Below are 72,089 nucleotides of genomic sequence, written 5' to 3' on the forward strand. Positions count from 1 at the left end.
CATGCATGCCACAACTAAGACCTGGAGCCACCAAAATAAATACAAAAATATTTTAAAAAAACTATCGACAAAGTGGGTACAGAAGAGAACATACCTCAGTATAATAAAAGCCATGTGTGACAAGCCTACAGGTAACATCATATGGTAAAAAGCTGAAAGCATTTCCTCTAAGATCAGGAACAAAACAAGGATGTCCACTCTCACCACTTTTATTCAACATAGTATTGTAGGTCCTAGCCACAACAATCAGACAAGAAAAAAAATAAGAGGAATTCAAATTTCAAAGGATGAAGTAATGCTCTCACTGTCTGCAGATGACATGATACTGTATGCAGATAATCCTAAAGATGCCACCAAAAAACTATTAGAACTTATCAATGAATTCAGTAAAGTTGCAGGTTACAAAATTAATATACAGAAATCTGTTGCATTGCTATACACTAACAACTATCAGAAAGAGAAATTCCATTTACAGTTGCATCAAAAAGAATACCAGGAATAAATCTGACTAGGAAGGTAAAAGACCTGTATTCACTGATGAAAGAAATTGATGACACTAACAAATGTGAAGATGTACTGTGCTCATGGATTGAAGAATATTGTTAAAGTGACCATACCCCCCAAGGCAATCTATAGATTCAATGCAATCCCTATCAAAATACCAATGCTATTTTTCACAGAACTAGAATAATTCTAAAATTTGTATGGAAACACCAAAGACCCCAAAAGGCCAAAACAATCTTGAGAAAGAACGAAGCTAGAGGTAACATGATCCCTGATTTCAAAGTATACTACAAAGGTATAGTAATCAAAACAGAATGGTACTGGCATAAAAACACACACAGACCAATGGAACAGAATAGAGAGCCCAGAAACAAACTCACACTTTTATCATCAATTAATCTATGATAAAGGATATACAACAGAAAAGACAGCATCTTCAATAAATGATTTGGGAAACTGGACAGCTACATGCAAAATAAACTGGACTACTTTCTCACACCATATATAAACTCAAAATGTAAGACCTGAAACCATAAAGTTTCTAGAAGAAAAAACATAGGGAGGATGCTCTTTACCATTGGTCTCAGTTTTGTGTGTGTGTGTGTGTGTGTATATATATATCTTCTGTCTTCTCAGGTAAAAGAAACAAAAAAAAATAAACAAATGGGACTACATAAACCTAAAAAGCTTTTGTGCTTTTGCACAGTGAAGGAAACTACCAACAAAATAAAAAGGCCAACTACTAAATGGGAGAATATATTTGCAAAGGATGTATCAGGTAAGTGGTTAATATCCAAATATAAAAAGAACTCATACAGGGACGTCACTGGTAGTCCAGTGGTTAAGACTCCACGCTTCCACTGCAGGGGGCATGGGTTCGATCCTTGGTCAGGGAACTAAGATCCTGCATGCCACATGGCATAGCCAAAAATAAAAATAAAAATAAAGATAAAAATGGACAGAGGACCTGAAGGACCTGAGAAGACATTTTCCCACAAAAGTCATGCAGATAGATGTTCAACATCACTATCACCAGGGAAATGCAAACCAAAACCACAGTTATCACCTCACACCTGTCAGAATGGCTATTATCAAAAAGACAACAAATAACAAGAGTTCTCAAGCATGTGGAGAAAGGGGAACCCTCATGCACTATTTGTGGGAATGTAAATTGGTGCAGCCACTATGGAGAACAGTATGGAGGCTCCTCAAAAAATTAAAAATAGATCTACCATACGACCCAGCAATACCACTCCTGGGTATTTATCCGAGCAAAGTAAAATCATTACTTTGAAAAGACATGTACATCCCTATGTTCAATGCAGCATTATTTACAACAGCCAATATATGGAAGCAACCTAATGAAGAAAATGTGTTACATAGATACAATGAAATAACAGCCATAAAAGAGAATGAAAATTTGCCATTAGCAACATGGATGGACCTGGAGGGTATTATGCTTAGTGAAATAGTTCAGACAAATAGTGATTTCACTTATATGTAGAATTTATAAAACAAAAACAAACAAAGAAACAGTCATAGATACTGAGAACAACACATGCCAGAGGGGAGGGGTGTGTGTGGGGATGGGTGAAATAGATGAGGAACATTAACAGGTACATACTTCCAGTTACAAAATAAATGAGTTGTAGGTATGAAAAAAATACATATACTTACATTCCAAAATGAACAGTTCAGTTAAAAAAGCACTTGTATTTGATTTTTGATATTTCAAAAATTTCACACTCCAACCAAAAATGACTGAAAATATACTTCCTCTAGTTTAGAAATTTAGGGACTATAATCCAGACTAAATCCTGAAATTTAAAATGGCTCTCATTTGAGAAATTTGTAAGCTTCTCAGAGGACAAGCCCTGAAATCTTTAGTTTACATAGTAAAGACTGTAGATTTCCCTACTATGGTCTAAGATAACACAATTTAATACAGCAATGAAGACAAGAATACATTTCAATGTTTATCTTTGGAAAATAATATTCATCACAGGTTCACAGCCAGTTTCATTCCAGGTCTGGTTTTAACATTAAGAGTACTCTACAAACATTTCTCAAATGGAAAGGTCACTCGAGATGACATTATCAGCCTCCTAGAGCAAAGGAGGAATGTCATCAATTCTCCATTTTCAAAGATAATCAGTTACCAGTTAAGAGTAAAAACCACCAGACTCTAAAATCTACATATTTACTTTTTATTGAATTTGTTAATGTTACAGAGTTTTTGCACTGCCAAACCATGCCTGAGAATTCAAAGAAAGAAATGGTACAATGGACAGCCTCATCCACCCATCATACAGCATATTAAAACTTGATTCATGTGCATTCTGATAATTTCACAATCTTTTAAAAAGTTATAAGAAGGGTTGGAATTTTAAATCTCCTGCAGGTCTTCAGATTTCTATGCCATTAAGTAACATTTCCACATATTCGTCTCAGTTCATTCCTCAATAACATAACCCCCAACGAAATTTTGCTGGAAAAAAATGCATACTTTTTAGGGGAAATATGTGGCTCAAGGTCCAAGAGGTTATTTGTTAAAAGATTTTTGGTTCTCAAATGAAGTCTTCAGATTAACCAAGAATCCTTTGTTTCTCACTCATCCAACCTCTCCTTGGCTGGCTCAGCTACTCACCCAAGTACACCAGAACGTAGGCATCCTGCCTGCCACTTCAAATAATGCCAACATTATTGCCCAGATATGGTTCGCATCTGACAGCAGATGACTCTGTAACACTCCTAGGAGTGCGATTCCTGCACTGACACTTATCAAGACTGAACTCCTAGAGGAAAATGCTCCCACATCAGGATAGTTTTACTCACCCATTTGCTTCACTCTTGCCAGTAGCAAGTCTGCAACTCCTACATTTGGCAAAGGGATTTTATTACAGAGAAATCCAGACTCTGCATCAAGTGGTCACATGCCACTTTGAAATATTTCTATTGAACCGAAGATACAAAACTAGGAAATTACCAGACTATCTCATTAGATGGAAAGACTTTTCAGTAATCCTGGGTAGCGTCCTGATGTCCTTTTCCAGGACTAAAAATTACTGGATAGTTTAAGCTGTAATCATTAAAAACAGAAGTGCTACATCACCTGTCTTTCGCCCCTGACTCTCCAAATGAACAACGTAAAAAGACACACCAGGAGGTTGATGACAGAGCTAGGCTGAGACAATCACTGCGTCTAATACCTTAAACGTTTGGGCACAAGTGCATCTGGAATTCTTGTCAGAGATCATGCAAGATCCATGAAACTTCAGTGGGTTTTAGGTTGAGGTTCTGCTCTCACTGCTTTGAATTTATAAGGACACATCTGTGACTCCCTTGGCCTGAGCAGAAAATATACTCTTTCCACAAGTTTACTATACAACTTAGACCTGATTAGAGGAAGCTTTAGCAGCACCTGAAGTAGAGCCCCCTGCATCTACTGCCCTTTGTATCAAAGGCCATCTGGTTCTGCTCTAGGGATTGGCAAATTCATGAGACGTTTCACAATTCCAATGCATATTTCAGGTTACTTAGCCAAGCAATATGCTCTGTCAAAGAACTATTCCAAGTCAAAGCAAAAAAAAAAAGAAAGAAAGAAAGGAAAAAAAAGCCTTAATATGGAACACAGAAAAAGTACTACCCAAATAAAAAATTACTAAAAAAATAAGATTATTCCCCCCCCACACCCCTTTTCCCACTTGGTGACCCGAGTTTGGTTGAATTTAATTTGTGGTTACCTCAGAATACAACTCAAAGTTTAAATTATAAATCACAGCCCTACACAGATTATCTGAACACATCAGTTCTTTAGAGAGCGGCATGTTCCAGGAAGTCTAATACCCACTACAGAGTGTTCCTTATGAATGGGGCACAGGACAGGTTAATTAAGGTCACTTAAATCTTCATCTTTTACAGCAGATCAGAACCCAGAAGATGGCTGACTTTCTGCAGGATTTCTGATAGGAATCCAGTAGAGCTGGTTTCAAGTTTCACATCGACACTTAAAAGCTGTAACCTTCTTATCCAGAAGTTGTGATCCACATGAAGTCCACAATGAGTGCAGCAAATCTGAGGTAGTCAACCCTTACGAAGGCTCAGTATCTGAACATAAAAAGATTTTGAAATGACCACTGGCTGCAGTTTTCGATTATTTTGTATTTGCAGAGTAACTCTGAAAGAACACTGCTGAATCTAGTTGACACATTTATATAACAATGAAAATCCCCCTAAATCCAATACACATAAAGAGCAGTTGTGATACTTTAAACTTCCATAGTGCAATAGGGCCGGTCCCGTATACCGAGTGGTCTGCATCAGTTGTAGATCCAGCAGAGATCAGATGATGATGGCTGTCCGTGGTGGTTAGCTGTGGTCTAGTTACCTTAGAAGGGTTAGCAAACACCATTCCTTAATTGTACTGTGTGTGGCTGCTTTTCTGATTCTCAAGCACAGCATACTGGTTGTCTAGCTGAAGTTTAAGGGCCTGGTTTTTTGAAACCTCATCCCTACCTCTAGTTTTGTGTCTTACTACTTCAAAGCTCTTCTCCATTTCTTTATCCCTAAGGGAAAAGAAATGTAATCAGTAAATATTTCTTCTTCACTAGGTTGTTTTGAAAATATCCTTCCTTGAATTTAAAAAAAAGCCACCCCTTAGAAAAATCCTGAGGAAGGGACAGGAGGGGGAAACTGGTATATAAATCCTTACCAAAACCACTTTTAAGGCTTCAAATGAACAGAAAATATAGAATACTGTACTGAAGCTCTAGGGTCCTATTTTCTGTGGTAGCAAATCTACTGAATACTATTAACTGAAGACCTATTTTGGGACCAACTTCAAGACAACTGGAAAGTTAAAAAGCTGTCTAATGACATGGTGATTCCTTCTAAGACTCATTGTTACTCTTAGCAAATAATAGACAATACACATCTCTTTCTTTATGCATAAAGTAAGAACAACAATTTCCTCATTCAAGTAAAGTTCTACTCATTATTCAAAGAACTCTCCACACATCTACTTTATGGGAGTGGGTCAGATAAAGATGAGTGTGGTGAATCACTGCCTCTCGTGGAGGACAGAGCAGAGGAACAAGTCAAGTGGAGGCTTAAATTCAAGCCAGCTATGCTCTCAAAGAGACAAAAACGCTGGGATTTAATTTAAAAGCCACCCCGAAAAATTTCCATCTGATGTCATTTACATTTCTTCCCATTTTATTTACTTTGTAAAAAATTCATGTCCCTAAATAAGATGTGGATGTGCCATATGTGGTCATTTAACTCCAGGTAGCATTCATTTTAAGTACCTGCTGAAATAAGATTATTTTTAATATTAGATTTATAAATGCCAACATCTGTCATCTACTCATATTAACTGGGAATATAATGAAGTATTGCTGACTTTTCTAGTTTCTATATTACAAGGAACACAGAAGCAGCAATAATGTACTTAATATTTATTAAGAATTCTTACTAGATGAGACTTGTCATGGCTACAGAATGACATAAACTAGGGATAAGGGAAACTTGCAGACGAAGTTTGTCTTTGGTGCTCTTTCCCCTCGCCCCCCCGCCCCGGGTCCTTCCCCCCTTCTCCCCCCAGTCCTGGGCATATAAGTCCCACCTTAATTCTCAGTTGCCTCTCAGCTGCAGCTTGGGCTTTACTGCAACACCCCAGGTGGGTTTTCAAATCCCAAAAACCCCACTCCCTGGCCAAAGGATAGGGCTCCAAAACACAATATTGAGAATACTTACTTCCGGCTTTCTACATGCTTGGCAGTGGACTGCAGGGATGGGAACTGTGTATCACTGTAGATTTCTGGTGGTCCTTGGGGTGCTTTCCTTGTTGTGGTCAACCTGGCCCCAGGAGGCCTATACACGCCACTAGTCATTGTCGGTTCTGGGGTTTCTGTAACTAACATTTCAAAACAGTTTAGAGAAACTATTCAAGTGCTTGGCGTTTTAATAAGCTACTCCTGAATTCCTGATCATTTTAACAGTATGGAAAAAAACAATACTTACATTAAGGGTCTCTGAACAACAGAAGGAAAGTTATCTGAGGAAATGTCCAAAAGCAAAGGCCTATTTTTCTAGGGTAAAAGTAGTCTTCCAATTTCTCTTCCATGTACAATTTTAATTATCTATGTAAGTGAGTTCTATTAAGTCAACTTATTGGAAGTGGGAAAGGCATCTGCTGTTCCTGGGAGACAGGTCTCATCAGGGACTACCTTTCAAAGTATGACCACTTTTACATCATCAATGAATTTTTTATTTTCTAGTAAAACAGGAGAAAAAATTAAGCAGCCCAAAGTCTTGTACCATGACCAAGATTTTGAGGACACAGCCTTTCAGCTTTTCTTACATACCATTCACCGCCCCCCATCCTAAACATGAATTCAGTGTTTTACACACGTTTTCTAGTTATCCAAAGCTTCCTTTCAAATGAACATCTCTACATCATTCATTAGCTCAAGTGTAATGCAGCTAGAAGGAAAAACTATGCATGGTAGTAATCTGTGATCTTTGGACAGTAACATTTGGGGGTGATTTGTTATCCTTTATATTATTCTGTATAAAATGGGTATACATCAGAGCATTATTTCTCAACATTTTTTCTTTATTGCCTTCCTAAAAGAGCCTTTTTAGACAACTTTCTTCTAAACAGTACTGTCCCCACGCCCCAAGCAAAAAATGTTAATACCATAGATACACTGTACATATGTTTACATACTCTGGCCCTCTGATGGGCCACAAACCACTGTAAGATCCCTTTAAGATTTCTTTACCATTCCCACTCTCCCCCGAGCCAAGAAGCACTTTTCATCCTCTTGGGAGTGATAAAATCCACCTGTCTGAGAATTCATTCTTCAGAGAGAGTAAAATAGGGAATGGAAAAAAAAAGACACAGGTACCCAATATTCCTTAGTCAGCCGTCAAACATTGAAAAAAAATGCTTAAACATGTAAATCTGGCAAGCTATAGGGCTGCAGTAAGATTTAAGCAGCCTACAGCCTTAACTTCCAAATTTCTTTATTGAGGATATGAAAGTCTTTAGATCAGACACAAGTCTCTCTCCTAGGAATGGAAAGAAGACCCTACTCACCCAGTGCAAGCATGCATTTAGTTGAAAGCTGACTGCATATAAAATTATACACAAATAGACATCTTTATGAAAATGAAATATGAAGGTTACCAACTACTGGAGCAGGAGGTGCTTGTACCGGAGCTGTTTTATTCCAGGGACCTGAAGATTTTTCTACACCACCACCACCTCCTCCGCCTTCTTCCCAGTTATCACCTGGATCTTCTCTTTTTTCATTTTCATCTTCTTCCTTTTCACTATTGGAAAATAAACAAGTGAATTCAATTACAGAAACACCAGGAAAACTGTCAGTCCAAATCCTTAATTCTATCAATAATGATCTGTGATTCTGGAGAAGGTACTTATTAACCTCTTCAAGCCCAAATGCCTCACTTGCTTTTAAAAAAAAAAAAGAGAGGAAGAATTAGGGGATTTAATCTATTTTATGCATTAGGACTTCATGTAAAAGGATTCATCGCTGGAAAAAGGTTGAGAAAACCTCTCTGTCTGACAGTCTCCATTTCCCTTTTTGCAAACTCCATACACTCAAGAATATCTAGAAATATTTAACGCACTGACATGCCAGGCTTTTAACAATCTGTGTTGATTATTTATAGCAGCCCCTACTGAGGGAGGGAAGAGAGGTCAATCTAACCTGAAATGTAGAGAAAAGGGCAACTTGAAAGATTAAAAGTACAATTACTTGATTTTTTTCTAGGACCAAAGTGTACAAACAGGCACTTACGGTAAGCATATTTTTAGTGATCAAATGTATGGGTTTTAAAAGTTGTATAATTTCATTTCCTAATCCTTTAGTACATGTAAAAAAATACTCTCAAAATTAATTCACATTCCAACAGAGGAAAACAAGTTAGCATTCAGTATTTACATCAGTGCTTCATACTTTATTAGTGTCAGTCTCTACTGTCTAGACATAGGAAATACATAGAACTGGTCCCTAACATCAGAGATGTGTCACGCATTTAAAGAAGAGAATACAAGAACTCAGTCTTTGGCTTACTAGTGATTATAAATGCAAAATATATCCTCAGTGGTGACATACCATTCTAAGACTGACTGAACTGTTCTATTTAATGCCTATTTTTAATTTTTTTTTTTAAGATTTGATGTGGACCATTTTTAATGTCTTTACTGAATTACAATATTGCTTCTGTTTTATGTTTTCTTGGTTTTTTGGCCATAAGGCATGTGGTATCTTAGCTGCCTGACCAGGGACTGAACCCACATCCCCTGCACTGGAAGGCGAATTCTTAACCCCTGGGCTGCCAGGCAAGTCCCTATTTTTTTATTCTCGAATCGACTTGAGTCAGAAGTCTGTGATGTCTGCAAGGTATCTTTATTTCTCCTTGTGTTGGATTACTTATTACTATTTTATGTAAGCCTGAATTTGCTAAATTATCAAGTACATATATCTTGCCTCTATACCGCTGGCTTGGCAGCACAAAGATAACTGCCAAATCAAACTTCCTTTTTGCAACTCTTTGCCCTTGCAGATGATGCACCTGGCACAGACCACCAACCTTCTCCCTGGATTACTTTCCATGACAGTGGTGGTGTTTCCTACGTCTTCAGCTTATCAATCTCTGTCATCAATCTAACTGTCCTTTCCTCTATTAAAAAAAACAGGCTGCAGGACTTCCCTGGTAGAGCAGTGGTTAAGAATCCGCCTGCCAATGCAGGGGACATGGGTTCGATCCCTGGTCCAGGAAGATCCCACATGCCGCGGAGGAACTAAGCCCATGTGCCACAACTACTGAGTCTGTGCTCTAGAGCCCGTGTGCCATAACTACTGAAGCCCACGCACTGCAACTACTGAGCCTATGTGCCTCAACTACTGAAGCCCCCATGCTCTAGGGCTCATGTGCTGCAATTACTGAGACTGCATGCTGCAACTACTGAAGCCTGTGTGCCTAGAGCCCATGCTCCTCAACGAGAAGCCAATGCAATGAGAAGCCTGTGCACCGCAACAAAGAGAAATCCCGTGCGTGGCTGTGAAGACCCAACGCAACAAAAAGAAAAAAGAAAATGCTACATGCTGCTGCCTAAAGCTCTGTCCCTGGCCTTCCACTCTTTCAGACATTTTCTCCTTTTGATATCTGATCCATGACAATGCCCATAACAACGTATATATGACTCCTACCTTGACTGTGACCTTGGGAACATCAGGGCATATCCTGGTTTCTGCAAAATGACATCTAAGGGTGCTTTCTTTCCATGTCTATTAAAATAAGTTCTGGCTATATGACAAATTTCTTGAATAGCTAATGGTCTTCTTTAAAGACACTCAGATAATAGTACCATCACTTATTGTCCACCAACCAGAGATGTTTCCAGAATTTAGAGGCCTAGGGTGGCAACAGAAAGCGAGAAAGGGAACAAACTTACCTTCAATCTGCATTTAGAGCACGATTTTACTAAAGACTATAGTTTGAGAGGAAAAAAGCGTGGGGAGTATGGCTAAGCCAGCCTTCAGTCTTCCTTTTTGCTAACACATAATAGAATCCTATGGAGCCATTTAAAATGTTAGGCCTACACTAACATGGAAGTAATAATCATGTCACATAAACCAACAACGTATCAATACTAAAAATCTATGCACCTAATATAGATAGAAAGACAATTAGAATGATTTCTTGGGTAAATGTTAAAAAGTGGGTGCTAGAATGCATGACTTTATTTTCTTCATGGAGCAAGCAGTTATGAGCAGATTTTAAAGCCAAACTGGCTGGTTCAATACACCCAGGCTCTGCCATTTACTAGCCAGGAAGACTAAGTACGGCATCTAACTTCTGTATGCCTCAGTCTTCTCGTGTAAAAAGGGGGTAACAGCCCCATTATGAAGATTAACAGACACAAAGCACTGATAACAGTGCTTGGCACATGGTAAGTGCCGTAAGCATTTGGTATTACATGCTTTTTATTTATTATTTTTTAACATCTTTATTGGAGTATAATTGCTTTACAATGGTGTTAGTTTCTGCTTTATAACAAAGTGAATCAGCTATATGTATACATATATCCCCCCTCCCTCTTGCGTCTCCCTCCCACCCTCCCTATCCCACCCCTCTAGGTGGTCACAAAGCACCGAGCTGATCTCCCTGTGCTATGCGGCTGCTTCCCACTACCTATCTATTTTACATTTGGTAGTGTATATATGGCCATGCCACTCTCTCACTTCGTCCCAGCTTACCCTTCCCCCTCCCCGTGTTCTCAAGTCCATTCTCTATATCTGTGTCTTTATTCTTGTCCTGCCCCTAGGGTCTTCAGAACCATTTTTTTTTTTTTTTTTTTTTTAGATTCCATATATATGTGTTAGCATACAGTATTTATTTTTCTCTTTCTGACTTACTTCACTCTGTGTGACAGTCTCTACGGCCATCCACCTCACTACAAATAATTCAATTTCGTTTCTTTTTATGGCTGAGTAATATTCCATTGTATATATGTGCCACATCTTCTTTATCCATTCACCTGTTGATGCACACTTAGGTTGCTTCCATGTCCTGGCTACTGTAAATAGAGCTGCAATGAACATTGTGGTACATGCCTCTTTTTGAATTATGGTTTTCTCAGGGTATATGCCCAGTAGTGGGATTGCTGGGTCATACAGTAGTTCTATTTTTAATTTTTTAAGGAAACTCCATACTGTTCTCCATAGTGGCTGTATTAATTCCCACCAACAGTGCAAGAGGTTTCCCTTTTCTCCACACCCTCTCCAGCATTTTCATATTTAGGTTTTCATATAAGCACCACATATACCACCTTTATAATAAGAAAAAACATAGTTTTCATTAAAAAAAAAAAGCAACATGAAAACATGTTCTTTTAAAATGGACACTAAGCAGTATGATCTTGCTTCCTAAAGCTTTTAAGTAGAATGATCAGGTAAGAGTATGAAAGTCATAATTTATCCAGGAGTCTAACAGTGGTATCCAAATGTCAAAATTGTCCCAAAAGAAGTTTTTTTAAAAAGTTACCCACCTCTGAAGCCACACCTATGTAATTACACTAAAATGTAATTTGCTTGGTCCATGAGTAAAAGCACAGGTATAACTGACTAGCTATAATTGACCTAGCTATAATTGACTATGTAGTTAGCAATGTCGCAGCAACCCAATCCATGCCAGACTGGGTGATAAGATCCCCACAAAGATTTAAGTGACTTCATGGCACTTTTACACTCTTATATCCCCAAACTGTGATAGCTTTCATTTGATCAGTTACATTTAGAAATGGTTAATTTCAACAATGCACTGAATTAAAATAGCTTTCCCCTTAAATTATTTTAATATTTAAACTCCAGAATTATCAGCTTGCAATAAACTGAAAATCAAAAAAATTTTAACACTGATTATCCCTAAGCAGAAGGGATTATGAATAATTCTTGCATATTTCTTTATGCTGTTATACTCTTCAAATGTTCTAAAGAACAAAAACATTGTTTTCCTAATCTGCAAAAAAATAAACTTTGAAGAAAAACTCCAATTTGGTCTGATAGAATGCTGAGAGTCTCAAAGAAAAGAAGATTCCTTTACTGTCTAGTGTTCATCACCTTTTCACCCTCAGAGACAAGTGAAGAAATGAATTTAAAAAATCACAAATCTAAAATACCTCTAGATTACAAACTATTACTAGAAAATAAGAGTGATCTGTTTTAATTAGAGGGATTGTATATTGATAATAGGCACAAGACAACTTAGTATTTTGCTTCATAAGATTCTGAAATATCAGCTAAACTAAACATTGGAAATTGTCTAGTCAAGACACTTCACCCAACAGAGGGAAATAAGGCCCAGAGATGCTAAGAGCCTTGCCCAAGTGCTATAGTAACAATGGCAGGATAGAAATAATTTAAATAGCCTACTACTCTTTCATATTTACATATTCCAGAAAATGTCAAACCTCCAAATGCCAAAGAACAAAAATCATGTTGCAGAGAATTATTTCCACAGAAGACAACTAGGCTAAAATTTGGCGTCTGATCCAAATATAATATACAACGTCTCATCAGCTAAATTTGATGTTTTAAAAACTACAATGCTTAAAAAATAAGTAAATAAAATAAAAATAAAAACTACAATGTTACTGTAAATTCATTATCACAATCCAAAGTATACTGTCTTGAATATGCATTAGTCTGTAAGGCACTACTTTGGGGTACTGGGAATGATAATGCTACAAAAAGGAATATTTACTGAGCATCTACTATACCAGGCAGTGTTGTACCCGTTTTACAAAGTTAAAAATCGAAAGAACACTAAGGCGGGGAGAAGACCCATTGTACATATGAGGAGACTGATATTCAGATACTTAAGTACCTTCACCAGGGCTACAATGTAGCAGAGCCAAGTCAGTGGGACTCCAGAGCCCATATTCTTTCAGGTTGCCTATTACTTCATTTCACTCTCTTTATAGCTCTAAAATATGAAACAAAAATTTTCCCTATTTTGAGATTTGAGAAATTCACTTTTTTTTAGTAAGACTGATCAGGATCACACATTCTACAGCGGTGTATCTATAAAGAACAGAACATTCTTACCTCCTTATCTCAAGGGACATTACAGGAGAATTTATGTATCCTAACTCCCCCTTCCCCAAAAGCAGCTAAAACAAAATCCAGACTTGACTGCACTTTTGCCAGAATGCTGGGCAGCACCACTGATTTGACCCTATTATCCAATCACTGTTACAACAGTAAACTGGGGGGATAGAAATGGCCTGATGAGCCATGGCTGGCAGCTTAAAATGTCACTGTATTTCATCCAAGGACTCTTTCTTGACCCGTTCATGGTAGACCTAAGCGTCTCTCCTGGACTCCACGGCCCCTGCACATCACTGAAATGATCTACTAGTGTTCAGTAGAGCATGAGCTTTTTTTTTTTTACAACTCCAAGACCCAGTAGTTGATGCCCAATATCCAGGACAAAGCAGTCCCACAAATATTTGCTACTACGAATCCAGCTTGGATGCTGGAATAATTTCTTCTCTTCAAAGGACAAATTAACCAGCTCTACCTAATGGGTTTAAAAGTCTAGATTTCTTAAGATTCCTAGAAAACCACTGGGATCCAAGGACTCAATTTTTTATTGAAACATGACACATGCTCACCATTTAGTAATAAGTAGTAAATGAAATCCTTCTTCCTCAAATCCATTTTAAAGATGGGAAAGGCCTATAGGTCCTACTATCAACCAATAATCTAAGCTCAAGCGCTAGGCCCCTTCTTTTATCACCATCTCAATGGCTTCCCTCTCAGAACTTGTCTGTAAACAATGTGATCTTGAATAAGATTAACCTAGACACAAAACTTGACACATGACCTCATAATACTCTTGGTCCTTAAATCTTGAGCTAATGGGTAAATGTGAGCTAGGACGTTAATACAGTATGCTTGCTGCTGCTGAAAACTCTCCCCCTTTCAATTGCACACTCACCTTCAACAAACGTCCAGCATGCTAACTTACTACGAGGACTAGTGTCAAAAACTTTTAAGACTGTATGCAGCTAACTAAAGAGAAAGTAAGTGTGGCAAAAATGATTTGTACATCTCCAGCAAGAGTATAAGGGTACTTATTCTACTATTCTTGCAACTTTTCTGAGGTTTGTAATTTTTCAACACAATAAGTTGGGAGAAAAACAATTAAGACTATAGATGGAGAATTTCAAGATATTTTTAAGTCAACTTCAAAGTGTCATTTTCCCTTGTTTCATATTGAAATAGCAAGGCTGTCTCTCTCATGGATAGAAAAGGTAACAAACTAAAGGCATAACCACCCCCCTCCAATTCCACAGAAGAGAGAGATCTCATTTCTCTCCCCTTCTGAGGGCTTCTGCACAAAAGGTAAGACCAAGTCATAAAAGACAATCATTCAAGATCTCCAGCAACTCTGAGAAGGATTTTTCTTTATATGGTTATACTAATGCCAACCTGAACATGTCATGTTCTCCTATTAAGTCCATAGTGAACTGACTCACCAGAGTAGGACTTTAGTCATGATAATATTATGTGCCTCCATTACCCCTTCTCCTCAAATATTGGTATTATAAAGCAGGTGCCTCATGGTTAAATAGCAGAGAAATTCCCAAGAGTAAGACATTCTAATTTACCCACTAAACAGAGGCTGATTAACATTAACCAAGTGGATATATTATGAACATCCTGTTCAAAATCCTCACAAAAATCCTGAGTAGTCATCTCAATTTTGCAGATAACATTCACAAGTAAAGTAACTCGCCCAAGGTCACACATATGCAGCAGGGCTAAAATGCAAGCCCAGGTCTGTCTTTCCCTAAAGTCCATGTTTTTGCCACATTATCAACTATATCCTATTTGTGTGAGTAACCTACTTCCCATTCTATTGAACCAACGTGTCTTTCCTTGTAGACTCCCACTCCTACTGAGTCAATGTCAAGAACATTTAATACAAAGTTTATAAAGATATTCAGTACATGGTTGACCCTTGAACAACAGGGGTGTTAACATGCCTCATCTGCAGTTCTTCCGTATCGGTAGATTCAACCAACCGCAGGTCGTGTAATACAGCATTTACTATTGAAAAATATCTGCATATAAGTGGACCCATGCAGTACAAACCCATGTTGTTCAAGCGTCAGCTGTATAAAGTGAAAGTTTTTGTCATTATTATTAACCCTCTGATGGCTTCTCACTCTCAAGCCTTTCCTGGAAGCCCTCTGTTGATTAGATTCCCCTGTTGATTTATGAAGGCAACGGAGACAGACCCCAGACTCCACAGTGACTGAGAATCCACAAAAGCAGCTTCCTGAAGAAGGTATGTTTCTCAATGTTAGCAGGTAAGAGAAAGATCTCTGGATGGCCACTGAGGGGCAATGACTAGATGCTAAATAATGAAAAAAGCAGTACAAAAAAGCTGGTCTGGGCTTCCCTGGTGGCGCAGTGGTTGAGAGTCCGCCTGCTGATGCAGGGGACATGGGTTCGTGCCCCAGTCCGGGAAGATGCCACATGCCACGGAGCAGCTGGGCCCATGAGCCATGGCCGCTGAGCCTGCGTGTCCGGAGTCTGTGCTCCGCAACGGGAGAGGCCACAACAGTGAGAGGCCCACGTACCGCAAAAAAAAAAAAAAGAATCCTCCTGCCAATTCAGGGGACATGGGTTTGATCCCTGGTCCGGGAAGATCCCACATGCCACGGAGCAACCAAGCCAGTGTACCGCAACTACTGAAGCCCACGCACTCTAGGGCCCGCTTACCACAACTACTGAGCCTGTGTGCTGCAACTACTGAAGCCTGTGTGCCGCAACTACTGAAGCCTGTGTGCCTAGAGCCCATGCCCTGCAACAAAAGAAGCCACGGCAATGAGAAGCCCGCACACCACAATGAAGAGTAGCCCTCGCTCGCGGTAACTAGAGAAAGCCCGTGCGCAGCAACAAAGACCCAACACAACCAAAAAAAGAAAAAACAAAAAACATCTAACACACGAAGGAAGCCAAGAAGTGGCTGGGAATAAACCTCCAGTCTAATCACCTCTACTTCACACCACCACGGAAGGTATTTCAAATGTGGGGAAGCTGCATTTCCTAAAAGTTTCCCACTATCAATCAGGTTTCACTTTGCTTAAGCTCACACAGCGACGTGAAAGAACCTAGGACATGAATGCCTAGTTGTGGTAAGTATCCAACAAATGTCATAAAAGTTAGCCCTGGTTTTTTAATAAGTTATTTAACACCATAAATGTTACCATCTAGAGAGGTCAAAAGACAGTATTTTGTTAAGGAAAAGTATTTCCTCCACTGTGCCAGGCAGTCACGGGCATATATAAATCACAGACTTCAAACTGGAAGGCAGTGCATCAGGTTCACTTCTTTTTTTGGCTGTGCTGTGTGGCGTGCGGGACTTTAGCTCCTTGACTAGGGATGGACCCCAGGCCCCTGGTAGTGAGAGTGCTGAGTCCTAACCACTGGACTGCCAGGGAATTTCCAGGGATCACTTATTTCTTGAAACTGAGAATAAAGGGTTTTTAATCTAAACCAATGGATTTTCTACTTCATGAGACCCTCAAAAACATGACATTTATTTACATGAATCTAAAGTCCATGTGACTACCATAGACTGGACTTGATAAAATACGTTAATTTCAAATTCTCTAAGCCAACCAATCCAATTTTCAGAAATTACTGTTTTCTTGAACTTTAAAAATATACTTAGAGTATGATTGCATTTCTATAAGTTTCTAGGAAAATTAATCTAGTGTTAGGTTAGTGGTCATTTGAGGGGTGAAAACAGTGACTATGAGGGGGCTTTCTCCTCTACCAGTAATGTTCAGTTTCTTGACCTCAGTGTTAATTACACAAGTTGGTTTCACTGTGTGAATACGTAAAATCTGTTATTTCCCTCTAACTATGCTTCAATTACGAATACATATATAACTTGTTTGTAAAATCTGCTATTTCCCTCTAACTATGCTTCAATTACAAATACATATATAACTTGTCTGTCACAGAGGATCTGAAAACCACCCCTGTTATTTTTTGAAACAAAAAGAAAAACTAACTTCGACCCACCAATATTAAAAGTAAAAATTTTGAAACCACAAAATCCATTTTAGCTGTCTCAAAAAGGCCTAACCAAGATTTGAAGCAGGCAAGCTCTCACAGGATTTTAGAGCTGGCAGCTAATTTGATCAGCATATAGAAGGGCCGCCATCAGAGGAATAGGCACAATCCATTAGAGTCCTAATAAGCATATCTAAAGCACAAGAGTACTGTGATGCTGTTTTGGGGCTAAAAACCCCCAAACATACAGTATCTATCCCTTGAGTTATCTAAGCGCGTCTGTAACGACCATACCTTATTTGCATTGCTTGAACTCTTAGGCCGCTGTAATCAACCTCTTTTTGCTCAAATTCTTTCCACTCATCTTCATCCTGTAAAACAGGTACCACTTAGTCAATTAAAGCTATTTGTAAAAACACAACTAAGACAACTATCAGACTATGAAAAAGGGATGAAGCGGCTGGAACCTAAAGTGTGGACTCGTTTTCTGGCCAAAGCCCTTGCTCAATCCCAAGGCCAACTAGGCTGGAGGACAAACGTGAGTAAACTTTACTTCCACCGCGTTCCTTCATGAGACCTGTTACTTTAAAAGCAACCAGGAAACGCCAGATGAAATCAACAGGAAGCCCACAACTAAACGTCTAGCTCAATCTTGCCATGAGACTTTTCTTTTACGGACTTCGGGACCAAGTCGTGCCAGTTAGAGCTGCCACAAATGTGATTGTTAGAAAATTCAGCTCAGACTACTGGTCTGAAATCAGAACGCTAAATTACTCAGAGTAGACGTCATTCGATAGATGCACTTCCGACCCGGGCCGATTCCCCGGGAGGGTGCCGCCGCCAGCTTGCGTCCTCGCCCGAGCCAAGCGACGCGGGTCGGGAGCGGGGTGCCGGGGGTCCAGCGGGGAGCGCGAGGCGGCCCGCCGTGGGAAGCCCGCGTCACGTGGCAGCCTCCGCGCCCATCAGCCCGCCAGCCGGGCCCCGGCCGCCCCTCCCGGCCGTTTCCCCGGGCAGGCAAGCAGGCAGGCGGGCGGGGGCGGGCACATGGGCGCAAGCGCGCGGCCCGGGCCCCGACTCCCAGTCTCCCTGGCCCCTCACCTTTGTCACAACCTTGGTGGCGGCCCCGGGGCCCGTGGCCCCCGCGCCCGCGGTCCCGCCGTCGCCCGGCCGGGTCCCCACGCCCGCCCCACCGCCCGCCGCGCCCGCGGCTCCGCTGCTCCCGCCGGCGACGCCCGCCGAACCCGCGGCGCTTGCCGCCCGGTTGCTCCGCTCCTTCTTCTTCTTCTTGTCTCTCTTGGCGAAGAAGTTGTCCAGGCTCCGCTCCTCCATCTCAGCCATGGTCGCGGCCTCCTCGGCCCGGATGGGTGGGGCCGGCGGCGGGCGCTGCCCGCGGGGCTCCGAGCTCGGGGTCGAGGCCGGCTCGGCGCTCAAGCTCCCAGGCGCGGCGACGCCTCAGCCCCGCGGGGTCGCCGAGGCGTTTGCGGCGGGGCGAGCGGCTCCCCCCGCGTGCTGGCGAATGGTGGTACGGCCCTCCTCCAGGCTCGCGTGCCGCTGCCGCCGCCCCGCCCGCCCGGGCTGCAGCGACGGCGGTGCAGGATCCCGCCCGCTCCGCAGCCGGAGGGCAAAGGGAACGTTCGGGCCAGAGGTTCCAGCGAGAGTGCTAGGCTAGCGGCGTCGCGTGAAGGAGGAGGACGCGCGCACGCAGGCCCAGATAGGAGGGGAAGGGGGTTGGGGAGGGAGGGAGGGGGAGGAGGGCGGGCGGGCCCCCAGAAGAGAGAGGCAACACCCACGCCTGCGTACTTAGCTCCGCCCGCCAGTGTGGGAGAGTGGAGGGGAGGGCGGCGGGAGGAGACGGAGGCGGGGCTGGAAAAGGAGCCAATCATATGCCAGGACGAAGTGCTTTGGCGACCATCCCTGTCTCGGAGGGGCGGGGCCATGGCTTGGGGGCGGGGAGAGGGTATATGCTAAATGTGACGTGCCTGATGACTCTTGCCTCCCGATTGGTCGAAGGTTTAGCCTTGGGGGCGGGCATTTAGAGGGCTGGTTGGTGACTTGGCTAAAGAGGTCCGGTCGAAGGGGCGGGTAGGTCCCGTCTGGGCGCATGCGTACGATACACGTGTGTCTGCTCGTCAGGGGCCAGCTGGGGCCTTTTAGTCGTTTGAACTTTAGCGAGACGGAAAGGCCCTGTGTTAAACTAGCTATGTTAAAGATGGTACCACCCGCTCTGCTGGCCTCTGTACTTTCACCCTCTCTGGTCTGGCAACTATTCATTTTCATCATAGGGGATGATTGTTATGAAAGTGAGGAGCAGTGGCCTTGAAGTTTAGTTCTCATTTACTAAAAGATCTTAGTAAGCCAGTAGGTAGTTAAAAGGAGATTGGTTTTATCTATTGGTTTTATCTATACTCTACTAGATATTGATTTATCTACCAAGGTCAAGCTAAATCTGACCCTCAAGCTCCTGATCTGTAAAATGGAGATGTTAGCTCTTGCAAGATACTTGGGGAAAGAGTACCTCTTAGTTGCAGTGCTTAATACACATTGGATGCGATAAATGATTTTACATTTAAATAGTATCCCCTGCCCTGACGAGATGACTGTAATCTATCTTTTTTTTTATCCCTGATAAGAGGAGGGGAATGGCATACCATAGTAATGGGGACCAGATGTGCCCATGCTATACGTGGTTGTGCCATTTAAGTACCTTTTTGGCCTTGAGAATGAAATGAATCCTTGCATATGAAAAAGGGCCTCTAATGTAAGGTATTAAACTTTCCACTTCCTCCTTCTAAAGACAGAGAACTGTCACAACCACTGAGGAAATGACTCAGACTTATGTTAGTAGCCTTGTGGGGTAGATAGAGCACAGCCAATAAATGGAGCTACTTCTTGGTCTTTTCCTTTACAGTTTTTCCGTTAAAGTTTGTCTCCCCCATGCCCCCTCCACCTACACTATTAACGTACTAAGCCTAGAATATGTCAAAGAAGCAAATCAAGGGCCTGGCCTTGGCCAACAGCAAGCTTACGTATAATTCCGCAAACATAAACTGCCCTCAACCATCTGGGATGGGTCTCTAGGTAACTTCCTTCTGTGACACCAGGTATCTTCTTGTGATGCAGGCCAAGTTCAGTATTGCCCTTCCCCCAACTTCCTTAACATCTCTGATCCAATTTCTTTTTCTTCCTTTCTCTCCCTCCCTTGCTTTCCTCCTTCCTCGTTCCCTTCCTTCCTTTTGTTCTTTCTTTCATCATCTGTGAAGGACCTATTTAGCTATATTTAAGGCAATGTCCTTTGTTCCAGGCAGAGTAATTTGTCATTCCTGCCTTCAACTCCGTTATAATCTAGAAGAAAAGATCTAGATATGAATAACTGAAATTCAGTCCTCCTTTTCTTAGGTCCCCATCAATGTATCCGTGTCTTGAAAGAAGTAATGATGGGAAAAAAGCAGAGAAGGTACAGCAGTTGAGGGTTAATGCAGTAAAATTCTCTACTACATCTTTCAGTGTGATTGATGGCATGCTCCCCAAACTTGATCATATGTAGAAAACTCAGGTCAGGCCAGTAGAGAGACAAGGGTCTTTGTGGTTGTGTCATTATCTGTAGTTAATAGTCTCCCGCATGGAGCTGGTCTCCTCCACTTTGAATCCCCTGACCTGAAACTGACAGCATATATTCCTACCAGGTTTTCCTCTTAAATCTCCCTTGCTACCCTCCTCCAGATGGGTTACACAGAGCCCTGAATCCTCATCTTCACCCCGTCCTCATCATGAAGCATCATCCAGCTCTCTCGATATTTGGACCTTCCCCATCTTTAAAGCAAAACAGACCTTCATTTGTACTCGGTAGATGGAAAGTTGAATAGTGGCGAGCACTCGGAACATTACCAGGTATTTCAGCACATCTTCTAAGTATCCTAATGCTTTCTCAATGTGGAAATTTCTCTCTGAGTCCTCTGAAGTGGTATAATCCAAAGGACATCATTTATCTCCCTCGACAAGGCCCACTGAGCTCCAATATTCCATGAGCTCAAGAGCTGGCACAGGGCAGCTGGGCCCAGCCCCATTATCCCTGGGTTCTTTTTTGCTGAGCTATTCATTCCAAGTTCCATTCTGCTACCTAGGCTGGAAATTCTACACACGCTCAGCTCAAAGGAATGCAGCTCATGCTGGCCAAAGACTTGCCAGGAAATGGGGAGTAACTTTTCATTTGTGGCTTCCTCTCTCAGATCTGTGAGCTACTGCCTGGCCTGTTCCACTGATGACCTTTTCCAATTGGGGAGCAGCTACTTTCAGGTCACTTCCTCTGGTGAAACCTCTACTGACTTCTACAGGCAGCCTGGTTCCTGACCTTTAAAGGCCCAGAGACCTTTTGTTTGGCATGGGTATTTGATGCTTTCCTGGTATTTGTATGATTTGTTGTTTAACTATTCATCCACTCATTAACTCATTCATTTATGTAAAACATTTATTTAATGAGTACCTACTGTATGCCAGGCCTGATGTTAGGAGTTAAGTATAAGTCAGATATAGGCCCTTCCCTCACAGAGCTTACTGTATGGTAAACTGGTAGCCAGAAGCACACACGTATACATACAATTATAGCACATTGAAAATGGAATAGGGGCCGGGTGGGTGCGCAGCCCTTAGAGCCTGGGTTAGAGGTCCACTCCACCAACATCCTTGCAGTGGTCCTTGCAGCAGAGAGTGCGGTGAGAGGGGGATCACGGCTTTCTCCCTGGGACCCTCCAGGCCCTCCGGCCTCGGGGCCAGCAGGTGAGCTGGGGGGCCCGGGGACAGGGCTGTGTCCTGCGGGGCTCCAGAGTCCTCGCCACAGGCACCCATTGGCCAGGCCCAGGCCTTGAAACAGCCGAGAACCTCTCCCTCATCCCCACTTCTGTGATCTAATGGCAGCGGCTGTCTTCTGCAGGACCTGGCCCCCGTTTGGGTGGCTTGAGGAACATGAGGGCCTGTGGGGTCCTGTGCACCTTGCCCCCTCAGTGATGAAGGCTGGGCGGGTCTGGGGACCTGGCCCTGAGGGCGCCACCAGCTGAGATCTGCCTCTTCAGCCCGGCCTGGGCACTGGAGGGAGGACCCAGACTGGGTGCCGGACAAATGCTCCTGGGCAGGGTAACCGGCCTATGCAAGGACCCCCTCCCCTTAGCCAGGGCCTGGACCTTGGAGGGCGAAAGTTGAGCCTTGGAACCTTGCCCCTTTTAGGTAGAACAGAGGATAACATTTGTTTTGGTGGAGGTTTACAGGAACATGGTGACCTGACCTCAAGAACAAAGGATCTGACACCAAGAAGTTTGCAGCAACTAACCATGCCTCTGTCTTACCTTTCCTAGAAAAGGGCTTTGCTGAAAGCTTTTGGGGAGTTTGGGGTTTTTAAGGCATGAGCCACCCCTCTCCTTGCGTGGCCCCACAATAAACCTTTCTCTGCTCCAAACTCTGATGTTTTGGTATTGTTTCGCCTCACTATGCATTGGACACACGGCCTTGTGTTCAGTAACAAAAACACTTGAAGGTAAGAATGGTGTTGGGCATACAGCCTATGTCACAGAGGCATTTGACCGAAGTTTGTAAAATGTCTCCACTAGTCCCCAGTTTTCCACATTAACAGGGGATTGCACAAACCATGGACTATCTAAGTGTTCCTTAACATCTTTCCTTGTTGGCTTTAGAATACATAGCCAGTCATGTGTAGCCAAAAATTTGACCTTCTTCCTCAACCTCAAGTCCCTCGTTAGCTCGTCCTTGACATTAAGGTTCTAGTTGGAGGATAAATGGTTAACAAGAGGAATGAGGTCCCAGACACCAGTGGCTACCCAGAAGAGCCTGTTTCCAGAAAGAGGTAAAGGGTTGCCATGCATGACCCTGCACCCCCCCACACCATATATAAACCTACCACCAAGGCTTGCAAAAGGGAGTTGGACTCATTAAGCCCACCCCTATTGGATCAGGTCTGCTGTTTGTTGAACCACACGAAATTGCAGCTATCTGTTTTTTAACCTACCAAAATAGCAGTTCCATATGGTTCAACCTAATATATCTGAGAATAAACAAAAAAATTACGTAAATGAATGAAGAGCTTGGGAACAACCAACCCACCCATTAAGGTGATGTCCTTGATGTAATCTTAGGGTGGAAGGGCTGGAATGTGATGGCAGTTGAATAATCAGCAATCTAATCAATTGTATTCTATGGAGAATGCATGAAACAAAGAGAAAGAATGAGGCTGGCATATAGAAAGAGGAAGGAAAAAGAAGTAGGGTAAAGCCAAGAGGCTAGAAGTTGGCACTTATTACCTACCACTGTCCAGGAAAGAGCAACATGAAATTGGAGCTCACACCGTACCCTGCTGTGAGGTGGAGATGACTCTCCAAACCCCACCCTGACTTGGATTATTACATCTGCCTCCCTTAACTCACCAACCAGCCTGCTGATGACTGATTTGGCTCCCAGGGATTGCTTATATTGGGAAAAGGGTGCTCTGGTTGAGGGAGGAGACAGCCAGTTACTGGAGGACTAACACCAACTGTTAATGAATACATGGGCATCTGGTTATATACTTCAGCCTCCTATGCGTTGGATTGTTGGGAGTCAGTCTTCTCTAGGCAGACAAACCTCAGAACACTGACTTGGCTGTGAAACAGTTTCAGCTCTGTGGTAAATTGATCAAGGTAAAACTACCCTGGGTGGCCTCTTTGGGAGCCAGTCAGATGACTCTGGCACAATGCAAAACCTTCTGACTCAATCGTTTTGATCATAGAGTGCAAGGATATAATTATGTTGGCAAGGTACCATTATCCTATCCCTGACCTTAACTCCGGTCCTAATCCTATTTCATGACCCAACAAGTAAATGTGAAATTGTCTGACATTTTCTGCTTCTGAATCAGAGCCAGCCCAGTCTTGGTTACCAAGTCAGTAGGTCAATAGTACTGTCATCCTCCTTGGACTAAAAAAGCAGGAAAAGGGTGAGGGTGTAGGGAGCCTAGAGAGAGCTTCCCATACTAAAGGCAAGTCCTTTACATTCTCACAAGCACCTTGCTCTTTACTTCATGATCAAGCACCTGTTTTTTTGCAGTACACGGGCCTCTCACTGTTGTGGCCTCTCCCGTTGCGGAGCACAGGCTCCGGACGTGCAGGCCCAGTGGCCATGGCTCACGGGCCCAGCCGCTCCGCGGCATGTGGGATCCTCCTGGACTGGGGCACGAACCATGTCCCCTGCATCGGCAGGTGGACTCTCAACCACTGCACCACCAGGAAAGCCCCAAGCACCTGTTTTCTAAAGTCAGACCTGGACTCAAATCACAGCTCTGCCTCTTCCTTGCAAGTCACTTAGCTTCTCTGCATCTCAGGTTTTTTCACCTGTAAATTAAGGATGATAAACACACCTGCCTTGTGGAGCTGTGAGGACTCAATGAGAGGATGGAATTGAAGCCCACCCAGCTCAGTGTCTGACACAGAGTCATCCCAGTTACTGTTAGTTATTATTATTAATAGTATTCTTGTTATTACTAAGGCATGTAACATGATTTATAGTTGCATAGGGGTTTTTGGTGACTGTTCCTTTATCTGTCCTCTCTGACCCTGCGGCTCATTACTGGGTCTTCATTTCCTGCTGAGTGGGTGCCAGCCCCATAGTAAACAATAACTAAACATTTGCTGACAATTAAAAAAATAATTAAAAAGACAATTTAAGAGGATGGCAGAGTAGAGGGACGTGCACTCACTCTCTCTTGCGAGGACAATGGAATCACGACTAACTGCTGAACAATCATCGACAAGAAGACACTGGAACTCACCAGAAAGATATCCCACATCCAAAGACAAAGGAGAAGCCATAATGACATGGTAGGAGGGGCGCAATCACAATAAAATCAAATCCCATAATGGCTGGGTGGGTGATGCACAAATCGGAGAACACTTATACCACAGAAGTCCACCCACTGGAGTGAAGGTTCTGAGCCCCACATCAGGCTTCCCAACCTGGGGGTCTGGCAATGGGAGGAGGAATTCCTAGAGGATCAGACTTTGAAGGCTAGCAGGATCTGATTGGAGGACTTTGACAGGACGGGGGGAAACAGAGACTGTACTCTTGGAGGGCACACACAGAGTAGTGTGCACATTGGGACCCAGGGGAAGGAGCAGTAACCCCACAGGAGACTGAACTAGACCTACCTGCTGGTGTTGGAGAGTCTCCTGCAGAGGTGGGGGGTGGCTGTGCCTCACCATGAGGACAAGGACACTGGTAGCAGAGGTTCTGGGAAGTCCTCCTTGACATGAGTCCTCCCGGAGTCCGCCATTAGCCCCACAAAAGAGCCAGGTAGGCTTCAGTGCTGGGTCACCTCAGGCCAAACAACCAACAGGGAGAGAACCCAGCCCCACCCATCAGCAAGCAAGCAGATTAAAGTTTTACTGAGCTCTGCCCACCAGAACAATACCCAGTCTACCCACCACCAGTCCCTCCCATCAGGAAGCTTGCAGAAGCCTCTTAGATAGCCTCATCCACCAGAGGGCAGACAGCAGAAGCAAGAAGAACTACAATTCTGCAGCCTGTGGAAGGAAAACCACATTGACAGAAAGACAGACAAAATGAAAAGGCAGAGCACTTTGTACCAGATGAAGGAATGAGATAAAACCCCCCCAAAAAACTAAATAAAGTGGATATGGGCAACCTTGCAGAGAAAGAATTCAGAATAATGATAGTGAAGATGATCTAGGAACTCAGAAAATGAACGGGGGCAAAGATTGAGAAGATTCAAGAAATGTTTAACAAAGACCTAAAAGAATTAAAGGACAAACAAACATAGATGAACAATACAATAACTGAAATGAAAAATACACTAGAAGGAACCAATAGCAGAATAACTGAGGCAGAAGAACAGATAAGTGACATGGAAGACAGAATGGTGGAATTCACTGCCCCGGAACAGAGTAAAGAAGAAAGAATGAAAAGAAATGAAGACAGCCTAAGAGACCTCTGGGACAACATTAAATACAACAACATTCGCATTATAGGGGTCCCAGAAGGAGAAGAGAGAGAGAAAGGACCGAGAAAATATTTGAAGAGATTATAGTTGAAAATTCCCTAACATGGGAAAGGAAATAGCCACCCAAGTCCAGGAAGCACAGAGAGTCCAAGGCAGGATAAACCCAAGGAGAAACATGCCAAGACACATAGTAATCAAATTGACAAAAATTAAAGACAAAGAAAAATTACTGAAAGCAACAAGGGAAAAGTGACAAATAACATACAAGGGAACTCCCATAAGGTTAACAGCTGATTTCTCAGTAGAAACTCTACAAGCCAGAAGAGAGTGGAATGATATATTTAAAGTGATGAAAGGGAAGAACCTACAACCAAGATTACTCTACCCAGCAAGGATCTCATTCAGATTCCATGGAGAAATCAAAAGCTTTACAGAGAAGCAAAAGCTAAGAGAATTCAGCACCAACAAACCAGCTCTAAAACAAATGCTAATGGAACTTCTCTAAGTGGGAACACAAGAAAAGGACCTACAAAAACAAACCCATAACAATTAAGAAAATGGAATAGGAACATACATATGGATAGTTACCTTAAACGTGAACAGATTAAATTGTCCAACCAAAAGACACAATCTTGCTGAATGGATACAAAAACAAGACCCATAAATATGCAGTCTACAAGAGACCCACTTCAGACCTATGGACACATACAGACTGAAACTGAGGGGATGGAAAAAGATATTCCATGCAAATGGAAATCAAAAGAAAGCTGGAGTAGCAATACTCATATCAGATAAAATAGACTTTAAAATAAAGAAAGTTACAGAGACAAGGAAGGACACTACATAATGATCAAAGGATCAATCTGAGAAGAAGATATAACAATTATAAATATATATGCACCCAACATAGGAGTACCTCAATACATAAGGCAACTGCTAACAGCTATAAAAGAGGAAATTGACAGTAACACAATAATAGTGGGGGACTTTAGCACCACACTTACACCAATGGACAGATCATCCAAACAGAAAATTAATAAGGAAAGAGAAGCTTTAAATGACACAATAGACCAGATAGATTTAATTGATATTTGTAGGACATTCCATCTAAAAACAGCATATTACACTTCCTTCTCAAGTGCACATGGAATATTCTCCAGGATTGATCACATCTTGGGTCACAAATCAAGCCTCAGTAAATTTAAGAATATTGAAATCATATCAAACATCTTTTCCAACCAAAACGTTATGAGATTAGAAATCAATTACAGGGGAAAAAAAAATAAAAAACACAAACACATGGAGGCTAAACAATACGTTACTAAATAACCAAGAGATCACTGAAGAAATCAAAGAAGAAATCAAAAAATACCTAGAAACAAATTACAATGAAAACAGGACAATCCAAAACCTATGGGATGCAGCAAAAGCAGTTCTAAGAGGGAAGTTTATAGCAATACAAGCCTAGCTCAAGAAATAAGAAAAATCTCAAATAAACAATCTAGTCTTACACCTAAAAGGAACTAGAGAAAGAAGAACAAACAAAACCCAAAGGTAGCTGAAGGAAAGAAATCATAAAGATCAGAGCAGAAATAAATGAAATAGGGGCTTCCCTGGTGGCACAGTGGTTAAGAATCTGCCTGCCAATGCAGGGGACATGGGTTCAAGCCCTGGTCCAGGAAGATCCCACATGCCACGGAGCAACTAAGCCCATGCGCCACAACTACTGAGCCTGCGCTCTAGGGCCTGTGAGCCACAACTACTGGCCCACATGCCACAACTACTGAAGCCCTCACGCCTAGAGCCCGGCTCCACAACAAGAGAAGCCACTGCAATGCAAAGCCTGTGCACCGCAACAAAGAGTAGCCCTTGCTCGCCGCAACTAGAGAAAAGCCCACATACAGTAACGAAGACCCAACACAGCCAAAAATAAAATAAATAAATTTATAAAAACAAAAAAACAAAAAGAAATAAATGAAATAGAAACAAAAAAACAGTAGCAAAAATCAATAAAACGAAAAACTGGTTCTTTGAGAAGATAAACAAAATTGATAAACCTTTAGCCAGACTCATCAAGAAAAAGAGGGAGGGGACTCAAATCAATAAAATTAGAAACGAAAAAGGAGAAGTTACAACAGACACCACAGATATACAAAGCACCCTAAGAGACTACTATAAGCGACTCTATGCCAAAAAAATGGACAACCTGGAAGAAATGGACAAATTCTTAGAAAGGTATAACCTTCCAAGACTGAACCAGGAAGAAATAGAAAATGTGAACAGACCAATCACAAGTAAAGAAATTGAAACTTATTTAAAATCTTCCAACAAACAAAAGTCCAGGACCGGATGGCTTCACATGTGAATTCTATCAAACATTTAGAGAAGAGCTAACACCCATTCTTCTCAAACTCTTCCAAAAAATTGCAGAGGAATGAACACTCCCAAACTCATTCTATGAGGCCACCATGATCCTGACACCAAAATCAGACAATGATACTACAAAAAAAGAAAATTACAGACCAATATCACTGATGAATATAGATGCAAAAATCCTCAACGCAATACTAGCAAACAGAATCCAACAACACATTAAAAGGATCATACACCATGATCAAGTGGGATTTATCTGAGGTATGCAAGGATTCTTCAATATACGTAAGTCAATTAATGTGATACACCATATTAACGAATTGAAGAATAAAAACCATATGATCATCTCAATAGATGCAAAAAAACTTTTGAAAAAATTCAACACACATTTATGATAAAAATTCTCCAGAAAGTGGGCATAGAGGGAACCTACCTCAATATAATAAAGGCCATATATGACAAACCCACAGCAAACATCATTCTCAATGGTGAAAACCTGAAAGCATTTCCTCTAAGATCAGGAACAAGACAAGGATGTCCACTCTCACCACTATTATTCAACATAGTTTTGGAAGTCCAGCCAAGGAAATCAGAGTAGAAAAAGAAATAAAATGAATACAAATTGGAAAAGAAGAAGTAAAACTGTCACTGTGTGCAGATGACATGATACTATACATAGAGAATCCTAAAGATGCCACCAGAAAGCTACTAGAGCTAATCAATGAATTTGGTAATGTTGCACGTTACAAAATTAATGCACATAAATCTCTTGCATTCCTATACACTAACAATGAAAGATCAGAAAGAGAAATTAAGGAAACAATCCCATTTACCACTGCAACAAAAAGAATAAAATACTTAGGAATAAACCTACCTATGGAGGTAAAAGACCTGTACTCAGAAAACTATAAGATATTGATGAAAGCAATCAAAGATGACACAAACAGATGGAGAGATATACCATGTTCTTGGATTCGAAGAATCAGTATTGTGAAAATGACTATGCTACCCAAAGCAATCTACAGATTCAATGCAATCCCTGTCAAATTACCAGTGGCATTTTTTTTCAGAACTAGAAGAAAAAAATCCTAAAATTTGTATGGAGACATAAAAGACCCCAAATAGCCAAAGCAGTCTTGAGGGAAAAAAACGGAACTGGAGGAATCAGACTCCCTGACTTCAGACTATACTACAAAGTTACAGTAATCAAGACAATATGGTACTGGCACAAAAACAGAAATATAGATCAATGGAACAGGATAGAAAGCCCAGAGATAAACCCCGCGCACCTATGGTCAACTAATCTATGACAAAGGAGGCAAGGATATACAATGGAGAAAAGACCGTCTCTTCAAAAAGTGGTGCTGGGAAAACTGGACAGCTACATGTAAAAGAATAAAATTAGGACACTCCCTAACACCATACACAAAAATAAACTCAAAATGGATTAGAGACTAAATGTAAGACCAGACACTATAAAATTCTTAGAGGAAAACATAGGAAGAACACTCTTTGACATAAATCACAGCAAGATCTTTTTTGATCCACCTCCTGGAGTAATGGAAATAAAAAAAAAACAAAAAACAAATGGGACCTAATGAAACAAAAGCTTTTGCAAAGCAAAGGAAACTACAAACAAGACAAAAAGACAACCCTCAGAAGGGGTGAAAATATTTGCGAACGAATCAACAGACAAAGGATTAAGCTCCAAAATATATAAACAGCTCATGCAGCTCAATATTAAAAAAACAAACAACCCAATCAATAAATGGGCAGAAGACCTAAATAGACATTTCTCCAAATAAGACACAGATGGCCAAGAAGCACATGAAAAGTTGCTCAACATCACTAATTATTAGAGAAATACAAATCAAAACTACAATGAGGTATCACCTCACACCAGTTAAAATGGGCATCATCAGAAAATCTACAAACAACAAATGCTGAAGAGGGTGTGGAGAAAAAGGTACCCTCCTGCACTGTTGGTGGGAATGTAAATTGATACAGCCACTGTGGAGAACAGTATGGAGATTCCTTAAAAAACTAAAAATAAAATTACCATATGATCCAGTAATCCCACTACTGGGCATATACCCAGAGAAAACCATAATTCAAAAAGACACATGCATCCCAATGTTCATTGCGGCAATATGTACAATAGCCAGGTCATGGAAGCCACCCAAATGCCCATCGACAGACGAATGGATAAAGAAGAAGTGGTACATACATACAATGGAATATTACTCAGCCATAAAAAGGAATGAAATTGGGTCATTTGTAGAGACGTGGTTGGATCTAGAGACTGTCACACAGAGTGAAGTAAGTCAGAAAGAGAAAAACAAATATCATATATTAATGCATATATGTGGAACCTAGAAAAATGGTACAGATGAACCAGTTTGCAGGGCATTAACTGAGACACAGATGTAGAGAACAAACGTATGGACACCAAGGGGGGAAAGTGGCAGGGGCGTGGGGGTGGTGGTGTGATGAATTGGTCGATTGAGATTGACATGTATACACTGATGTGTATAAAATGGATAACTAATAAGAACCTGCTGCATAAAAAAATAAATAAAATTTTTAAAAAGACAATTAAAAAAATTAAAGCTTCATGCTGCGTAATTGTAGTTACTAAATATGAAATCACTTGGTATATTGGCCTCTTCTCTCAAATCTCAAAATTACCTGTGACCTCAAAATGGCTGGACGCAAATAGCCACCACAAAGTACCCATCTGCCTAGAGCTCCCGTGGCTTCATCTGAGGACCTCAGTGCTACCTGACGTCCGCTCAGTCTTCTGAGATGAGGAGGCACCCTCCCTCTCAGCCCAACAGAATTTGACTTGCTGGCCTACTCCCCAGTCTGGGGTTTGAGGGAGGTGCCTGGCGTAGCCTCAAGGAATCATTGATTAGCCCCTAGTCAAATGGTTACACAGAGGAAGAAAGTATTTTGATGAGTTGGACCAACCTCCTGTGTGGAGTTCCTCCAAGATGGTATGATTCTGGGGTCTGCACCCCACCCCCGTCCACCCCCCGGGCCCATCCTCAGGCAGACATCTCCATGTAGTGGGATGCCCAGCCTGAGAAGTGCCAGAGGGTAGAAACTGGAAACTTTTTGTGAGGCTGCTGGGAGCTTTCACCCTTGTTGTTGGCAAACCTCCTCCTTATGGGCCTCTGTGGGTCTTGTCCCTGGAGGAACAAAAAGCATGTCACGTAACCAATTGTAAAATAATATAAATCAATAAGATACAATCAAAGCTTATATATTAAAGCTGCTGCCAAACGCAGCTCAATGAAGAATACCGCTGCTTGTAAGTTCTCAGTAAAATGGCAAAGTTAATTAAAGGTTCTTAGTGATGCTGTGCCCTTCCGTCTCCCCTAGCCCCACATCCATGACAAAGAAGCTCTGATACCAGCTTACTTTGTCCTGCTCCGCCAAACTGCAACAAATCTGCAATGGCTCCGAGAATGCTTATCACCATATTCCAACTCAATTCCCAGGTCCCTGGGTCCTCACATTCCCCAGGATGGCCTACATAAAAGGGAACCTCGTTTCCTGGGTGTGGAAAATGTGCAGACTGAAAATCTCCTCCCTTTACCCTTGAGTGTGACATTTGGATGAAAACGACCTGGCATTTGGTCTTACCTGACCAGCCTCGGTGGAAGCTGACTCCAGGTGCATGTTGACTTTGATAACCTTCCAAGGTTCCTGAGGACTTCCTGTGTTCAGTTCCAGTTCACTCAAAGCACTGTCCCCAGAGTCCCCTTCCTAAGCCTGCTCCTTCCTGCACTTCATTTAGGGTCCTCTCCTGGACCCTTGCTCTGTCTGGATCCACCCATGAGACTCATGGCCCCTTTGAGATTTGGTGGACATTGGAATGGTTTTGAAAGATATGATTTAGTGTTTTACAGGTTTATTTTTACATACCTTATTTCCTCATCTAAAGGCTTAAATAGAAAGAAGGCAAAAGGAAAACTACAGGTAGGAAAGTAAGGCAGGGAGAGATGAAGCTAGTACAACAAATGCACATCCAAATGCTCTGGAAAGTTGCTTTTGGAGGTGGGGACAGGGCAAGCTCAGAACGAGCTGCCTAGCATTTTTCCCAGATGATGTCACAGGAAATTTTGATTTTAGCCACTGATGATGAAGATGATTTGGGGGCCAAGTTTGGATTGTTGCCCCAGACCCTCACAGTCTTGTGAGTCTGAGCTGTATGAACAGCTGTGCCTCCTTGCATCTGGAAAGAATCATGCCACTGCAAAGTTTCTCTGTCTCCCGCAAGTCCTGTATTTCCCCTCTTTGGACTTTTTCATTGACCATTGCCTCTTAGACTGTTCTGCCTTCTCCTGTCTCCCTGTGGAAGTCAACCTGTTTTTTAGGGCCGCCATCACTTCTTCACCTTTCCAGGCGTCCAGATGGTATTAAACTCTGCCTTTCCCAGGTTTGCATCTCTCTTAAAGCACTGATCCCAGCCTGTGCTAGTCACCTTGGTATTTGTCACTGGCTGGCTGTAGATCTTTGGGAGGGCAGGGACCCAGGGGATTTTCTTCCTGGGGCTACATCTGAGCTGGTGCTTTCCCTTAGGTATAGAATCAGAATCTTCAAACTGAAAAGTTCCAGGGACTTGATGACCTCTAGCACGAACAGTCCCTGAAGATGGGGTAGTCCTGGTCCCTTGGTAGAAAGGAGGGGATTAACAGTCTCTGGGTTACTAAGGCCTCATGGACTCAGGGCCTTCCCCAGTGTCCTCAGTTCTTCTGCTGGGCCAGCTGTGCCTTCCTAGAACCCTCTGATTCCATGAGCTGGCCTGGCCTATGGGTCCCTCCTTCTGGGCTTCAGTCCCTGTGACCAAGTAGCCAGCCAGCCAGAGCCCTGGGGCATAAGCATCTGAAGTCAGCCTGCTTGCCTGCCCCCATCACAGCCTGCCCCAGGCCCTGCCCTCAGGCACGCCTAGCTCACCTGGTCCAAGAAAGAGCTACTTATCGTTCCCTTCCTTTTCTGCTTCTCATCCTACCCACCCAGCTGCCCTGGGCAGAGCCCTAGGGTCATGCTAGAGTACTCCTTGTTCCTTACCTCCATCCCATTAATCACTAAACCCTGCTCTCCAAACCAGGGTGTTTTTTTTTTGGATCAAAAAATCAGATCAGTTATCACTCCCCTGTTTAAAACCATTCAAAGGTTACTCATTGCTCTCAGGATACCAGCTAAAATTCTTAACAGGATTTAAAAACCTTTCACCTGGCCCTTTTGAAATAAGAGGATTTATAATCTTTTCAAAACCAACAAGAATCCTGACACAACCTTACTTTTCCAGCTGTCAAAACTATTTAAGATCTATGAGGTCTGCATTAAATTGTTAAAAGGTGATTAACTCATCTGGCTTGAATGGGTATGAATTCCAAGGGAATTTTTTTTCCCGCCCCCTTCTCTGCTCTGCCTGTGACACTCTCCTTAGGTGACTGCTGGTGATAAGGTTCATTAAGGCAGTCAGGGTGGAGAGGACTGTGGAGGGGGCTGGAGGTGGAGTCTTGTAAATGAGATTCCTAGTAATACCAAAGAATGGCCCACCCCTCCCTCTAAAATTCCTACTCTATATCAACACTATGCAACTGTCAGAATTCCTTTTAATGGCAAAAAGATTTGGAAGGAATGTAAATACTCAACAATAGGGGAATGGTATGTAAACTATGGTTGGAATAATATGCTGCCATTTAAAAGGAAGGTTTTGGGCCATTTCCCTAGTGGCACAGTGGTTAAGAATCCACCTGCCAGTGCAAGGGACATGGGTTCAAGCCCTGGTCCGAGAAGATCTCACATGCTGCGGAGCAACTAAGCCCATGCGCCACAACTACTGAGCCCGCACTCTAGAGCCCGTGAGCCACAGCTACTGAGCCCACGTGCCACAACTACTGAAGCCCTCATGCCGTGAGCCCATGCTCCGCAACTAGAGAAGCCACCTCAATGAGAAGCCCGCGCACCACAATGAAGAGTAGCCCCCGCTCACCGCAACTAGAGAAAGACCGCATGCAGCAACGAAGACCCAACACAGCCAAAAGTAAATAAATAAATAAAATTTAAGAAAATAAAAGCAAGGTTTTGAAGACTCTGCAACATGAAGAAGCGCATATTATGTCACATTAAGTGGAATGTAGGTCACAGTCTGAGACAAGAGAGGTGGTGTAGGGATGTGAGATGGCGACAAAAACATGGATTTTTTAGCTGGATATAAAGACTGGCCATTCAATCGCCCCTACTCTCCCCACTCACAAGCTGTGTGATCATCTGCAAGTTAACTTCTCTGGGCTTTGGTTTCTTCTTTTTTAGAAATGTAGATAGTAACACAAGCTAGATTGTCTTGAGTGTTAGATAAGATAATGCATATAAAATTGCCAGGCAGAAATCAAAACAGGAGCTCAGTAAATATTAGTTCCCTTCCCCTTCTCTAAGTTGTGTGTGTGTATATTTTTAATTTTGTAAAAAGACTTGAAAATAATTAACAAAATTAAAGACTTTTATTTTCTGAACCATTTCAGTTATCTGTTGCTGTGTGACAAAGCAGCCTACAACCTAGTGGCTTAAAACAACAACCTTATTGAAACCGTGCACCTCAGATTGGGACTTGAACCCACATGCCGGGACTCGAACCCGGCCAAAACCCACAGTCTTCCAACTGAGATCACACACCTGGTTTCAGGACTTAATGAAGCTCAGGTTCTTGATGTCTCTTCACAGAAGTAATTCAGTGAGAGAAAAAGTGATAGGTAAGAAGTGGATTTATTTAGAGAGAAACACTCCACAGAGTGTGGGCCATCTCAGAAGGTGAGAAAGGCACCAGGGTATGGGGTTGTCAGTTTTTATAGGGGTGGGTAATTTCATAGACTAATGAGTGGGAGGAGTATTCCAGCTATTTCAGGAAGGGGCAGGGATTTCTAGGAATTGGGCCACCGCCCACTTTTTGACCCTTATGGTCGGTCTTGGAACTGTCATGGCACCTGTGGGTATGTCATTTAGCTTGCTGATGTGTTACAGTGAACATATACGGAAGCTCAAGGTCTAGTGGAAGTCTACTTGTCCACCATCTTGGACCCATTTGGTTCTAATCAGTTTATGTCATGTCCTCAGGCTATGTCATTCTTTCAAAGGTTGTGCCCTGTCCCCTTCCCTCCTGTTTCACTATTATCATATCACACAATTGTCACAAAAGTCAGGAATTCCTGCAAATCTCACCCAGGCAGTTCTTCTGCTTCACATGGCATTAACTGAGGCCACTCCATGGTATTTATCTGGTGACTGGGCTGGTCAGGAGGGTTAAGACAGCTTCCTCATTCACCGGTTAACACCTTGGTGAAGATGACTGGCAGGCTGGGCTTAGCCGGACTATTGGCCAGGACAGAAGTGAATCACAGGAGGAAAACTTATAATATGCAAATGTGTGAAGTTGTGAAAGTCCAGAGCAAGTACAGGCAGACCTGGGAGATATTGTGGGTTCAATCCAGACCACTGCAAATACTGCAATCAAGTGAGTCACATGAATTTTTTTGGTTTTCCAGTGCATATAAAATTTACGTTTACACTATACTGTAATCTATTAAGTGTGCAATGGCTTTATGTCTTTACTGTTAAAAAGTGCTAACCATCATCTGACAAAGCATGGTTGCCACAAACCTTTGATTTGTAAAAATCACAATACTTGTAAAGCACAATAAATGAGGTATGTGCATACTTCAAAATAACATGGTACTTTGGAGCCTCAAATGAAAGAAAGCTTATATCTGTGTGAGAGATTCTGAAAAGGCCCTCACATGGACCTTTGAGGGTGTGGGAGAGTCCCCAGGTCCAGTTGGGATGGAAGGCATCTTAGAGGAAATAAAAAAGCACCAGCAAATGTGTGAATGTGGGAAGGTAAGGGACCTGTTTGGGCATGAAGGAGTAGATAGATTCGGAATGAGGTATAGTCACAGGGGTAAGTCTCAGTAAGCTGTGCTGTGAAGGGTGTTTGACTGCCAGGGTGAGATTAGATCTGTTTCACTTGATAGGCAGAGGGAAAGTCTCACCTGGCCTGAGTGAAAAAGATTCCAACAGGGGTCAGGCAGGGATGATAAGTGAGTCAAATTGTCTGGGTATAAAAATAATCAAATTGGAGGCAGCCACTACTCAACTTTGTCATAGTTACCATTCAGGGATATGAAGCCACTTGGCCAGAACCTTTGATTTTTCAAAAGAAGTTAAAAAAAAATCCAGATTCTTAGGGAAAACTTCTCACTTAAAAAAAAAAAATATATATATATATATATATATATATTTATATATATTTAGGCTGTGCCAGGTCTTAGTTGCAGCATATGGGATCTTCATTGCAGCATGCAGAATCTTTATTTGAGGCATACAGGATCTTTAGTTGCAGCATGCGGGATCTTTTAGTTGTGGCATATGGGCTTCTTAGTTGTGGCATGCGGACTTAGTTGTGGCATGCAAACTCTTTAGTTGTGGCATGCATGTGGGATCTAGTTCCCCAACCAGGGATCGAACCCAGGTCCCCTGCATTGGGATCACGGAGTCTTACCCACTGGACCATGAGAGAAGTCCCAAAACTTCTCACTTTTAAAATGTTGACCACTACAATACGTAAAAACTATGGGCCAGATGAGGCCTGTGGGTGTTGGCTCTCCTTGGATATTTGTAGGGCTGAATTGTGTTTGGAAGGGTGGCTGGGGCAGAGGGGGTGGAGGGAAGACCAGGGGATGACACAGCCAGAGAACTTAGCTACTTTTGTTCTCTTTCTATCCTGCCGAAGAAAGCCGAGGGAATTCATCTCCAGAGTTTTTGCATATGTTTTTGGTTTTGTCTTTTGGAATCGTCTCTACCCTAGGGCTGGTTTGCCAGGGAATTTTGGATTGGGCCTGGCAGCTGGTTCTCACTTTTCAGGCCTTCTCACTAAAAAGTCTTATTTATTCCATCCTCTTTCAGTGGTTTGTTTCTATGTCCTGGGGTGAGGCCTCACATAAGCATTTGTGTGTGTGTGTGTGTGTGTGTGTGTGTGTGTGTGTGTGTGTAAGAGTTCTTGCTTCTGAAGAATTCAGAATTAACAGCAGATCTTCTGTGCTGGGCTTTCTGGACCTGGCAGGAGCTGACCTTTATGGAAACAGAACCCTTTGCCTGCCGTAGACTTGAGGGAGGCCACTGACCGAACTCATAATCTTGGCTGATTACCTTGCATCCTGAGGTTATCAGCAAACCTTCGTAGAGGAAAATGTTCTACTCTATTATGTCTATACGTTGGGATGACAGATAACATAGTGGAAGAAATATTAGAAGCAGCAGAGCTAGATGAGAATGTTTTATTTGCTGGGTGACCTTGGTCCAGTCACCTCCCCTCTCTGTGTCTCAGTTCCCTCATCTATAATGTTATAACCACAAGTGTTCACCTCCTCGTGTATTGTGAGGATTCAGTGAGACCATGGATGCAGAAGTACCTGACACCCAGCTATGCTGAATCAGAGGAATAAATGAAGGTATCGAGCTAAGGAGATGTGGATTTAAATATTGACTCCACTACTTTTCTTATGATAAGACATCTGTGTTCACTACAAAGCAGTCATCACCAAAAGTCTGGTTACCATCCACCACCATACGATTGACGCCCCCTTGCCTATTTCACCCACCCCCCAAACACCTTCCCCTCTGGTAACCACTAATTTGTTCTCTGAGTCTGTGAGTCTGTTTTTGTTTTGTTTTGTTTCTTTGTTTAGATTCCACATATGAGTGATATCACATGGCTTTTGTTTTTCCCCTTCTGTCTTATTTCACTTGACTCTACAACTAGGATAACAGCTACCATGAGTTCAGTAATTACTATGTACCAGGCTCTGTACATCTTTTAAAATCCTTACAACAACTCCATATGGATGGAGGTATGATTGTTGTTATCCTCATTTTACAAATGAGGAAACTGAGGCACAGAAGGATTAAGTAACTACCCAAGACCTCCCAGCTAAGTGGTGAAACCAGGCTATCTGATTCCAGAGCCTATACTTTCTTTCCAGCTGTGTGAGTTAGGACAAGCCCTGTAATCTTTCTGCTCCTCAGTTCCTGGCATATAAAATTGGGAACTCTTTGGGAGGATTAGAAATAATGTAGATAAAATTACTATCATGGCAAGTGCCTGGCATTTCATGGATATTAACTTTTTACTAACTGCTCAGTGTTATGGGTTGAAGTGTATTCTTCCAGGAGATGTTGAAGTCCTATGGTGCCTATGAATATGACCTTATTTGGAAATAGGGTTTTTGCAGATGATGAAGTTAAGGTGAGGTAATTAGGGTGAGAAATTTGGACACAGAGACAGACACAAAGGGAGAGTGCCATCTGAACTTGAAGGAAGAGATCGGGGTGATGCATCAAGAAGCCAAGCAATGCCAACGATTGCCAGCAAACCACCAGAAGCTAGGGTAGAAGGTTGGAACAGATTTACCCTCACAGCTCTCAGAAGGAACTAGCCCTGCTGACACCTTAATTTGGACATCTAGCCTGCAGGGCTATGAGAGAATACCTTTCTGTTGTTTTCAGCCACCCAGCTTCTGGCACTTTGCTACGGTGGCCCCAGGGATCTAATAGGTCAGTGAATGGTACATGTACCTTCATTTACTCTGCAATGTGTCTCTGGTTCTCTGGGTGCACACGGTAGCCTGCCAATGAGCACGCTGGGTGCTCTGCACACGTGCAGCCCTGCAACCTAACTGTACATAGAGTCAGTCTAACATATTAGGAAGTGGACCAAGGTCAGCTTTTCAAGATCCCACCTGCCTTTTGTGATTCCCTGGATTAAGTTCCAACTACTGTACTCTTATGCTATCCTGGGCAGGGCAGAATGTCTTCAATAAACTCATTCAGAAGAAGGTGCTAGTGGATAATTTGTGCCTCCCAAATGAATTAATCACACTTGAAAGGTGAAATCTCAGATACCTTGGTGCCTGGTTAGAAGAGATTTTAGTTTAAGACCCCTCAGGCCCCCACAGGATATCTGCATATCTGACAGACCATGTGCCCCGTGCATTGCTCTCTGCACACAGATATCCATGTTGCCAGAGATCAAGGGATACTTTCTAGCAGAGAAGGTGATTTAAGCAGCCCAGGTAAGCACCTCAGGCCTTCAGGGAAATCAGGACAGCCTCACAGAGCATTCAGAAATGGAGAGGCAGGAGGACTTTGTGAGCCCAAGAGATTCATTGTTAAAGCTTGGAAAACAATTAAGAGTTGGAATGAGCTCAAGCAGCAGCAACCAGGGGCCCTGCCAGGCACTGTTCTTCAGGAATTCTAGAAGCAGAATTCCCTCAGGTTGATTTTCAGGAAAGGAAAAGAAATCCCCAAACAGAAAGACCATCACAACTGTTTAAAACAGGGGGAGATCAATATCTGTTAGCCACCCCTGTTCCTGTTAACTATTAGGGGGTATCAGACCACCTGCATAAGTTACCTATTGCTGTTTAAAAAACTACCCCACATTGAGCAGCTTAAAATAATCAATATTTATTGTCTCACAGTCTCTGGGGGTCACCTTACCTGGGTGGCTCTGGATCAGGGTCTTTCACGAGGTTGCAGTTGAGCTGTTGGCTGGGGCTGCAGTTGGCCCAAGGCTTGACTGGGGCTGGTAGATTTGCTCCTGAGATGCCTCCCTCATGTAGCTGTTGGTAGGAGGCCTTGGTTTCTTGCTCCCTGTTGTCCAGAAGCCTCACTTCCTCACCACATAGGCGTAGGGTGACCAATCATCCTGGTTTGCCCAGGACTAAGGGCGTTCTCAGGATGTGAGAATTTCAGTCTAAAACTTCAGTCCTGGGCAACCTGGGGACAAGTTGGTCATCCTGTGTGGACCTGTCTCCCAGGGGCTGCTCAGAACATGAAGAGTGACCTGAGAGAGTGGCCAAGACAGGAGCCATGAGGTCTTCCATCATCTAATCTTGGAAGTAACCTACTGTGTACATCACTTCTGGTCTATTCTATTGGTCACACAGACGAGCCCTGGTACAGTGTGCAAAGTGACTATACAAGGTGTAAATATCAAGAGGTGGGGATCAGTGGAGCCATCTTGGAGGCCCCCAAACTCATTGGTTTAAAGCAACCACCATGTTAATATCTCTCATGAGTCTGTGGGTTAACAGGGCTCAGCTGGGTGTTTCTTCTGTCCCACATGATGTCTGTTGGACCTGCAGTCTTCGGGGCTCAACTGGGCTGGAATCCCAAATGACTTATTCCCATGGCTGGCAGTTGGTGCTGGCTGTTGGCTAGGAGCTCACCTAAGGCTGCCAATGGGAACGTCTTGGTTCTGCTTCATGCGACCTTTGCACGTGGCTTGGGCTAGGTTCTGAGAGGGAACATCCCAAGAACAAGTGTGTAAGAGCAAGGAAACAGAAGCTGCCAAATCTTCTAAGACTTGAGATCAGAAGTCCTCCAACAGCTTATGCTGCATTCCACTGGCAAAGCAGTCACAGGGACAGCCCAGATTCAAGGAAAGGGGAAATAAACCATACTTCTTGATGTGAGGAACAGCATACATTTATAGGAATGGGAGAAATTATTAGGGGCTACTACACTGCCTAATGGGGCTACCACTCCCCAAAGATTGTGCTGCAAGGCCTCTCATTGGCAAATGTGCAAAATCCCCAGGGGTGGAGAAGTATTCCAGGCATTCTTAAATTTCTGTATCTATAACCCTGGCTTTATTTTTTTTTAATATTCTTAGTTTAAAAATTACACATGTAACTGTAATGAGCTTCATTATAAATAGAAAATACAGGTAAGCATAAGAAAAAAATCTATAATTCCTATCCCTAAAGACAATACTGTATAATTTTGGTACATAGCATCTTAGAATTTATTCTATGCAAAAATAACAATTTTGGGGCTTCCCTGGTGGTGCAGTGGTTGAGAATCCACCTGCCAATTCAGGGGATCTTCCTGGTCCGGGAAGATCCCACATGCCGCGGAGCAACTAAGCCCGTGCGCCACAACTACTCAGCCTGCGCTCTAGAGCCTGCAAGCCACAACTACTGCAGCCCACATGCCTAGAGCCCATGCTCCGCAACAAGAGAAGCCACCACAATGAGAAGCACGTGCACTGCAACAAAGAGTAACCCCTGCTCACCGCAACTAGAGAAAGCCCGCACACAACAGCGAAGACCCAATGCAACCAAAAATAAATAAATAAAATAAATAAATTTATGAAAAATAATTTTATTTTACAGAACTGTAACCATTCTGTACCTACTATTTTTGAATCTGCCATTTTCTCTTAAAACTACATTGCGAACATCTTTCTGTGACAGTTAATATAGAGCTAACTCAGCTTAAGGGTTGCATAGTGTTTCATTGTATATCTACCAACTGAGACTGTTGATGGCAACAACAGAAACAAACCGTGGTTAACTTAATTAGCAAAAAAGGAAATTTTTTGAAGGGTATTGGATAGCCCATAGAATCTATGATATGTCAGTTTAGAGTTCCATTAGCTATTGTTGTGTAACAACCCATAAGACTTAGTGGAATAAAAGAATCACCATTTTAATATATTTATAAATTCTGTGGGTCAGGAATTCCAATAGGGAACAGCAGGGATGATGCCACAGTGTCTGGGACCTCAGCTGGGAAAACTCAAACTAGGAGTGAAATGAAAGGCTGGGGTGGGGTGGGGGTGGGATCATCTGGAGGCTTCTTCATGCACATGTTGGAGATTGGGATGGCATGAGTTGGACTATGAGCTGAGTGGGACTCTTGATCAGAGTGCCTATATGAGGTCTCTCTACATGGCTTGGGCTTCCTCCAGTGTGGCGGCCTCTGGGTAGTCTGACTTCTTACAAGATGGCTCAGTGCTCCAGGAGCTGGTGTCCTAGCAAGCAGCGAGGAAGCTGCATGGCCTTTCATGACCTAGCCCTGGAAGTCACTTCCACCAAGGTCCATTGATTGAAGTGGTCACAAGCCTGCCCAGATTCAAAAGGAGGGGACATACTCTCTACTTCTCAATGGGAGGAGTATCAGAGAATTTGTGGCCATGTTCTAAAATCACCATAATTAGGATAAGCTAAGATACCATAACAAAGAAAGCTCAACTAAGAGTGAGTTAATGAATATAGAAGTTTATTTCTCTCACACATAACAGTTCCAAGGTGAGTAGTCTAGCTCATTGAGGCAGCTCTGCCCCACCAGACACTTACCTCTATGTTGCTGGAATCTAGGCTCCACTGCCAACGTGGCAATCTTGAAAGGCACTAACTGTCCCTGTGTCTTTGTGGGCAAAACCTTAGGCAGGAGCATCACACTGGCCACTCAGCTCACACACTTGTACCTTGCCTTCCAGGGAGCAGGGAGTAGGTATATCCGCCTTCTTCCTGCTTCTGTAGTGGAAAGCAGGGGTGCTTCTTTCTTATTTTAGAATTTTCCCTTAAAAGGAAGGATGATCAGATGCTAGATACTCTAAAAGCAACAAATATCCAGTAGAATATGGATGTATCATATTCCATCCCTTATTGATAGATATTTAGGTTGATAAGCTTCTATTGATAAGATGTTATGCACATTGCTGCAAAGAACATTCAAATATCTTTGAATACTTGTAAGATATTTTTTTTCCCTTTAAGATACATTCCAGGACTTCCCTGGTGGCACAGTGGTTAAGAATCTGCCTGCCATCGCAAGGGACACCAGTTCAGGCCCTTTTCGGGGAAGATCCCACAGGCCACAGAGCAACTAAGCCAGTGTGCCACAACTACTGAGCCTGCACTCTAGAGCCTGTGAGCCACAACTACTGAGCCTTCGTGCCATAACTACTGAAGCCCATGCACCTAGAGCTTGTGCTCCACAAGAGAAGCCACTGCAATGAGAAACCCGTGCACCACAATGAAGAGTAGCCCCCGCTTGCAGCAACTAGAGAAAGCCTGCTTACAGCAACGAAGACCCAACATGGTCAAAAATAAATGAATAAATTTATTAAAAAAAGGTACATTCCAAGGAGTCATGTCATAGTTTCTGATTTCTGCATCTAGTCCTACAGGACCCCAATAAAGAAGGCAATCTCCTTTTCTTCAAGTAAGGAGTGACAGCTCAGCAATTTGTATGAACCAGGGAGAAAGAATGGAGACACTCAGCATGTACTATCAAGGATGCTCCAGGATTAAGTGTTGGTGTGGCCATGATCATAAACCACTCTTGTTTAGGGGCACTGTGTGAAGGACTTTACATATATTGTCTCATTTAGTCTTCACAGTAATCGGATAGGGAAGGTATTATCTTCATTTGGAAGGTGGAGAAGCTTAGACTCCAAGAGATTAAGTAATTTATCCAAGACCTTAGAGCCAAATCAGTGCTTGGAACACTTGTTCTTAGGATACTCCCTCTCCTAGCCCAGCTGCCATATTGTGGGAATCCCAAGACACATGAAGAGGCTATGTGTCGACATTTCAGCCAACAGCCCCAGCTGAGCTCCCAGCTGCCAGCCAGCATCAGCTCTCAGCCATGTGAGTGAGCCAGCTTGGACCCTGCAGCCCAACTCTTTAGCCCAGTCGAGCCCCCAATTGGCTGCAGCCTCAACCAACATCACAAGTAGCAGAACTGCTAAGCTGAGCTCAGCCAATCCAAAGACTGGTGAGAACTAATAATAAAAGTTTTTGTATCAAGTCACTGACTTTTGGCAAGATTTGTTATGTAGCAATGGGTAACCAAAGCAGGTGAGGAGCTACTCATTCTTGGATGAATCCCAGTAGAGCCTGAAGAGGGGGTTCCTCCTCTTGGGGTGTAATTGGGGTAGGGGGCCTTTGATGATCCTTACAAACTCAGTGCACTAAGCTGGGTCTATATATGACAGTTTTCCTTGTTCCCTGCCCCAGATGGGGAAAACTTCATTGAGTCACAAGTCTGGGAGGAGAAACTGTGTGTAAATGAGTTGACAGAAAGATTCTCAAAGTAAATAATGTTGATTCTCAGCACAAAGAAGGCATGGCTTAATGCTACAAAAACTCACATAAACAGTCATTGCTTTATTACTGATGTGTTATATTTTTAAATTTCAAAAAGTAACCATAATAACCATCATTAAAAAAAAATAGTACTTGGAAATGCTTGAACACTCTGCGCAGTTCCTGAGGTCATAAGAGTGTCCTTATCTTTTGGAACGTCCCCGTCCTGTGGGCCAGAGGTGGTGCCAATATGACCTTTGGGTAGCCCCAGTTGGCACTTGGATCCCAAAGTAAAATCCAACTTCTCTCTCCCACTCAAAGAGCAGAGGAGGAAGCTCACAACAGTTCAGTAAGACGGTGGCCTTATCAATCTTAGGTGTTTACTCTCCTAACCCTCACTTCTCAGTCCCTTCCAGTTCAGTGGTTCTCAGATTTGGGGGCATCAAAATCATCTAGGAATTATGTAAAAAAATGCAAAAATCTCGGGTTCTTCCCCAAAGATTCCCATTCTCCAAGTGTGGGGTGGGATCCCAGAATTTTTATTTTAACAAGAACCAGCTGGGACTTCCCTGGCGGTCCAGTGGTCACGACTCCAAGCTGCCAATGCAGGGGGCGTGGGTTCAATCCCTGGTCAGGGAACTAAGATCTGAAATGCCGCAGAGCGCGGCCAAAAAATAAAAGGAACCAGCTGATTCCTTCATTGGTGGCTGGCCCTATACCACACATTGAAGAGCACTGTAATCTCAGGCCTTTCCTAAAAGTATAGAATAGAGATGGGGAGAGTCCTCTCTAAGCCAAACCTCCAGAGACCAGGATGGACCTTGGAAGGGGATCAAGATGGGATATTCAGATACTAAGCCAGGAAGGATATAACAAACCCACCTGGAGCAAATGGTTTTCAAACTGTGTTTCTTCAAACTGTGTTTCTTCAAACCGTAGGGGGTTCCTCAGATGTGCTATTACCTCCACCCCAGCAGTTTCTCTTTGATCTTTTTTACTATAGTAGCTTTCCAAGAAAGATTTCATTAGAAGAAAAGGTTTTACTACTAAATTCCCTTCCTGCTTAAAGATATTATCAGTTTGGTGAGGATGAGGAGGAAATAGAACCCTCAAACCTTGGTGGTGAGAATGAAAAATGATGCAGCCACTGTGGAAAATAGTGTGGTGGTTCTGTAATAAGTTAAGCATAGATTACCATATGTCTTAGTCTGCTCAGGCTGCTGTAACAAAATACCATACCATACTTAAACAACAGACATTTATTTCTCACAGTTCTGGAGGCTGGGAGTATAAGATCAGGGTTAGGTTCTTGGTGAGGACACCCTTCCTGACTTACAGATCACTGTGTCCTCACACGGGTGGGCAGGAGTAGGGGGTTGGGAGGGAGATCGCTGGTCTCTTTCTCTTCTTATAAGGACACTAATCCCACCATGGGGGCCCCACCCTCATGACCTCATCTAAACTTAAATTACCTCTCACAGGCCCCACGTCCACATACCATCACATTGGAGGTTAGGACTTCAACACATGAATCTGGGAGGTTGCAGACATTCAGTCCATAACACCCTATATCCCAGCCATTCTTCTCCTGGATATATACCCCCAAAGAATTGGAAACAGATACTCAAATAGATTGTTGTACACATATGTTCATTGAATGTTTGGCTCTTTACAATAGCCCAAAGGTGGAAACAACTCAAATGTCCATAATTGGTAACTGATGAATGGATAAAAGTGGTATATCTCTACAATGAAATTATCTAGCCAGAAAAAAGAATGAAGTATTGATACATGGATGAACCTTGAAAACATTATGCTAAGTGAAAGAAGCCAGTCACAAAAGACCACATAATTGTATGATTCCATTTATATGAAATATTAAGAATAGGCAAATCCACAGAGACAGAGACAGATAGCAGATTAGTGGTTGCCAGGGGTAAGGGGGAGGGGATAATGGGGAGTGACTGCTTAATGGGTGCAGGACTTCTTTTTGAGGTGATGAAAATGTCCTGGAACTAGATAGTGGTGACGGTCACACAACATTGTGAATGTACTAAATGTCAGTAATGACAAGTTTCATGTTATATGAATTTTACAAAATACAACAATTAAAAAAGATCCCAATCAACAGATTTAGAACAACCATCTCATTTTTTTTACTGGTAAGGAAGCTGAGGTCAGAAAGAGGAAATGACTTGGTGAGGTCACCCAGCCTGCCAGGGGTAAAGCCAAGGCTGGTGACCCCCAGCCTGCCATAGCAGGCTGCCTCTCTTCCTCAACATCCTTGCTCCCCTACACCCAGGCCCTACCAAAAAAGCTAAGATCCAGGGACGTGCAAAGTTCTGAGCTACCTGCCACGCCATAGTTTTTGCAGCCAGGCCCCCTGCTTCCCAGGCAGCGGTCCACCTTACCCACCCATAGAGCTGGGTCAGCCTTTCTTCTGCTGTCTCCAGTGCCTACTGCCTTCAAGTGTGTTGATGAAAGATGAACCCACTTCTAACTTCATACTTAAGTAAGTAGTTCTAAGGGCCTTGCTGCAGCTGCAGTCTTCAGACAGGGTTGATAGGGCTGGGTGCGTCAGATTCCTTACACAGACATTGCTGAGTTTCCCAAACTCCAGCTGAGCAGACAGTCTGGAGGAGCTTGTGGTGGTCCCAGGGCTGGGTTGGATTTATCCCAGCCATATGCATTTGTGCAGTTGGCTCTTCTCTCCAGCTGTTGGACTATATGCATCCATCCCATAGTAGGTGCTTAATAAAGATTCATTGGCACCAGTTGTTCCTGTCTCGTGGTCATCTTGGGACTGTTTTCTTCATTCTAGTTAAAAGAGTTCAGGAAAAATCCTCAGTTTCCTCAGTGCCCTTGAGAATAAAGGACTCAGGGTAAGCTTGCACGTGAAGTGAGAGTCATTTATCTGATCACCATCTGAGATGGAATTATTTGCCATTCTGGGAGGTGGCAGCAACAGAAGGGTATAACTTATTTGCATTTGCTTTACTGTGAACTTTAGAGGTCAGGTCTTCTGGAACAATCCCTTCAGCCCCTTCCCCAGGGCCTCAAAAAATTGCTAAGGCTTTTGTTCTGTCCTAGATCCTGACCTTTTCTTACATCTCTTAGTTACAGCCTCCAAACAGCATGGCTTTTTAAAAAACTGCATAAACATACAAAAGAGCAATTGCAGGATCCAAGAAAGCTGGCTTTCTGGAAATTTACTGAACTCAGATGAGAAACCTGGTTGAGAAGGGATACCTAATTCTGCCCACTTGTGTTCAAGACCTGCTTCAGCATGGGAGTGGGGAGGGCGAACTCCCTCAATCCTGAGAAGGTGACTCTCTTCATTCAGCCTCAGAAGATTATCTAACACTTTGAACTTAAACCTGGATATTGGCTTCATGCAGCAGGGATGAATGGTGCCATTAAGGAAGATGGCAGAGTAGCAGTGGCTGCAGTTTCTAAGTTGCCATTTGGGATAAAGCAGGAAAGGCGAGAATTGCTACAATGCAGAGGTTTGGGAGTGAATATTTAGAACTCGCAGCTGAGGCTGACCTTGGTGGTTGTATGTGGTTTCCCTGCTGTGTGGACGATGCCTTATGTTTGGATGCAGATTTTCCTTTCCCAGGACAGAGAGGTTTAGGAAACGCTGTTGACTCCATGCCTCATTGGGGATTTCAAAGTGCATGACTCTGCTCAATGCTCTGAGGAGTCCTGCAGAAGAGAAACCTGCTTCAATGTTATTTAACCCACTGTTTCCCAGTTATTTGACCTCAGAATTCCTCCCCGCTACCCCCACCTTATAGCACTCCTTTATGCCCTGTGAAAGCCAGGTTTCCAAGAAATGCTGGGAAATGCCTCCCTATGTGCTGTGGAGCTTGTTCCCCTGATACCCTATGGTGAGAAACAATGGGGATATTTGGGTAGGACACAGGACAGGGGGCCCTGCTATGATAACCCAGGAAGCAGCATTGTGTGCTGTACCTATCAGGCTCCCTCCCACACTGAGGTGTTGTGATTCTCTCCACACTGACCAGGTAACCCCTGACATTTGCTGAGCACCATGTGCTAGGAGCTTTTTGTATGTCACCTATGTAATCTTCCCTCAAGCCTGTTGTCCCCATTTTACAATGAGGAAATTGAGACTCTAAGAGGTTACATAACAAGGTCACCCAGTTGAGTCTGTGGCAGAGCTAAGATTCGGGCTGGGGACTCTGGGACTCCACAATGGTACTCGCTCCTCAGACGTCAATTATGGGAATAGAAAACGGTGCAGCCACGTGGAAAATAGTTCCACCGTTTCTCCATCATTTAGAGAGAATTGCCAAGTGTCTTGGTCTGCTCTTGGGCTGCTCTAACAAAATATCATGGACTGGGTGGCTTAAACAGCAGGCATTTAGTTCTCAGAGTTCTGGAGGCTGACGAGTCCCAGAACAGCGTTAGTGTTTGGTGAGGGCTGGCGGGTGGCTGCCTCTCTCTATGGCTCCCCTGTGCTGTGCCACTTCACTAGCAAGGTGCATTTTCATGTCACTCTTTCCAGAGTGTCTGGTTCCCATGAGGAGCTGTTAGTGGACAAGTGACCTTGGGCCTCTGGGCCTCAGTTTCCTCATCTGTAAAATAGGATAATACTCTCATTTTCTTCCTTCTGAACTTTTCCTCTTTTTCCTCTAACTTCCCTCCTTTCCTCTTTCCTTCTCCCTTAATTTCTTTCTCCCTCAATTCATTTTTCCACATTGTGATAGTCTTCAACCTCCTGTATTAATTTTCCCCTGGAAGATCCTTGAAACTGCCCTGTGGGCTCCTCCCTAAAGTGGCTTGAGAAACACTGACGGTTTCTCTGTAACAGAGACCAGAAGAGAAGGCGGCTGCTGATTAATTCCACATCAGCCGGGCGTTCTGTGCTCTGCATCTAGAATAGGGCAGTTTCCAAGGTGACTGAGCCTGGTGTGTGAGGCTAAGGTGAGGGCCTGTAGTTATGAGCTGCCAAACTCGTAAACCACGTGGGCTTCCTCTGAGCCACTCGCCAAGCAGTTTAACAACCGACTTGCGGCAAAGTGTTCCAACACTATTTAATGATCAGAGCATCTATAAATAGGGTCGTAAGAACAATCTGGATAGATGTTAATGTATGGGTTCAGTCCTGGAGTGACTAAACCTTGAGTTGTTTTGACCTCAGAAAGCCATCAAAAGTCTGCTGCAAGGAACAATTCTGCAGTTGTCTTGTGGCAGATGTTTTGTTCCTGTTCAACGTGTCCTTGTGTGTATAATTTACTAACATGATAATAATGTGCTGCTTGGCACTTGCGTTTTATTAAGTGCCTTCACACACATGTTTTCATTTGATCCTGGCATGACAGGAGTTATTATGTGGCTCAGGGAGCCAAGTGACTTGTCCAGGGACGTCCAGATTGTGGGGTGAATGGGGCTGGGGTGGGGGAGTAGGGATGGTGGTGGTGATAGTAAAGTCCAGATTTCAGATAAGGACGATGTGGCTTCCAAATTGATCTTCCTTTCTTATTCCATCAAATCCTATTTCCTGGTTTAAAAGACTTGAAACAATCAATGACTCTCCTGTCCTCAAAGGGGCCAGCACATCAGGGTCTAATACCCTGATTTCTCCTTTGATTGCTTTGCATTTAAAGTAGGCTTGCCAGATTTAGTAAATAAAAATACAAAACACCCCATTAAATTTAAATTTCAGATTAAACAATGAATAATTTTTTGGTATAAGTATGTCCCATGATATTTGCCAACTGTAATTTAAAGTACTTGTCATTAAAATTTTTTCTTTTAAAAAATAATACGAATTACTTACAGAAATTTTTGAAAAATGATAAGCAAAATGAAAAAAATATAAATTACTCCTAATTTTACCATCAGGTAATATTAATATTTTAATATTAACTGTTAATACTTTCGTATATTTACTGAGACCTCTTTTCCATGCATACGTTTATATGTATAAATTCCTTTTTTAAAAATAGAAAAAGAGAATTATGGAATACATTACTTTAGATCTGTCTTTTGTTTTTTTTCTGTTTTTTTTTTTTTTTTTTTTTGCGGTACGCGGGCCTCTCACCATTGTGGCCTCTCCCGTTGCAGAGTACAGGCTCCGGATGCGCAGGCTCAGCAGCCATGGCTCACGGGCCCAGCCGCTCCGCGGCATGTGGCATCTTCCTGGACTAGGGCATGAACCCGCGTCCCCTGCATTGGCAGGCGGACTCTCAACCACTATGCCACCAGGGAAGTCCTAGACCTGTCTTTTTTCACTCAGTAATATATCATGAACATCTTTCTGTGCCTTTATGTATTCTGTAACATTCAAATGACTGCAAGGCTATTGATGGGATAGCACACAGCCTTCAGCGAATCCCCTATAGGTGAACATTTAAGTTGTGTCCAATGTTACTTATTGTTTTTTTTAAAGGCTAGATTTCTTTTTTTCAATATTTATTTATTTATTTGGTTGCACCAGGTCTTAGTTTCAGCTTGCGGGCTCCTTAGTTGCGGCACGTGGGCTCCTTAGTTGTGGAATACGAACTCTTAGTTGCAGCATGCGAACTCTTAGTTGCAGCATGCATGTGGGATCTATTTCCCTGACCAGGGATCGAACCCAGGCCCCCTGCATTGGGAGTGTGGAGCTTTTTCCACTGCGCCACCAGGGAAGTCCCTGTGTCCAATGTTTTATTACTACAGACTTGTCATGAACAACCTTCACTGAGTCTTTTTGCACATCCCTGGGATAAATTTCTGGCAGTAGAATTTCTAGGTTAAAGGATATGCAGATTTTAAGGCTTTTTTACATATTGTCAAATTGTCCTCCGGAAAAATTGTACCAATTTACATTCTCACAAATAGTATCTGAAAGTGCCATTTCCTTGCTTATTGTCAACATTGAAAATTATCATTAAAAAGGAAAAGAAAAATAACCACTTTAATTCTGAGCCTACCCTGACTCCATAATCACATTCAACACTCTGTCCTTAAGCATTAATGATCTTACTTCTTTCTACTGAGACTTCATTTCTTAAGGAGGGGAGTAAATTAGATTAGGAGTAGAAATCACTACCACTGTCCCCTCACATGCCCACATCAGACATCAGTAATCAACCCTGCCATTCTTTCTACTGAATTTCAACAGGGCTTCAGAATCTTATTCATCCCAGCCTTGCTGGTGGCCATTACTAATGTAAAGAACTTGCTCATTAGGGGAAATTTCCCTTTATACAAGAATTCAGTTAATAAATGGAGAAAGAATGATAGAATTACAATGGCATTGATCATCAGTGGCTGTTTACTTCAGGCGCAGATAAAATGTTAAACTACACTATGAACATGTAATCAGTGAAATCCAGACTGTGGGAAACTCTATAGTTCAAATGACCTCTTTTCTTTAAAAAAAAAAAAAAAAGAATGGAGAGGAATCATACAGAGTAAAAGATACCTGAAACACGTATCCATCAATCACAATGAATGTATGGACCTTATTTGAATCCTTACTTTTTAAAAGAAACCTTCGGAAACAGTCCACTTATACCATTTATGAGACAATTAGAAATTTTAACACTGGATTTTTTTTTTTTTTTTTTGCGGTACGCGGGCCTCTCACTGTTGTGGCCTCTCCCGTTGCGGAGTACAGGCTCCGGATGTGCAGGCTCAGCGGCCATGGCTCACGGGCCCAGCCCCTCCGCGGCATGTGGGATCTTCCCCAACCGGGGCACGAACCCGTGTCCCCCTGCATCGGCAGGCGGACTCTCAACCACTGTGCCACCAGGGAAGCCCCAACACTGGATATTTGATTACATTAAGAAATAATTATTAATTTAAAAATATATGATAGTATTATCATATCTATGTTTTAAAAAAGTGCCCTCATCTTTTACAGCAGTGGTTCTGTTTTGAGATTTTGCTGCTCAGGATATTTGGCAATCTCAAGACATTTTTGGTTGTTAAAACTGGGGGGAAGGTGTTATAGCCTCTAGTGGGTAGAACCCTGGGATACTGCTAAACATCCTACAATGCACTGGACAGCTCCTCGCAACAAAGAATTATTTGACTTACAATGTTAATAGCGCTGAGGTTGAGAGGCTCTGTTTTAGAGATACATACTGAAATATTTATGGGTAAAAGGATCCTATGGGTGGGATTTGCTTCAAAATAATACAGTAGCCGCCCCCCCCCCCCGCCCCCATCGTGGTTTTGCTTTCTGCCCTGTTTCAGTTACCTGTGGTCAGCTCTGGTTCAAAATTATTAAATGGAAAATTCTAGAAATAATTCATAAATTTTAAATTGCACAGCATTCTGAGTAGCGTGATGAAATCTCACACCATCCCACTCCATCCTGGCTGGGATGTAAATCATCCCTTTGTCCAGCGTATCTGCCCATTAGCCACTTAGTAGCCGTCTAGGTTATCAGGTCGACTGCCATGGTAGTGCAGTTCTCATATTCAAGTAACCCTCATTTTACAGGGACCACATTTACATAACTTTTATTCCAGTATACTGTTATAATTGTTTTATTTTATTGTTGGTTATTGTTGTTAATCTCTTGCAGTGCCTAATTTGTAAATTAAACTGTGTCTTATATATGTATAGGAAAGAACATCATATATATAGGGTTCAGTACTGTCCACAGTTTCAGGCATCCACGGGGGGTCTTGTATCCCCCGCAGACAAGGGGGGACTACTGTATGTGGTGGAGGAAATGGATGGAGGTCTGGACGCACAGACTGGTTGATGGTTGTTGGTTGGGGCTGGGTAAGTGGTATGGTACTTCATTATATTCTAACTCCTTTAGATAAGTTTGAAATTCTCTATAATAAAAAGTTTAGGAAATTCCCTGGCGGCCCAGTGGTTAGGACTCTGTGCTCTTCCACAGCAGGGGGCCTGGGTTTGATTCCTGATCCGGGAACGAAGGTCCTGTAAGCTGCGTGGCGCAGCCAGAAAAAAAAAAAACTTCCCATGAAGTGAACTGCCATCTCCGGAGTCCTTCTCTAAGGACCATCTTTTCTGTTCTCTAGTGACTTCAAACTTTTTCTGACCTCATCCACAAGGAAATTGTGAAATAGCTTATTTTGGGTGTTCTCCTATCTCTGCCTACCACCAGAGGGGAGATGTGTAGGTCAAAGTTTCCCCAACCTATTTCCTTATCTGCAAAGCAGGGACACAAATGAAATTGCTTACTTCCTGGAGCTTTTATGAGACTGAGGATTCCATTTTGTCTGCTATTACCAAAATTGTGAAATTTTTTTTCTCCCCTTAATATTAAGTGCAGTATTTGGTCTTGAAGTAAAGTCTTTGAATTTCAGTGTAATTTTAACTTCATAGTTAGTTGGGAAATAATCCCTCCTCTTAAATTTTCTAAAATAATTTGTACAGAATTCATATTATTTCTTCCTTACATATCTGGTAGAATTTACCTGTAAAGCCATCTGGACCTGGAGTTTTCTTTGTGGAAGAGTTTTAAACTATAAATTCAATTTCTTTAATAGGTATGATATGCAGGTTATCTGTTCGTTCTTCAGTGAGCTTTGGTAGTTTGTGTCTTTCAAGGAATTTGTCCGTTTCATCTAAGTTGTCAAATTTATTGACATAAAGTTAAGTTGGTCATAAACGTCTCTAATCCTTTTTTTAAAAATAAATTTATTTATTTTTGGCTGCATTGGGCCTTCGTTGCTGCACGCAGGCTTTCTCTAGTTGCGGTGAGCGGGGGCTACTCTTCGTCGCAGTGCGGGTGCTTCTCATTGCGGTGGCTTCTCTTGTTGCAGAGCATGGGCTCTAGGCATGTAGGCTTCAGTAGTTGTGGCTCACAGGCTCTAGAGCGCAGGCTCAGCAGTTGTGACTCATGGGCTTAGTTGCTTTGCGGCATGTGGGGTCTTCCAGGACCAGGGTTCAAACTCGTGTTCCCTGCATTGGCAGGATGATTCTTAACCACTGCACCACCAGGGAAGTTCCAAATGTCTCTTACCCTTTTAATCTTTGTAGAATCTATTAGTGATGTCTTCTCTCTCATTTCTTAAATTGGTAATTTGTGTCTGAATTAAAGTCTTTTTTTTTTTTTTGACTGCACCACGCAGCATGCGGGATCTCAGTTCCCTGACCCGGGGTCAAACCCGTGCCCCCTGCATTGGAAGCGCAGAGTGTTAACCACTGGACTGCCAGGGAAGTCCCTGAATTAAAGTATTTTAGAAGACAAAAATTCAACAGGAAGACAGAATTTCTTTGTTCACATGAGAGAATCTACTTATGTTAGAAGTTTTTGCTTTTACACGTTTTATAGATTTATTCCTTATGCTGAATTAATGCAGCAGGAGGCTTATGGGAAGCAGAAGGGAGACAGTCAGATGAAAATCTGATTTGTAACCAAGCTCTGTCTTTATGAAAGGAGGAAGCAGGGGTGATGGATCACCTTGGTTTTTTGAATTTTGAGTTGCTTCAAAGAAGCAGGTAGTTTGTTTTGTTTTGTTTTTAGAAGTAGGTAGCTTTGTTCAAGGTCATTGACTACTACACTCTGGATCCTTTCCAAACCATTCAGTTTACTACCCTAGCATGTGATCCTAAATGATGTCACTGTGCCTGTTTATTCTCAAACACTGGAGGTTCTGACAACATTGACCAGCTCAGATAATATTCTAGGTCTGCTTTTCCAGGAAGAGTCTGGGAGAAGTTTGAAATAGTGGGAAAACCATGGGTTTTAGAGTAAGACAGACCTAAATTCAAAGTTTGCCTTTGCCACTCACTAGCTATGGACCCAGGGCAAATTGTGGAACTTCTCTGAGCTCCACTTTCCTCATGGACAAAATGGGGACAATGAGACCTACTTCATAGTGCTCTTGGGGTGTTTAAATGAGATAATATATGGGTCTAGCACATATTATCAACTCTGAGTGGATCTCAAAGTGTGGTCCCTGGACCAGCAGCATCAATAGCACTTGGAAACTTGTTAGAAATGTAAATTCTTGAACTCAACTCAAGACCTACTGAATCAGAAATTCTGGGGTGGGGCCCAGCAATCTATGTTTTCAATAGTCTCCTAGGGGATTCTGAGGACCTGCCATGTTCAGAACCACCGGATTAACACATTCTTTGGCAGCTGGTAGAAGCTCAAGATAAGCTAGTTTTCTCCCCTCATTTATACTTTCTTGATAACTATTCTTTCAGCTTATTCTTGGCTCTCATATTAAGTAAACTCTCCAAGAGTTAAGAGAGTCTTTCTCTGTCTCCTCTTCATTTTTCTTTCTTTTTACAAAGTTCCTGGTGCATGTTAGCATTCAGTAGGAACTCAGAAAGTTAACTGTATTTCCGTGTGCCACATAAGGACAGAACTGCCCTTGGCTTTCCAGCTCTTTACTTATTTATTTGACTTATATAGCACCTTGGCTCAATCGTGTGTCTGGAAGATGAAGTGTTCCGTGTGCATCCAGAGTGAATACCAATCCAGCTCTGACACCAGGGATGTAGGGAGTGTAATGTCTTCCTGTCGGTGTCGGCCAATAAACATAAAGGCCTGAGCAATGTCACAGACCATTTGGTCCTGATTAAAGAAGAGATGTCATAAAACCACAACAGTTCATAGCAAGTGGAGTGAGAGAGAGAGAGGAGGGCAGGCCAATAAATAAATGAAAAACCTAAGTTTTATAGAAAATTCTTTTGTTTAAAAAATGCAACTTTATTTGCATGGCACTTTATGGTTTAAGAAGCACCTTAAGCCGAGATCGGTCACAGCTACCCTACAGGACTGTTGTGAGAAATGAATGTGATAATCCAGCAACATTCAAGGCATGGTGATCTTAATATTTATTAAGCACTCAATAAAGAATATTACTAAATTATTACCGGTAGTAATAGTAGGTGACAGGTGAATGTTTACTGGATAAATGGCTTACTGAAAGAGAGCTTGGTTGAATGATATAATGAACTATCAACTTGTTTGATCACAGATATTTTTTCTTAGTGCAAAAGCAAGCTTCAGGGAAAAGTATTCATTCTGTAGCTAGTGAGTCCCATAGCAGCTATTGAATAAGTACAGTTGAAACTCAAAAAAGGAAAGAAAAGTTTTACTTATAATAGCCCCAAACTAGAAACCACCCAAATGTCTATCAAAAGGTGAATGAATAAAGAAATTGTGGTTCATCCATACAATGGAATACTCTTTTTTTTGAATTTTATTTTATTTATTTTTTTATACAGCAGGTTCTTATTAGTCAGCCATTTTATACATATTAGTGTATATATGTCAATCCCAGTCTCCCAATTCATCACACCACCACCCACACCCCCCACTGCTTTCCCCCCTTGGTGTCCATACGTTTGTTCTCTACATCTGTGTCTCAATTTCTGCCCTGCAAACCGGTTCATCTCTACCATTTTCTAGGTTCCACATATATGCGTTAATATACTATTTTTGTTTTTCTCTTTCTGACTTACTTCACTCTGTATGACAGTCTCTAGATCCATCCATGTCTCTACAAATGACTCAATTTCATTCCTTTTTACAATGGAATACTCTTAAGCAACAAAAAGAAAAGAACATACACATTGGCATACACAACTTGGATGAATCTCATAAACATTATACTGAGCAAAAGAAGCCAGACACAAAAGGGTGCATGCTGTATGATTTCATTTCTGTCACATTTTAGAAGAGGCAAACCTAACGCATCAGTGGTGGCCTGAGGCTGGGAATGGGGGTTGGGATTGACTACAAAGGGACCTGCAGGAACCTGAAAAGGTGATGGTGAAGTTCTATATCTTGATTACAAGATTATATATATATATATATATATATATATATATATATATATATAAAAAACAAGTTCTATATCTTGGTTACAAGAGTGTGTACATTTGTCAAAACTCATTGAACTGTACATTTTAAATGGATGGATTTTATTGGCTCTAAATTATATTTCAACAAAGCTGATTAAAAAAAAAGATCAGAAAAAAATACCAGCAGTCTCTCCTACCAAGGCCTGGAAGCCACTGTGGTGCCAGTGTGGATTCTGAATCCAGAGTGAGATGGAGCCAAGGCTGCACAGTTTGTCCTGCTCTGGCTGGAAAGGCCGTGCCCCGTACACCCCGGTGCCACCTACCAGGGCTGATCACCCTGGGAAGGCCAAGGCAGTGGTGTGGGACAGTGTGCCCTAAAATGAAGTAATTGTTGCAAGCAGAGCAGATATTTCAACTTGTTCCTCAGGCCGTCTCTTGTTTTGTTCTTAAACTAAAAGCTAACCTCTAATTTCACCCTGACCTGGCCTGTGTCCAAATGCATTTAAACATGATGTTCCAAGCCCTGCAGGATTCTTTCAGAGGGCCTTGAAGAATCTTAACAAGTTGTCTTGAAAGGCTATCTTACAAATCATTTTTCAGACTCCTACAATCACAGACATTCTGTGCAGCCCCACTGCAGTGTGTGTTTGGTTACCACAGAAGAATCCAGACCAAAGTCTGGGATGAGAGAACAGGCACCAGGGAGGGACTGCTTCCATCTACCCAGCTACCATTCGTCTCTCCATCAGCTTAGATATCTTCTCAAGTAATGTTTCACACTCTAAACAGAAAATCTAAATGTGGTCATTTAGCTTACTTAAAGCATAGAAAAAAACACATACAAAATAAAAATTACCACCCATCAGTGATAACCACTGAATAACATTTTGGTTTATATTTTTTCAGGGACACAAACACATACACAAATTTATTTAAAATACAAAATAAGGGCTTCCCTGGTGGCGCAGTGGTTGAGAGTCTGCCTGCCGATGCAGGGGACACGGGTTCGTGCCCCGGTCCGGGAAGATCCCACATGCCGCGGAGTGGCTGGGCCCATGAGCCATGGCCACTGAGCCTGCACGTCCAGAGCCTGTGCTCCGCAATGGGAGAGGCTACAACAGTGAGAGGCCCACATATCGCAAAAAAAAAAAAAAAAAAAAAAAAAAAAACACCAAAAAAACAAAATAAGATCTTACTGTATGAATTATTTTGTAATCTTCTTTTGCCATTATGTAATTTATTGGGAACATTTCCTCATGTCATGTAATAATCTCAGTCAACCTCCTGTTAGTCAGTTACTGCTGGGTAACAAGTAATCTCAAATTCTCAGTACACACACAGTTAACATTAGTTCTCATTTAAGTGTTTTCAGGTCATTTGGGGTGACTCTCGTCCGTATGTCTCCATCCTGCCCCTGGCATCAGCAAGCTAGTTCCAGCATGTTCTCACGATGATGAGAGAAACACAGGGGACTCACCCCACTGGCACACTTCAAATCTCTACTAATTTCACATCTGCTAACATCCCATTGGCCAGAACAAGTCACATGGGCCAGTCCAAAGTGAAGGGGCAAAGAAACAGACTCCACTATTTGTGGAGGAATTGCAGAGTTACATGGCAAAGGGCCTGGATACAAGGAGGAAGGTAAAATTGGGGCCAATAATGCAATCTACCACAGACTCCATTTTCAATGCCAGACTCATGTGGATTTTCACCAATTTACTTATTTATCACTCATAGTGCTATGTGCCAGCTACTATTCTAAGTACTTTATAAATATTTAATTCTCAAAACAGACCTGTGAGGTAAGTGCTATTATTTTACAGATGAAGAAACTGAGGTACAGGAGGTCAAACAGCTTGCCCAGTCATCCAGCTAGTAAGTGGGGGAGCAAGGAAGTCTACATCCAGAGTCTGTGCACATGAGTACCATACTTTGCTGCCTCTCTTATGATTTGTCTATCAACCCCCTGCTCCCACTCAACTGTGGACAGGCATTCAGCACCCAGTGCAGTACCTGGCCCTGCAAGCTCTCAGTATATATTTGCTGAATGAGTTTAACCATTATCCTATCATTAGATAGGTCAGTTGGTTCTAATGTGTTTAGCTACTATATACAGTTATGGGGTGAACTGTGTCCCCCCAAAATTCATATGTTGAAGCTCTAACCCCCAGTACCTCAGAATGTGATTGTATTTGGAGATAGGCATTTAGAAAAGTGATCAAGTTAAACATAGCCTGTTAGACCAGGCCCTAATACAATCTGACTGGTGTCCTTAAAAGAAGGGGAAATTTGGACGCACAAAGAGATACCAGGGAAGCTTGTGCACAGAGAGGAAAGACCATGTGCGGTATGGTGGCCTTTTGCAAGCCAAGGAGAGAGGTCTCAGAAGAAACCAAATCCACTGACAGTTTGATATTGGAGTTCTTGCTTCCAGAACTGTGAGAAAATAAACTTCTATTGTTTAAGCAATTCGGTCTGTGGGCTTTTGTTACAGCAGCCCTAGCAAACTAATATGTATATCAGGTTGTTACAAACATCCTAGGTGTGTCTAAATTTATCTAAATCTGTGCATATATCCATAACTACTTGAGAGATCACTTTAAAATCCCATTTAGCCACATGTTTGGGGGAAGGGTAATGTTCTTCTTTTTTTTTTTTAACATCTTTATTGGAGTATAATTGCTTTACAATGGTGTGTTAGTTTCTGCTTTATAACAAAGTGAATGTTATACATATACATATGTTCCCATATCTCTTCCCTCTTGCGTCTCCCTCCCTCCCACCCTCCCTATCCCACCCCTCTAGGTGGTCACAAAGCACCGAGCTCATCTCCCTGTGCTATGTGGCTGCTTCCCGCTAGCTATCTATTTTATGTTTGGTAGTGTATATATGTCCATGCCACTCTCCCACTTTGTCACAGCTTACCCTTCCCCCTCCCCATATCCTCCAGTCCATTCTCTAGTAGGTCTGTGTCTTTAGGGTAGTGTTCTTAATTCCATGGGAATTGAATATCTATTTTCTCCATAAAACTGAGTTATTTGATGACAGGGACTGTGGACTCTTAGTCTGTATGCCCAGTAACTCCAGAATATGCAAGACACATCATGGACACTCATTCCCATAAACATCTGTTATGGGAGTTCTTGATCACACTTCCTTCTTTTTTTCCTGCCTCAGCCAGAACTAGGGCAAAGAATTTACTAGGAGCTCGTGGTCAGAATGGATGGTAAGAAGTGGGGGAAGGGAATTCAGGGTCTGGTCTCATCAGAAGGAGGAAGGGCAGGATGAGAGAGCGAGACAGAGAAAGACAGAGAGGAGACCGCCTCAGCAGGAAAGGTGAGCTACTGTCAGAGAAATGAAATCTTCCCTGAGATGATGAAGAGGAACGGCAAACAGCAGAACTTCCAGGGGACCATCTGCCTTTGCTCAGGAACTCGGTATGGGGATCGGAGTCAGGCAACCAGTGGTCTAGCACTCTTTCTGATGAGAGCACTGCATTTCCTTCTGTAGGTTTTCTTTAACAAGGAATGCAAATAAAAGGGCAACAATTATGAATAGTCTTTAGAAAATTACCATCCGGGGCAAGGATTTATAGGATGTGAAGGTTTAAGATTCTTTGCAGCCCAACCCCCCACCACATCTCTTTCCTCCCATATCTGTTAACTCATTCATTCATTCAACAAATATTTATTGAGTGTCCACTCTACATGGCACTGTGTGAGGTGCTGGGACACACTGGTGACAGGACAAGAAGCACCGGGCTTGTGTCTAACTCTCACAAGCAGCTGAAAAAAATTTGAAACGTGCAGTGTTGAATGACAGTCATTGAATAATAGTCAAGTGATTTCCCTCCTCATAAATTCATTGTCTCACTGTTTCATTTATTCAAAAAGATCTGTATAGCACCTATTAGGTATCAGGTGCTGTTCTAAGCATAAGAGAAGGGGCTTGAAGGGGACAGTGTCACTATCATGTGAAGGCTCAAGTCTAGTAGATGAGGAATCAGATGATGCTCATGGGCCCAAGGGCAGTGATAAGAGTGTGACTGTGGTAGTACAGGGGGCCTGTGCAGTGTAGGGGGACGTTGGTTGTATACAGGGGACTGTGGGTGTGTATAGGGGACTGTGGTAGTATACAGGGGGACTGTGGTTGTACACAGGGGACTGTGGTTATATACGGGGGACTGTTTTAGTGTACAGGGGGACTGCGGTAGTATACAGGGGGACTGTGGTAGTGTACAGGGGGACTGTGGTAATATACAGGGGGACTGTGGTTGTATACAGGGGGTCTGCGGTAGTGTACAGGGGGGCTGTGATTGTGTACAGGGGGACTGTGGTAGTATACAGGGGGACTGTGGTTGTATACAAGGGGACTGTGGTAGTGTACAGGGGGACTGTGGTTGTACACAGGGGGACTGTGGTAGTGTACAGGGGGACTGTGGTTGTACACAGGGGGACTGTGGTTATATACGGGGGACTGTTTTAGTGTACAGGGGGACTGCGGTAGTATACAGGGGACTGTGGTTGTATACAGGGGGACTGTGGTTGTATACAAGGGGACTGTGGTAGTGTACAGGGGGACTGGGGTTGTACACAGGGGGACTGTGGTAGTGTACAGGGGGACTGTGGTTGTACACAGGGGGACTGTGGTTGTATACAGGGGGACCACAGTAGTGTACAGGAGGACCGTGGTAGTATACAGGGGAACTGTGGTAGTATACAGTGGGACTGTGGTTGTACACAGGGGGACTGTGGTAGTGTACAGGGGGGCTGTGGTTGTGTACAGGGGGACTGTGGCAGTGTATAGGGGGACTATGATAGTACAGGAATCCTAAGCAGGAATGGTCACTCTGAGGAAGGGTCAGGGAAGACATTTCAGAGCAGGGGATGTTCGTGCCTATTGTTAAAGGATAACTGGTGGGCAGGACAGTAATGTAGGTCTTGGTCAAATGGAAGCTAGGTTAAAACAAAAAGTGTAATTTTTCTAGAGCAGACAGGTCTTTCCTGAGACCCACTGGAAACAGAGTCTGCCAAGGCCTTGAACAGGAGCCCTATACACTCTGAGAGCCAAGGTAGAGATCTTACTCAGCCTCCAAAGCTGGGAGTTCTCTGTCTCTCCTCCCCTCTGCACGTCTGCTTCCTGCCTTCCCCTCAGTAGACCAGCCTTCTAGATTTCTCTGCCCGCCCACAGCTCCTGAGCTGGCCCATCTTTCAGTCAAGAAACGAACAGAAATGGACTCACTTGTTCTAGGCCTAATTTACATTTTTGGGAGAAGACTGACTGATCTTCAGTCAGGTGTCCATCCTTGACCCAGTCAGCTATGGTCAGGGATGGGCAGGTCACTGGTGACAAGATGGCTGCCAAGTCCCCTTCCTGAAGGTGGGTCAGATGGTTCTCAGGGAGGGGTGAGGTGAGCCACACTGTCGCTGCAGAAAGTCTCTCCGACAAGGTGCAAAGGTGAGGAATCCATTAAGGCTTCTAATTTTAAAATCATTCAAGAAAACTGGCTGCATATGCTATGAAGAGGAGCAAATACCACAGGTCAAAGTCCCAAACCAACAAGAATAACTGAACACAAAGAACTACATAGTAAAGCTTGCATAACAAATACCAGAGGATTAAGTAATAGAATCTCGTGAGATTTCCATAGTCACTGTAACCAAGAGGGAGGAAGAGTACGCAAATTCAGGGGGTCAGGATCTTGAAAGCTGGGAGTAGGAAAAGAGCAGCAAAAAGAGAAAATGAAATCTCCCTAGGTGGGAGTCTATAGCATGGAGGTCCTTACTTCACAGGCTGCTGTGAGGACAAAGTGAAATCATGCACAAGAAGAATTTAGCCCAATGCCTGGCCCAATTGTACCTATAATTAGGAACATTAAAGGGTACAGGCCATGTTGGGGCTTCTCCTTGGTTAGCTGGCAAATCAGTGAAGGAACTGGGATTCCTAAGCCCAGCCCCAGGAAAGCAGTGCCACCCAATGAAGATGTGAGTATAGGTCCCCATCTCTTTGGGCATGAGGACCTCTTTCTAATGTCAAATTTTCCAAGCTAGGACCTTCAGTGTTCAGATCTGGAAATTCTGAAAAAGCTGAAAGGAACATTTAATGTCATTGTGTGGAGACACCTCAATTTACTGTTGAGGACACTAAGGGTCAGAAAAGTGAAGGCTATTGCTACTATCATACTGCAGCCTCGACACCAAGACTGACAGAACCTACGCCCCCTACCTGCCTTCCACTAGGATCCTTCTTGCTTCACCACCCCTACTCTGAGAGACTGGGTTTTATAGCTCCTTGCTCTGAACTTCCTTAATTTGAGGTTGTGCTAACACTCATGCACTCCTTCATATAGGCCTTTGTCCATCCATCAGCGACCAGCTGCTATTTGGTACCCAGGGCCAGTCTGGACATTGAGCGTACAGCTAGATGTCAGAGGGTCCTAGTGAATGAAGGTTCTTCATTATCGAGAAGAGTCCTCAAATGTAGAAGGACAGGAGCACCAGCCCCTCAGTGTCACTTGAGGATTTCTAATTAATACCAGTAGTATTAACATCGTTGTTTAGGGGTTCAGAAGTCCTACAGGCTTCAGAATGATTGAAAATTAGCCCAATAGCTTATTTACATGGCCTCATCTTTATTATTTTTATTTATTTATTTTTATTTATTTATTTTTATTTTTTTTGCGGTACGCGGGCCTCTCACTGTTGTGGCCTCTCCCGTTGCGGAGCACAGGCTCCGGACGCGCAGGCTCAGCAGCCATGGCTCACGGGCCCAGCCGTTCCGCGGCATGTGGGATCTTCCTGGACCGGGGCACAAACCCGTGTCCCCTGCATCGGCAGGCGGACTCCCAACCACTGCACCACCAGGGAAGCCCCTCATCTTTATTTTTGATCTAGTTTAGTAACCATTATTTATCTAGCTAGCCAGCTTGAAATTCACATTTTCCCCTAGCACACAGTTAAGGAAACTGGTGAAAGGCTCATGTTTGATGAATCAAGGAGGAAACAGGCATACACAGACACAGGAGAGTGAGCTGTCTCATTTTAGCCCCTGGATTCATGAGTTTTGGGAAGCACATTTTCATGCCCTGTCTTCTTAAGAATGGAATGCTGAGAGTTAAGACTTATTCAAGACAAAGCCATGTAAAATCAAAGCTCTCACCACATTCTTTCTAGGAAGCAGATACTTTAAAATGTTCAGCCACTAGCATTGTGTTTCTAAAATAGCACATGTTTCCTTTTCATGTTATTTCAGTTGTTAAAGAGACAGATGAAACTGATAGTTATTTGGCTGAAAATATTTATGTTGGGTGATGTCCCTATTCTGTCTCTACACTCAAGACATTCTTTCTACAAATATTTATTAATGGTATTAGAGTGGAGTGCAGGGTTTTTCAAGCTGTGGGTCACAACATATTGATGGGTCACGAACTCTGGTGGGCTGCAATTGGCCTTTAAAAAATGAAATAGAACCAAATAAAATAGAATAGAATACATCAGCATGAATTATGTGCAGTAAGGGTAAATATTGTTACATGCACCTTTTGATTCCTCTGTGTTTGTGTATATGTGTGCGTGTGCGTGTGTGTGTGTGTGTGTGTGAGTGTGAGTACTGCACTGTGCTGTAAAACTTATTTCTTATTTGGAGTCACCAACGAAAATGTTTGAAAATGCTGATAGAGCAGTGAAAAGCACAGGCTCTAGAGTTAGACAGAATGATTCTAGTCCTGGCTCCATCACTTTTCTAGGTGTACGATTATTGGGCAATTACTTAAACTCTCTGTGAAATGGGAATTAGGACAGAATATGACTAAGGGCCAACACATTGTTAGGTCTGGGAGGATGTGGGCACGATGACTGGGGCACATGGTATTTTTAGGAGCCTACTAAAATGTTTGATTTCTTTTAAAATCAGAAGGAAGAAAATGACCCTTTAGGGTTGAAGAAAACATTTTACATATTTTTCTCATATCATAAAAAAATTGAGTTTTTAGGGCCCACTAAAATCTACTACGGTGGGAGGGGCCCTCAAAAGCAGAAGTTCCTGGGCCAACAACAGTCATAACGCAGCCCTGAACCGACCTAATAGGTGAGGTGACCAACCCACCCCAGTTTTAAATAGAAAGTCCTGCATCCCATGAACCCCCTCAGCCCTGGGCAAACAGGACTCTCAGCCTCCATGCTGATAGGCTTGTTGCGAGGCTGAAATTGATGGTTGTTGACAAAGCTTGGCAGATTGCCTAGAACATCAACGCTCAGTAAATGCCTTACCAAGGGTCAGGCGCTGTGCTGGTCTTGGAGAATTGTAAGAGGAATCAGATAAGGCCAGCCCTTGAGAAGCGGTAGAATACTATGGAGGTTGAGAGTGTGAATGCGGAGCCAGATGACCTCTGTTCAAATCCCAGGTCTGCTACTTGTCAGCTTCATGATTTAGGGCCAAGTACTCAGCCTTTCTGTGCCTCAGATTCTTATCTGTATGATGGATAAGATCGTAACTGTACCTACTTCACTGGAAAGTTGTGAATATTACATGAATTGGTGCTTAAAAAATACTTAGACCAGTGTCTAGCATATGGCAAGAACTTAGCAAATCTCAGCTATTTAAGCATTATCAACTAGCAGCTGGGGTTGCTATAACAAAATGCCATGGACTTGTTGGCTTAACCAATAGAAATTCATTTTCTCATAGTTCTGAAGGCTGAATGTCCAAGGTCAAGGTTTTTCAGGGTTCAGTTTCTGGTGAGAGTTCTCTTCCTGGCAGGCAGATGGCTGTCTTCCTGCTGTGTCCTACATGGGAGAGAGAGAGAGAGAGAGAGAGAGAGAGAGAGAGAAAGAGAGAGAGAGAGAGAAAGAGAGAGAGAGAGAGAGAAAGAGAGAGAGAGAGAGAAAGAGAGAGAGAGAGAGAGAAAGAGAGAGAGAGAGAGAAAGAGAGAGAGAGAGAGAGAGAGAGAGAGCACATGCTCTGGCATATCCTCTCTACACCCTAATGACCAGAAATGAGCCACGTGCCCAAGCTTATGACACTCACTGGCAGAGGACTATGGGATTGCCATGACATGTTTAGCCTAATCGTGATTTCTCCAAATACGATTGGTCTTCTGTCTGCAAGGAGGAAGAGGGGCATGGCTGTTGGGTAGGCTTCTGACAGTGTCTGCCTTGAGGCACTCACAGCCCACCTGGGAAGCCAGACAAAATGCTAACAGGTAATGGAGTGGAAGTCGTGGCACTAATGGTGCAAACAAAGTTGGAGGGGGGATGCTTCAGGGATGTGACAGGCATATGAGTGGGGTCTTGAGGCTTGAGGAAGATTTCTTCAGGCAAAGAAGTGGGGCAGAGGAAAGGAAACAGCACGGGGAAGGGTGTGGAAGCAGCAGGAGCACAGGGTGGTCAGGGACCCTGAGGAAAGCGCTGGAAGGGAGTCTTCAGGAGGTAGGAGTGTGTGCTGAGAGGCAGGAGAAGCGGGTGATCCCAGATCATGGAGGCCTTGAATGCTGGGCTAGGGAGGTTGGGCTTGATCCTGAGAGCGGTCAGGAGTCTTTGGACGTTTGAAGCAGGGAAGTGGCTGATTAGCTGAGCCACTTTTCAAGGGAAAGCCTATGTTCCTCAGCTTTGGATGTGCACTTCCCAGGGGTTATACGGTGGTGTGGTCGGGGCTTTTGAAGCCACAGGATGAATGCGTGCATCTTCTTGCATGTAAGGGAATGGTTAGAGGAGAAAAAAATTAAGACATGTATCCAGTAAGCAACTTAAAATTTATTTTGATACTGAAACTAGCAAAGTAAGACACAGGATTTGCAGGAATAATAGAGATAAAAGAGAAGACTTTAAATAAATCGCGAGTTTGTAGTGTGTTTCTTTGGGATACGATCCCAGTCCTCCTGAGTCTATGTTTACTGTCGTATCTGATCAGGGGTTTGTTGATGGAGAGGTTGTAAAGCCCTGGAGCAAGTAACGAGGGCAGCAGGAAGCTATCTTATCCCCCACCCCCACCCCGCTCCCAGGATGTTCGCCACTGGCCTGCCAGTGCCTGAGATCCCTGAAAGCTTCACTGGAAAGTATCCCTCTCAGAGGCGTTCACAGAGAGTATCAGGCATTTGCAACTCTGTGTGAATTAACCTAAAGATACTCTGCTGGATTGTTCTATTGTCAACTTGGTTAACTGGGAACTATGTTTCCAGAATCCCCTTTCCTGTATGGTTTCAGGTTAGAGTTGGCCAAAAGAGGAACCTGCACCAAATTCGGGAGGTGAAAGAGAAGCAGAAGGCATTACTCTCGGATGTCATCATGGTTAGAGGCAGTGACAGGTGAAGAGGTGCCAGCACGTTCCGGCTCGCCCTGGCCCTCCTGAGCTCTGAGGCAAGCTCTTCCATCCAAGTGCTGTCCCTGATGACCACCGGCAGCCCCAGGCCCATCACCAGATGCTGTGGACCCACAGCCCACACAGGCACAGCTTCGTACACGTTTCTCCATCAGCTTCCCCTTCGCATCCCACTTCAACAGCGGATGTACTTCTTTGATTGACAGGCTGATGACTCTCTCATCTCACTCCTCCTTTCTGACCTCCACTTCCAAGCTCTTCCCATCATTGTATAAGGTCTAATTCCAAATCCGTTATCCCAGAGCTCACTGCGGTTCTGCTTCCCTGATTGAACCTGGATTGATATACAAAATTTCCTTTTGATGCTTCACTCAGCCCTGAGGACAGAGAGGTTTTGATAGAAAATAAAGAGAGGAGGTAATCTCCAACAAGGACCTACTGCATAGTGCAGGGGACTATACTCAATATTTTGTAATAACCTATAAGGGAAAATCTGAAAAAATAGATATATATGTATATATAACTGAATCACTTTGCTGTACACCTGAAACTAACATAACATTGTAAATCAGCTATACCTCAATGAAAATAAACTAATTTAAAAAAACAAAGAGAGAGGAGGTAATCTTAAAGCTGTGGCAGTATTTGAGAGGTGAGCCTAGACAGGGATATGGCAGTGGGAAGTTGTAAGCCCAGAGATCAGTGAGGTCCCACCACGGGTGGCAGATATAAGGGCCGTGCAGAGGTGAGAGAGCATCAGTGGAAGAATGGTTCCTGCTTCCTGCTTTCACCATGACCTGCTTCTGACAACAGCTTACTCATTCTCTTCTGGCTGTCAGAATGGTTTGTTGAACAATGGCTTGTAACAGATGAGGCTTTTATGCCCAAGAGAGAAACAGAATCACAGAAAGTGCACAAAGGCAGGAGCAGTGGAAAATAGAACACTGAGTAAGAAGAAAGCCGCACAAGGAATTCATTAATCTAGACAGGACTTCGAAGAATTCCTTTTGTGGCATTGACTTTATAAAACTACATCTTTCTTTATTGTCTTCATATCTGGAATCATAGAAGACATAAGTAGATCTCTCCGTATATTTTGAGAATGTTGTCTATTCCATTGTTCATGATCCTATACACAAAGATCCATGTAAAAATTGTCCTTTCAGAGTGCAAAGATGGGAAAAATTTGGAGTCTTGCAATAATCTGCAAAACATTCATTTATAAGGCAAAAAGAATGACACCTATTTTATTTTCCTTTTTGTCCTGGCTGCCAGGAAACTCAGAGATACATTTTATGATTGGAGGCAAGAGTGTTCTTTAGTCTGAGTTGGTGTTATCATTCTGTATTTGGTTCCTTTGAGAGTCAGTCCTTGAAGTTTCTTTGTGAATACTTTAAGACAGTTTTGTGTTTGTTGAATTTGCCAAAGGTCCTGCCTCTTGCTTTCTTCTTTGGTTTTGGAGACAACCTAGAGAGGACATATTTCATTTCTGATACTTGACACCATTCCTTCCCATTCCACCCAAGAAATCAACGTGATTCTTGACTGAGAGGAAGACAAAGGAAAACGTGGAAGCTGTATTTCCAGTTTGGACAGAAATGAAATTACACTTGCACATGGATCATAATTAAGCATATGGTTATTTTTGTGATGAAATATAACCAAGATATGGAATACCTTCAGGATTGCTCAGTCGTTTGGAAAAAAACTTAGTGGTTTGCTCCTAAATAGTCAATAAGGGGTTTTCAGAGTCATATAATGCATGTTCTTACAGGTTACCATGGAGACCGTGGGCTCCTTCTATTGGTTCCTCAGCTTTTTCATTTTTAGGTAATGGTCCAGTTACTAAAACAAACAAACAAATAAAAAACATATAAATTGTTGTCCAATAGACTCATACAGAGGTGGCTTTATTCTTTTCCAACTTTTTGAAAATGTAGTTATATAGTTTGTAATGACAACAAACTGAATTCCTATTTGTAAGGTTGAAGTCCATAAATTTAATCACAACAATTTTATCCTCAGGCTACAGAAAAGTAGATTAAAATCAACATGGATAATTTAATCTGAAGCCCTGAAGGGAATTCAAACTGGTTCCAGAGAACAGGAAAACAAATGTCAAGGTAAATTCAATCTCACTTTATTAGAGAAATGAAAGATCTGGGTAGCACAGCCCAGGTTAACTATCAGTAAAATGGCAAAAAATGATATAGTTATTATGTAAACATATCATAGCAAACCCAAATACACAGACACACTCTATGTACACACACAAACACATCCACACAACAAAAGTACCATGAAAGCAAGAAATTTTTCTGTTTTGTGATACTGCCAGAGACCAAAACCCTGTCTTGCAGTAGTAGGTACTCAAATCTATGTTGAATAAATGATTCAAATATAAACAACATAGAAAGATACCAGCATGGAAGAAAATATCACCCTTAACCTGGGGCATATTCTCCATAAGTGCTTTGCACTAAAAGAACATGTAGATTCTTAATTTAATATGATAATATCTATGAGATAATCAGCAAGACAGCAGAATGGGTTGAAGAGGATATTGCAAAGCTAAATAAAAGTTAATACTATTAATATGTAATAAATAAACCCAATACAGTTATGAATAGATGTAGCTGAAAGTCAAATTTTGGTGAGGAGTCTTGAGATAATCAGAATGAATGCAGAGAAAAGGAGAAAAAATTATTTTAAATTAGACAGGAGATGATAGACATGAAGAGGGCAAAGATGACCCTTTGATGGCTTTGAAGTAGAAACTCTCACAGATGGAACAGAAAAAATATTCAGAGATGTAATACAAAAAAGTTGCCTTGAAATGAAAGAAGAATAAAATTTTTAGGCCGAAAGGGCATATCACATACTTGGAAAAACTGATCAAGAATGATGGTGATTAAAGCAGATCTACATTCTGATTTATTTAAGAACTTGAAAAAATGGAGGAAAATTATTTAGGTGTACAGGAAGAAGAGGTAGGAGTTAGACTGGCCTTAGACTTTAAAAGTCCAAGCCAAAGACTATGAAGTAAAGTCAGCCAAGTTCTGAGGGAAACAAAGTGTGACCCAGAAACAGTGTACCTAGTCAATTCTTACCCAAATGTAACAGAATCAGTCAGACATGTTCAAACATGAAGTAAGTCAGGAAGTCAAGTTCCCATCAGCCATCAACACTTTGGAAAATTCATTAAAGATAAATCTATTTAACCAAGAGATGAAACACAATAAAGAATCCAAGAATGACAAAGCTGTGGTTAAAGTAATCATAGTTCATTTAAATATAGACAGACCAAGGCTGGACAACAAAAGGAATTATAGTTTCAGAAAAGAATGTGAATACTATAAACCTTGATTAAGTAAAAATGACGTGAGCCAAAAAAAAAAAAAAAAAAACCTAAGAGGGAAAGAGAAAGAAAAAGAGAAAGGGTGTAGCTGTGCTAACAATTGCATGTTTTCTAGTATAGAGAATTGATACTATATAAAACCAAAACATGTATTATAAAGTAATACATAATATTCCAACCAAATGAGTTGAAAACTTATGTCCACACAGAGTCTGTACACAGATGTCTGTAGCAGCTTTATTCATAATTGCCCCAAATTGAAAGCAACCAAGATTTCCTTCAATAGATGAATGCATAAACAAATTAGTGTGCCATATTTCATCCATAGAGTGGAATAGTATTCAGTAATGAAAAGAAATGAGCTATCAAGCCATGAAAAAACAGGCAGGAACTTTAAATTCATAGTGCTAAGTGAAAGAAAGCAATCTGAAAAGGCTACATGCTGTATGATTCCTACTATATGACATTCAGGAAAAAGCAAAACTATAGGGACAGTAAAAAGATCAGTAGTTGCCAGGGGTGCCAGGAGGGGGAAAGGATGAATAGGTAGAGCACAGAGGATCTTTAGCGAAGTGACACTATTCTGTATGATACTGTTATGGTGGATACATTTATCAAAACCCAAAGAATGTACAACAGAAAGAGCAAACTCTAATGTAAATTATGGACTTTAGTTAATAATAATGTATTAATATTGGTTTACCAATTGTAACAAAGGTACCACACTAATGCAAGATGTTAATAATAGAGAACACTCTGTGTGGGAGAGAGAGTATACAGGAAGTCTCTGTACAATCTGCTCAATTTTTCTGTAAACCTAAAACCGTTATAAAAAATAGTCTACTAATTAGAAATTATTACCTAATTTTATAAATTTTAAACAATAAATCCCAAATTTAAAGTTTTTGTCTCAATGTTTGCCAGTCAAAATTTCTAGAGCTAGATAAGTATACAAGAAATTTTAATACTTTAACTTTAAAATATTTTTTTGTAAGTTTGTAGCATATATATGTCTGAAGTTCATAAAGCTTAATACTGCATTAAGAATTTTGGGATGGTTATCTATCTATCTTTCTATCTATCTATATCTATCAATCTATCTATCTATCCATCTATCTATCCATCAATCATCTATCTGTCATCATCTATCTAGAATGTTAATATTTGTGGAATCTGAGTGAAGCGTATACAGGAATTCTTTGAAATTT

General features: G+C 42.4%; 1 protein-coding gene and 1 long non-coding RNA gene across 4 annotated transcripts; one reads left to right on the forward strand and one right to left on the reverse strand.

Moving 5' to 3' along the window:
- Positions 1–2,697: 2,697 nt before the first annotated feature.
- CDV3 (CDV3 homolog) lies at positions 2,698–18,856 on the reverse strand. 3 transcript variants are annotated; one of them, XM_067737780.1, is made up of 5 exons: positions 18,234–18,856; positions 17,430–17,506; positions 7,697–7,842; positions 6,259–6,418; positions 2,698–4,891 (listed from the first exon to the last, which is right to left on the reverse strand). In XM_067737780.1, exons 1-5 carry the CDS (start codon positions 18,471–18,473, stop codon positions 4,888–4,890), a joined length of 627 nt encoding a protein of 208 aa, XP_067593881.1. In that variant the 5' UTR covers positions 18,474–18,856; the 3' UTR covers positions 2,698–4,887. The 3 variants fall into 3 exon arrangements, with proteins under 3 accessions (XP_067593881.1, XP_067593879.1, XP_067593880.1); XM_067737778.1 differs by having other exon boundaries at positions 2,698–5,069; positions 18,234–18,855; XM_067737779.1 differs by having other exon boundaries at positions 2,698–4,611; positions 18,234–18,854.
- A 37-nt stretch (positions 18,857–18,893) lies between these two features.
- Positions 18,894–22,581, forward strand: LOC137224820 (uncharacterized). Its single transcript, XR_010943514.1, has 2 exons — positions 18,894–21,023; positions 21,362–22,581. It is a non-coding gene; the product is annotated as an uncharacterized lncRNA (long non-coding RNA).
- The last annotated feature ends 49,508 nt before the right edge of the window (positions 22,582–72,089 follow it).

This window comes from Pseudorca crassidens, chromosome 5, assembly GCF_039906515.1.
Source record: "Pseudorca crassidens isolate mPseCra1 chromosome 5, mPseCra1.hap1, whole genome shotgun sequence".
In the NCBI taxonomy this organism is placed as follows: Eukaryota; Metazoa; Chordata; class Mammalia; order Artiodactyla; family Delphinidae; genus Pseudorca; species Pseudorca crassidens.

Coding starts and splice junctions, on each gene's coding strand:
- CDV3 (XM_067737778.1), bottom strand. CDS start 18,473: ATGGCTGAGATGGAGGAGCGGAGCCTGGACAACTTCTTCGCCAAGAGA. Junction 17,507..18,233: donor CCACCAAGGTTGTGACAAAG/GTGAGGGGCCAG, acceptor CCTGTTTTACAG/GATGAAGATGAGTGGAAAGA. Junction 5,070..6,258: donor AAGCATGTAGAAAGCCGGAA/GTAAGTATTCTC, acceptor CTTTTCCCTTAG/GGATAAAGAAATGGAGAAGA.